This window comes from Eschrichtius robustus, chromosome 14 (genome assembly GCF_028021215.1).
Source record: "Eschrichtius robustus isolate mEscRob2 chromosome 14, mEscRob2.pri, whole genome shotgun sequence".
In the NCBI taxonomy this organism is placed as follows: domain Eukaryota; kingdom Metazoa; phylum Chordata; class Mammalia; order Artiodactyla; family Eschrichtiidae; genus Eschrichtius; species Eschrichtius robustus.
Genome location: NC_090837.1, coordinates 79,562,604 through 79,634,692, shown reverse-complemented (window position 1 = coordinate 79,634,692; position 72,089 = coordinate 79,562,604).

Below are 72,089 nucleotides of genomic sequence, written 5' to 3'. Positions count from 1 at the left end.
GAGCATGGGAACATTTTTTACCTGGTGCTTATCCAAGATTGTTGTGTTTGAAGAAAACATTAGCCTTAAATTATCTAAATAAAGTATCAGGCTCTGGTGAAGATGTTACATGTCTGCATCAACAACAATAAAAGAAAATAACAAGGAATTTAATTTTCAGTTGCATGTTAAAAAAGAAACTTTATTTTTAGAACAGTTTTAGGGTCACAGCAAAATTGAGAGGAAGGTACAGACATTTTCCATATACTCCCTGCCGCCACATGCACAGCCTGCCCCGTTATCAACATCCCCACCAGAGTGGTACATTTGTTACAGTTGGATGAACCTACATTGACACATCATTATCAGCCAGAGTCCATAGTTCACATTAGAGTTCACTCCTGGTGATGTACGTTCTATGGGTTTGGACAAATTTATAACATGTATCCACCATTATGGTATCATACAGAGTAGTTTTACTACCCAAAGAATTCTCTATGCTCCACTTATTCATCCCTCCCTCCCCGACAACCCCTGGTAACCAGTGATCTTTGTCCTGTCTTCAAAGTTTTGCCTTTTAAAGAATGTCAGTCACGTAGTTGGAATCATACAGCATATATAGCGTTTTCGAATTGGCTTCTTTCGCTTAGTCATATGCATTTGTTTCCTCCCTGTCTTTTCATGGCTTGATAGCTCATTTCTTTTGAATGAGTTGCACTTTTTTTTTTTTTAAAGTCAGAACCAAAAGTAAATCTTCTTCTTTTTGCCTCAGCTTTTGTCCTCAGGTTTTCCCATTGCAGTTACTATTACCTTAGAGCAAATTTGTTTGCTACATAAATGTCTTTGTTCTCTCTCCTTCTTCATTTATTTTTCTCCTAGAATTTATTTTATGCCAAATGTGGTCTTGGCAACTTTCCAGTTTCTGAGGGGGGTATTTAAAGAAGACTAAGACAGAAATTTTTTAAGAAAACTAAGGTACAATCCTTGATTTTACCTACTCTATAGTTGGTGAAACAGAATAAATGAAAGTAGTATTGAAAGCAATTTATTAAGAACTTACTATATGCCAGGCCTTTGTTTAACTAGACACTTTATGCACATTACCTTACATCACACTTGGAATAACTTCAGAAGTTTGGGATTATTGTTCTTGTTTTACAATATGACAACTTGGGTTAGTCAGAGTTGAGATTCAAACCCAGGTCTGGCTGACCCTGCTGTTCATATTCCTTCTATTACACTAAAACTGGACAGAGAGAAGCCACAGGAAAATTTCTTAGTGGTTGTTGAATGGTATAAATCTGAGTTACAAAACTATCACCAAAAACTTTTCAAGAAATAGGATTTTATAATAATTTCTTTTGCTGTATAATACAGTTTTTACATTGTATGATGTTTTCTTCTTGACTAAGCATTTAACTCATACTGGCTTCAATCAAACATTGATGAATTAGATAAGATATTACCATTTTACAGATGATGAGCTAAATAACTTGTCACAGTCAAATAGTTGGTGCATAGCTGGGGAACTGGAATTCATCTCTCTGTGAATGTGTTTGGAAGGAGCTAGGCTCTTTATAAAGGTGAAATTTTAAGTAGTAAGGGTAGCCATTCCCTAGATCCTCTACCCTAATGGAAAGTTGATGCTTTCTGTGCTACCAGGACTCAGCCTATAGAATATCACTTTTATCTTCAAAGGTTGACATGTGGTTTGATTGAACAAAAATGTTTGTGGAAGGACTCGGGATTCTGAGGGGAAGGAGAAGTACAAGAGGAGTGCCAAAAAAGGGGGGAAGGAGGTTAGAAAGATGAGTTTGAAGTCAGTTTTGCCTTCGGCTGTCTCTATTGCCATCTGTCACGGTGCTGCCTGCATAATGGTCCTTTCAGCTTTGAAGGGACGAAGAAATAATGATTCTGAAAAGTAGAACATATGAATCAATTTCATAACTTCATTCTTTACTTATTTTTAATCATCTTCATTTGCATGTCTAAAACTAATTATACATGAAGAAAAAGAATTGGTGAGTTTGAATAATAACTAACTTGTGGGGGGGTGCTGAGTACATTAATTTTATGGTAAGCCATTTGCCTACGATAATTAATTTGATGAGACTGGTGTTCTTAACAAATCATATAAAATAAATGGGGTTGAAAGATACATTTTTCCAAAGTAAAAATAAGATATGCTAGTATAAAACAATGGTAATTGTGTGTTAGATTCTGGAAATGAAGAAAGGAAGGCTAATTTTAAAAATGTTTTATGTAGAGACTCCAATTCAAAGAGTGAAAATATTTTATATTTAGGGATTGTTAAAAAATAACATAGGTCTTGTTTTAAGAACTTAAATCCAGAGAGTAGTTTATTAAACCCAGTTTTCATGTTAAAGCGCTCAGAGTCTATATCTGTGTGCGGTCAATAGAGACCTTATACAGAGAAGGGCATAACTTTTTCCTAAGCAATGAGTAGACTATACCCTTTAGTAATATTTTCATATTCTCCCTCTATTTTAAATACTGTAGCATTTTACTTGCATAATAAGGAGTTATGGAAACTTTGGTATCAGAACATCATAGAAACTGGAAAACTTTTATCAGTAAGTATAAAAATTAAGCTTGTATTAGGCTAATTAAATAATCACCTCTGTAAAATGGATTTGTATATTTCTTGCTTTAGTTTTGTTAAATTTTTCTTAGTAGTTCTTGAAATTCTTTTATTTGATGCATATGCATTTAGGAATGATGTCTCTCTTGATTAACTGATTCTTTTAAGATTATGAAATATCCCTCTTTATCTCTGTTAATACTCATTGCCTTGAAGTCTACTTTGTGTGATCTTAAGGGAGCCACAGAAAGATTTTATGTTTAGTGTTTACATGGTGTGTTTTTCCATTATTTTACTTTCAACTTGTCCATATCTTTACATTTACAATGCATATTTTGGAAACAGCGTATAACTGTGTTACTTCTAAAAAACTTCAATCTCATGTTATCAGCCTTTTAATTGGAGTGTTTAGTGCATTTATATTTAATATGATTATTGACATATTTGAATTTATCTTACTTGTTTTCTATTTAGCCCAGGTACTCTTTGTTTATTCTTTTGGGTTATTTGAGTATTTTTTTAGTCTTTCTTCCCAATCACTCAGTTGGCTTTTTTGCTATACCCATTTGGGTTATGTTTTAGTGATTAGTCTAGGGATTACAATATGTGTCCTTAACTTATCATGGTCTACCCTGACTACTTATTAGACTACTTATATAAGAAATTTATGATAATTTATACCTTCCAGAACTTTGTGATATTGTTCTTATATATTTTACAGGTTCATATATTATACACCTCACCTTATAATGTCATCATTTTTGCTTTAAAATGTTCTTTGTATTTAAGAAGGACATATTAAGACCATAATCTTAAATATATTTAAGAAAATATATTTAGCCAAAATCATTACAATTTTTAGTTCTCCTGAATTATTCCATTCTATATATTAACATTTCCATATGGTATTATTTTACTTTGACCTCAAGAACTTTGTTTAGCATTTCTTATAGAGTACATCTGCTAGTAATGAATTCTCTTTGCTTTCAGTTGATCTGAAAAATACTTTTATTTAACTTTTAATTTGAAGGATATTTTTGCTGGATATAGGGTTCTAGGTTGACTGTTTTTTCTTCTTTCAACACATTAAAAATATTGTACCATTACCTCTGACTTCAATTATTTCTGATGAGAAGTTGTTCATAATTTATATTATTATTTCTCTGTGTGTGTGCAGCGTATCTTTTTTCTCTGACTTCTTTAAGGATTTTTTTTTCTTTATCTTTGATCTTCAATAGTTTGACTATTATATGCCTAGTGTGAGATTTTTTGTGTGTGTTTTTATCATGTTTGAGTTTACTGAGTTTATTGTATATGTGAGTTGGTATTTTAAAGAAAATTTGTAAAAATTTAAATCCACATTTCTTCAAATATTTATTTCCTGTCTCTCCTTTCTCTCTGGGACTTCAGTTATACATATATTAGTCTGCTCAATTTCGTTCTACAGACCACTGAAGCTGTGTTCATTATTTTTTAATCTTTTTTCCCTCCGTGTTTTAGTTTTGATAATTTCTGTTGTCCTTTTATCAAGTTCATTGACTCTCTCGTAGCATGCAATCTTCTCTTAATTCCACCCAAAAAGTTTTTGACTTAAAATACTATTTGTTTAGTTTTAGGATTTCATTTAGCTCTTATTTAATATTTCTTTTTCTATCCTGAAAGATCCAAGGTGTGGTCATGAGGGAGTGCAGCAGAGAGGAGTGAGGATAAAAGTCATTAGAGTAGAGAAGTTCAAGAAACTGTGAGGTTCCAGAAAGTCATCCATATACACCTCTGATGTTTCCCAAGATAGTGGAGGGGTTAAGGTGGAAAGCCAGATAGGTAATGAAAGGTCTGTGCATAATTCAGCAATCTATCAATCTGGGAGGGAGCTGGGATTGACCATAGATCTTGGAGGTAAGACAAATCTCTAGCAGCATGTATATCAAATAATGAGAGGGGTTTTCATAAAGCTGATGGGTAATGGCCTTGAATTGGAAATAGGCAACTAGGAGAATGCCGACTCTATCATGTAGGCATGGGAGAAACAATAGACTCCACTTGAGAGATCTTCAAGGGAGGTGGAAATTGGGGAAAATGTCAGAATTCAATTAAAGCAAAGGGTGTATTGTGTGTCTTTCAAAGAGACTGAGGGCATAAATGAATTTATTGATTATGGAATAGGAGTTTAAAAGGACACAATGAAAAGATAGGAAGGGAGGATGGCAGTGAGAGGCTTGAACCACAGGTCGGTATGAGGGATGGAGGGATGAGACTATGGAAGATGGATCACTAGTTGGAGCTTCACTGGGGCACTGGCAAATGTCAGGGAAGAAAGGATGGAATTAACTGGTCTATAGTACCTAATAAAGCTTCATCATAATACGAGCTGTTTGGTTACCAAATTGGCTCTGGCATTCCAGGGCTGGGGAGGCTCTAAATATCATCTGCAGTTGACTCCAGGTGGTGCTGAGAGAACAGAAGGAGAGGCAGGACACCATACTTGATCCTCAGTAATAGTGGGAGGAGTTAGCACAAAGCAGAGCTTATATTCTTGTAAATGAAGAATATTCTTACCAACAGAGTCTGTCTGAGAATGGCTTTTAAAAAGGATGGAGGAGATATTCAGTTTATTGTCTTAAATACAAAAGGAGATCTAGGTACCACAGTAAGAGGGAAGAAGATACAGAAGAAGAATTAGATACATGGAATTATATTTTGGAGTCAGAGCATTCCTCACTCATCTTACCTTCCCATTCTGAGCCCTCCCACTACTGAATGGCCTAGGCTGCCTTCATCCCTCTTTGCTACTGTTAAGTTGGGGGACTTGATAGACTGTTTCATGTTGAAGATGTGACAGATACTAATCACAGGTCCCAGACTTGGGAGTTAGGTACTTCAAATCTTGCTGTCATTGACTTGTCAGCTCATCCATTAAGCTCAAAGTATTTATTTGAAAACAGAGTTAAAGCTTTCTTTTATAAACATTTTGCTTGATAAAGGCAAAGTATTATGGGACCGCTTCATAGAGTCATTGAAATTTAGAACCAGTAGGACACTTAAAGACCATTCAGGTCTTACCTTCAACAATCTTGGTTATTTAGTTTACCTTTAACTTCTATTTATTGTCCCTTTTATTAAACTAGAGCTGACTATTGCTGGAAACTATCTAGAGCTGGCTCCTCCCACATTCAGGTGGAAGGAAGACTTTCCCTTCTACACCTCCACAGGTGTTGTTCTGTTGGATGCAGGTGTAGGGAAGTTCTGGATGGATGTACACTGGAAGGATAACGTGCAGAACAAGGGTGAGGATTGGGGGCGGGGGGCTGGAGATGGATGGGGTTTGTTCCACTGGAGCCCTGTGGATACTGATTGCAAACCTGCTTTCCAGTCTCATCTTATTGGGCTCCGCCTATCTCTCCCACCTGCCTCCAGTCTGGCATCTGTGTGAGGATTGGGGGTGGTAGGGAGTTGGGAGTGATTGGGGAGATATATTCATATTTTCTACTAAATGTTTCACTCCTGCCCCGAGTTCTTGTTGTTGTTGTTATTATTATTGTTGTTCTCCTAAGCCATAGACTTTTGGAATTCAAAAACTAATGAGAGTCCTTTCTCCCCTATTTTTTTCTGCTTTTAAATTACTTCCCAGAGGCAGTGAGCATGGAATAGCTTAGCAGTTTAAATGAAGAGCTCAGGCAAGAAGAAAAAGGAACAATGGTAAAAATCACATTGGCTAACTCTGACTATAAAGTCAGAAAACCAGTCAAAAATGTTGTAAAGACATTAAAGATAAGCTAAAAAATACATACTATACCTTTAAAAACCTAGACGTTCTCTGCCTCCTTATAAATATTTTGGTGTTTACTGACATTTAATAGTATCTAAAATACAAACTATGTAAAAAACAAACAAATAAACACACAAACAGTTGGTTGAATGGTGGAAAAAATTGAAAACAACCAGTAAGTAATTGTTTGTTTGATGTAATTCACTTTTCCTTTTTTCCTTCAAACTGCTTTTGAGATACATTTGTAGGTAAATTTTATAGCCGTTGGTAGAAATTTATAGCTTAGTAGTTCCTATTTATAAGTTTCCTAAATCATATTTCTGGAGTAAATTTAATGGGCTAAAAGCTTTTTTAATGGTTTCCAACTGTGTGTGTGTATATATATATGTGCATGTGTGCACAGACTTTTGGTGTTTGTATAATGATCCCTCACTTATGAAATCCATGAATAAAAATGAGAATGTGAAGACATTTATTAGGATATAATTGGAGCAGGAAACACTATAGTATGCTACATGTGTATTTAGATTCTGTTATTCACTATGTTTGCAAGACTTAAAACAATGCTTGGTTCTAAAAACCCTGCACAAAGGCGTCCCGTGGAGGCATATTCCATGGTGTGATAGGAGGGCCCTGTGAGACCTGGTATAACTACTGTATGTGTTAACTTTCTGCTCCGGTACAAGGATTCTCCTTGGAGTCCAGGTCTTTTAGCATAATTTCAAAGTCATGCACTCAATTTGGAGTCGGGTGTTGATGCTGGAATGGTCAACTAATGAAAAGTAGGAAATTTGGTAAGGTTGAGCCATGTATCTATGGGCAAGTCAATTCACTTGCTTGGGTCTCAATCTCTTTAGCATAAAATGAGAGAGATAATGTCTAAAGTCCTCTCCAGCTAAAAGTCAACAATCTATCTCATTTTTCATAAATATCATAGAAAGAATGAGAGAGAAAGATGCTATTCTGAAACACCATGCATTTCCCTTGTGCCTGGAGGCAGGGCTGCACCTAAATCACTTGGGACAGATACTTTATCTAAGCTGTTCTAAAAGATCACCAGGGATGATTCTTGATAATCCCTCCTGCCATCTAACTGTCTCAAGAATTTTAGAGTGTCTATAGCTACACTGTGTCTTGAATGCTGTAATTGCTCAATTGACTATTGGCTGATAATGGTAATCATAGTCTACCTGTTGGACCTCAGGCTGCAGTCAAACTTCACTTTGTCAGGTTTTGTTATCATCAGACTCAGAAAGTAAAGATAGTTACTTACAACAGGGGGCCTGTATTCACGAACAGGAAGGAAATGATTTTTTCCCCCTCTGTCCATGGTTCGTGGAGAGGTTTTGCTTGTGTCTGTACATTTCAAAAATACCCAGATCGAACAATGCAATGCAAATGATGTGTTGAGGAATTCTCTGTGGCTTACCATTAGGGAGAATATATAAAATCCTGGTTTTCTTGTTCTAAAAATGGTTGTTAATACCTTTGTTATTTAATGAGCTAATGAATGTGAGAGCTTTTGTAATCTGTTAAGTACTCTACAGATAGGAATAATTATTATTTTATTTCAAGTGGTGTTGGTAAATTTGGGCTGGTTTCCTCTGTTCTCTTACCCACCCATGCTTTTGACAAACAAGCTGGTTGTGGCTAGAGGTAGAATTTTACACCCTAGGCACAAGAAGATCTACTCAATTAGTTCCATCACTTCAAACATTAACTGAGTATTTAGGACAGTAAAGGGAATGTATATATCGTCCTGTCTTCTGGAATTTTTCAATTTTGGGGGGTTAGGAGAACTATGGCACATTCACGAAGACAATGGCAAGCAAGCAGTGTCCAGAAAGATGCCTGCTTCCTTGAGTCCCCAGGTCGAGTTCAAAATGTTCCTCATGCTCTCATGACCTGTAATACACTCTTCTATGATCACATTTCTAAAGTTAAATGTAATTATTTGTTTATTGTCTCTTTTCCCCATTGGGTTGTAAATTCCTAAAGAGTGAGGTCCATGTTTGTTCATCAGTGCCTAATGCAATGTCTATTGCATATAAGTTGCTCTCTTTGTATATATTTTCTGAATCAATGAATGAATATGTTGAAAGGTAGAGTAAGAGCCTCCAAAATGGGAGTATGTTCCCCTTAAAACCTGTGCAAGATGATCCAAAGACCATGGGAGGAAAATATTAGCCTATTTATTTGTGCACTTATTTGTTTCTTAGCTAAATATTTTCCGTTTTGTGTGTTTTGCAATGTTCATGCTGTATTAGTTCAGTAGTAGAAGTCTATATTTATATTATATGGTATAGCTTCGAAATTTTTGATAGTCCTTCCATTGAGAGGTAGGAATCTATAGCTCCTTCTCTTGAATCTGTGCTGGTTCTGTGACTGCTTTGACCAATAGAATCCGATAAAAGTGACACTATATTAGCTTCTGTGCTCAATCCTTAAGAGGCTGGCAACTTCCATTTCATCTTATAGAGAACTCTCACTCATGAAGTCCTGAGTCACCGTGTAAGAAGTGGGAGTTCCCTTCTGGGGAGACTATGTGGAAATGCCCTAAGATCTCATGAAGTGAGAGAGGGCCCCACCTGAACCGAACTTTCCTGCTGTCCCTTCCAAGGCATCAGGTTTATGAGCAAAGTGTTCTTAGATCCTCTAGACCAGCCTGGCTGAGCCATTAGTTGAGTACCACTGAGAGACCCTAGCCAAAGAAGCAGAAGAATCACCCACTGAAATCTGTCTTAATTCAGGACCACCAAAATCATGGGCTATAATAGTATAGTGGTCGTTTTAAGACCTTAAGTTTTGGAGTAGTTTGGAGTAACAATAGATAACAAGCACTATATAGGAGGTATGCCTTTTTTTTTTTTAACCAAAGGGGGTGCATGATCAAAAGCGTTTGGTGACCACTGAGTTAAAGTGACAAGGGATTAATGTGGTCAACACATTTGAGAATGACTTGGCGGTTCTCAATTTTCTACTTGCTACTAAGCAAAGATAGACCTGGATGAATTGTAAGCTATTTAATCAGTTGTAAGATGGTTATGTCTGCAATTTCTGACACTGTTAATTGTTTAAAATGTTCAATTTTTAATTTTTAAATGCCTAGCTGTTTTATAGATATAACCAAAGAATATTAACGATTATTTCATGCTTACTGGCTCTAATCCACTCTACATGATTCCAAGGGTTTTGACTTCTCTATAAGCAGGGTTGAGAAATGGAAAGAGGATAGGCTTTGAAGTTAGCCAGATATAGGTTTCAGTTTAGGATCTACTGCCTGTAGGCTGTATGACTTGACTAAGTTATTTAATCCTCTGAACCTCAATTTCCTCCCGTAAAATAGGACAGATCTCTCAAACAATTTCATTGAAGAATTATTGTGAAGCTTAGTAAGTGGTCAATAAATTTTATCTTCTGCTATTATTATTTTTGTTTTTCTGATATCTTATTGACATATTGAGGCTTTAAAGCAAAGGGTTTAAATTTAGCAAATAGTAGGATATTACTAGCATAGAAGCATGGGTAATTACTATACTCTTATCTCATAAATATTTTTGGTTTGGTTCTTGAACATCCTTGAAACATAGCCAGGAATATTTTTCAATCAAGACATCTGTTTCAAGTGGGAATGAGGTGGCTGAGAGAGTTAATTAGTTTAGAGTGGCTTCTCATTTCAGGCCAACTTAAACCACTTGCCCAGGATGAGTTATAATTTTTGCCAGACAAATGGTAAAATGTGATTTTAAAAAATTATATTTTGAGTGTTTGTCAGGTCAATTTTCCATCAAATATTATATATCCTATATCACTAAATAAGTGGTCACGTCTCTGTGGGTGCTCAATATATTTGTGGATGATGAGGATGAATTTATTTCTCTAAGTGTTTACCCCATCAGATCACAATGATATAATATTGTCTGTTTTTTTCAGAGCTATCTTATGAAGTTAAGATCAATCTGTTGAATACTGAACTGTGATATGAAGAAGGCAATATCTTGTCCCTAAGTTAGTCTATACAAGCTTATTATTATTTTTATTACTGTGGTGAGAAACACATAACATAAAATTTACCATCTTACCCATCTTTAAGTGTGCAGTACAGTAGTGTTAATTACATGCACATTGTTGTGCAACAGATTTCTGGAACTTTTTCATCTTGCAAATCTGAAACTCTATACCTACTGAACAAGTCCTGTTTTCTCTCTATCCCTAGCCCCTGGCAACCATCATTCTACTTTCTGTTTCTAAATAAGCTTATTATTTTTTTACCCAAGCCTTTACCCTCTGCTTGCTTCCTTGTGTCTATAGATGATACCTCTATCCACCTACGTCTTTCAACTCACAATCTCTGCAGTTTATCTTCAGTTCCTACATTGGCTTTATGATGCACATCATGTAACTCTGTGCAGTTACATGTTTTGAACTGCATGTAAAAAATGATGCATCATTTTTTCACTCTGTCTACAGCCCCACTCTCGGTGGTAACCTGGCCCAGAGTTTCACAATATTTTCCCACCTTTCCTTTGAAAACTGTTGATTAGGAACCCTGGACTACCAGCCACCTTCAGGTCTTCAGTCTGAGGCCATTCTTGCAGCCAAACACTGACAGATAGGTTGGTCTCCTTAGCAGTTAGAAGTAGTTAAGCCTACTGGAAGGTTAAGTATATGGAATCCTGCCTGACTACATGTTTGATGGAGAATAATATGGTCTCAGCATTGCTTCAGGGTTTTCAGTCATTTAAAATAGATGCTAGGTTTGATATGGTAGTCAATCTCCATCCAGGGTATTCCGAAAACCTTGAATCATTGAGTTCAGCAGACCTCTGCTTATGATCATTCAATTCAACAAACCACTGCTCATGTGGCACTCATGATAGCAATTTGAGTGATGATGAGCTTTAAAAGGGCTTTGTTCCGGGCTTCCCTGGTGGCGCAGTGGTTGGGAGTCTGCCTGCCAATGCAGGGGACACGGGTTCGAGCCCTGGTCTGGGAGGATCCCACATGCCGCGGAGCGGCTAGGCCCGTGCGCCACAACTGCTGAGCCTGCGCGTCTGGAGCCTGTGCTCCGCAGCAGGGGAGGCCGTGATAGTGGGAGGCCCGCGCACCGCGGTGAGGAGTGGCCCCCGTTTGCCGCAGCTGGAGGAAGCCCTCGCACAGAGGCGAAGACCCAACACAGCCAAAAAATAAATAAATAAATAAATAATTTAAAAAAAAATGGCTTTGTTCCTATTGAGAATATTTCCCTTGAATGTTTGGAGGTTGATGAACTCATGCAGGGGCATGCCTGGTACCTGTGGTCATACAGCTGATAATTTATGTTGCATTTTTATTTTATAGGGTTTATACTTCTTTCATGATTCCTCATAAACTCTTTGTGATGTAGAGGATATGCACAGGAAGCTCTTCTTTTTTTTTTTTTTTTAAACATCTTTATTGAAGTATAATTGCCTTACAATGGTGTGTTAGCTTCTGCTTTATAACAAAATGAATCAGTTATACATATACAGTATGTTCCCATTTCTCTTCCCTCTTGCATCTCCCTCCCTCCCACCTTCCCCGTTCCACCCCTCTAGGTGGTCACAAAGCACCGAGCTGATCTCCCTGTGCTATGCGGCTGCTTCCCACTAGCTATCTATTTTACATTTGGTAGTGTATATATGTCCATGACACTCTCTTACCCTGTCACATCTCACCCCACCCCCTCCCCATATCCTCAAGTCCATTCTCTAGTAGGTCTGTGTCTTTATTCCCGTCTTGCCACTAGGTTCTTCATGGCCTTTTTTTTTTTTTTCCCCCTTAGATTCCGTATATATGTGTTAGCATACTGTATTTGTTTTTCTCTTTCTGACTTACTTCACTCTGTATGACAGACCCTAACTCCATCCACCTCATTACAAATACCTCCATTTCATTTCTTTTTATGGCTGAGTAATATTCCATTGTATATATGTGCCACATCTTCTTTATCTATTCATCTGTTGATGGACATTTAGCCATGTCCTGGCTATTGTAAATAGAACTGCAATGAACATTTTGGTACATGACTCTTTTTGACCTATGGTTTTCTCAGGGTATATGCCCAGTAGTGGGATTGCTGGGTCGTATGGTAGTTCTATTTGTAGTTTTTTAAGGAACCTCCATACTGTTCTCCATAGTGGCTGTATCAATTTACATTCCCACCAACAGTGCAAGAGTGTTCCCTTTCCTCCACACCCTCTCCAGCATTTATTGTTTCTAGATTTTTTGATGATGGCCATTCTGACCGGTGTGAGATGATATCTCATTGTAGTTTTGATTTGCATTTCTCTAATGATTAATGATGTTGAGCATTCTTTCATGTGTCTGTAGGCCATCTGTATATCTTCTTTGGAGAAATGTCTATTTAGGTCTTCTGCCCATTTTTGGATTGGGTTGTTCGTTTTTTGTTATTGAGCTGCATGAGCTGCTTGTAAATCTTGGAGATTAATCTTTTGTCAGTTGCTTCATTTGCAAATATTTTCTCCCATTCTGAGGGTTGTCTTTTGTTCTTGTTTATGGTTTCCTTTGCTGTGCAAAAGCTTTTAAGTTTCATTAGGTCCCATTTGTTTATTTGTGTTCTTATTTCCATTTCTCTGGGAGCTGGGTCAAAGAGAATCTTGCTGTGATGTATGTCATAGAGTGTTCTGCCTATGTTTTCCTCTAAGAGTTTGATAGTGTCTGCCCTTACACTTGGGTCTTTAATCCATTTTGAGTTTATTTTTGTGCATGGTGTCAGGGAGTGTTCTAATTTCATACTTTTACATGTACCTGTCCAATTTTCCCAGCACCACTTATTGAAGAGGCTGTCTTTTCTCCACTGTATATGCTTGCCTCCTTTATCAAAGATAAGGTGATCATATGTGTGTGGGTTTATCTCTGGGCTTTCTATCCTGTTCCATTGATCTATATTTCTGTTTTTGTGCCAGTACCAAACTGTCTTGATTACTGAAGCTTTGTAATATAGTCTGAAGTCAGGGAGCCTGATTCCCCCAGCTCCATTTTTCGTTCTCAAGATTGCTTTGGCTATTCGGGGTCTTTTGTGTTTCCATACAAATTGTGAAATTTTTTGTTCTAGTTCTGTGAAAAATGCCAGTGGTAGTTTGATAGGGATTGCATTGAATCTGTAGATTGCTTTGGGTAGTAGAGTCATTTTCACAATGTTGATTCTTCCAATCCAGGAACATGGTATATCTCTCCATCTATTTGTATCATCTTTAATTTCTTTCATCAGTGTATTATAATTTTCTGCATACAGGTCTTTTGTCTCCTTAGGTAGGTTTATTCCTAGATATTTTATTCTTTTTGTTGCAATGGTAAATGGGAGTGTTTTCTTAATTTCACTTTCAGATTTTTCGTCATTAGTGTATAGAAATGCAAGAGATTTCTGTGCATTAATTTTGTATCCTGCTACTTTACCAAATTCACTGATTAGCTCTAGAAGTTTTCTGGTAGCATCTTTAGGATTCTCTATGTATAGTATCATGTCATCTGCAAATAGTGACAGCTTTACTTCTTCTTTTCCGATTTGGATTCCTTTTATTTCTTTGTCTTCTCTGATTGCTGTGGCTAACACTTCCAAAACTATGTTGAATAATAGTGGTGAGAGTGGGCAACCTTGTCTTGTTCCTGATCTTTGTGGAAATGGTTTCAGTTTTTCACCATTGAGAACAATGTTGGCTGTGGGTTTGTCATATATGGCCTTTATTATGTTGAGGAAAGTTCCCTCTATGCCTACTTTCTGCAGGGCTTTTATCATAAATGGGTGTTGAATTTTGTCAAAAGCTTTCTCTGCATCTATTGAGATGATCATATGGTTTTTCTCCTTCAATTTGTTAATATGGTGTATCACATTGATTGATTTGCGTATATTAAAGAATCCTTGCATTCCTGGGATACACCCCACTTGATCATGGTGTATGATCCTTTTAATGTGCTGTTGGATTCTGTTTGCTAGTATTTTGTTGAGGATTTTTGCATCTCTGTTCATCAGTGATATTGGCCTGTAGTTTTCTTTCTTTGTGACATCTTTGTCTGGTTTTGGTATCAGGGTGATGGTGGCCTTGTAGAATGAGTTGGGGAGTGTTCCTCCCTCTGCAATATTTTGGAAGAGTTTGAGAAGGATAGGTGTTAGCTGTTCTCTAAATGTTTGATAGAATTCGCCTGTGAAGCCATCTGGTCCTGGGCTTTTGTTTGTTGGAAGATTTTTAATCACAGTTTCAATTTCAGTGCTTGTGATTGCTCTGCTCATATTTTCTATTTCTTCCTGGTTCAGTCTCGGCAGTTTGTGCATTTCTAAGAATCTGTCCATTTCTTCCAGGTTGTCCATTTTATTGGCATAGAGTTGCTTGTAGTAATCTCTCATGATCTTTTGTATTTCTGCAGTGTCAGTGGTTACTTCTCCTTTTTCATTTCTAATTCTATTGATTTGAGTCTTCTCTCTTTTTGTCTTGATGAGTAGGGCTAATGGTTTATCAATTTTGTTTATCTTCTCAAAGAACCAGCTTTTAGTTTCATTGATTTTTGCTATTGTTTCCTTCATTTCTTTTTCATTTATTTCTGACCTAATCTTTATGATTTCTTTCCTTCTGCTGGCTTTGGGGTTTTTTTGTTCTTCTTTCTCTAATTGCTTTAGGTGCAAGGTTAGGTTGTTTATTCGAGATGTTTCCTGTTTCTTGAGGTAGGCTTGTATTGCTATAAACTTCCCTCTTAGCACTGCTTTTGCTGCGTCCCATAGGTTTTGGGTCGTCGTATCTCCATTGTCATTTGTTTCTAGGTATTTTTTGATTTCCCCTTTGATTTCTTCAGTGATCACTTCGTTATTAAGTAGTGTATTGTGTAGCCTCCATGTGTTTGTATTTTTTACAGATCTTTTCCTGTAATTGATATCTAGTCTCATAGCGTTGTGGTCGGAAAAGATACTTGATACGATTTCAATTTTCTTAAATTTACCAAGGCTTGATTTGTGACCCAAGATATGATCTATCCTGGAGAATGTTCCATGAGCACTTGAGAAAAATGTGTATTCTGTTGTTTTTGGGTGGAATGTCCTATAAATATCAATTAAGTCCATCTTGTTTAATGTATCATTTAAAGCTTGTGTTTCCTTATTTATTTTCATTTTGGATGATCTGTCCATTGGTGAAAGTGGGGTGTTAAAGTCCCCTACTATGATTGTGTTGCTGTCGATTTCCCCTTTTATGGCTGTTAGTATTTGCCTTATGTATTGAGGTGCTCCTATGTTGGGTGCATAAATATTTACAATTGTTATACCTTCTTCTTGGATCGATCCCTTGATCATTATATAGTGTCCTTCTTTGTCTCTTGTAATAGTCTTTATTTTAAAGCCTATTTTGTCTGATATGAGAATTGCTACTCCAGCATTCTTTTGATTTCCATTTGCATGGAATATCTTTTTCCATCCCCTCACTTTCAGTCTGTATGTGTCTCTAGGTCTGAAGTGGGTCTCTTGTAGACAGCATATATATGGGTCTTGTTTTTGTATCCATTCAGCCAGCCTGTGTCTTTTGGTGGGAGCATTTAATCCATTTACATTCAAGGTAATTATCGATATGTATGTTCCTATTCCCATTTTCTTAAATGTTTTGGGTTTGTTATTGTAGGTGTTTTCCTTCTCTTGTGTTTCTTGCCTAGAGAAGTTCCCTTAGCATTTGTTGTAAAGCTGGTTTGGTGGTGCTGAACTCTCTCAGCTTTTGCTTGTCTGTAAAGGTTTTAATTTCTCCATCACATCTGAATGAGATCCTTGCTGGGTAGATTAATCTTGGTTGTAGGTTTTTCTCCTTCATCACTTTAAGTATATCCTGCCACTCCCTTCTGGCTTGCAGAGTTTCTGCTGAAAGATCAGATGTTAACCTTATGGGGATTCCCTTGTGTGTTATTTGTTGTTTTCCCCTTGCTGCTTTTAATATGTTTTCCTTATATTTAATTTTTGACAGTTTGATTAATATGTGTCTTGGCGTGTTTCTCCTTGGGTTTATCCTGTATGGAACTCTCTGTGCTTCCAGAACTTGATTAACTATTTCCTTTCCCATATTAGGGAAGTTTTCAACTATAATCTCTTCAAATATTTTCTCAGTCCCTTTCTTTTTCTCTTCTTCTTCTGGGACCCCTATAATTCGAAAGTTGGTGCCTTTAATGTTGTCCCAGAGGTCTCTGAGACTGTCCTCAGTTCTTTTCATTCTTTTTTCTTTATCCTGCTCTGCAGTAGTTATTTCCACCATTTTATCTTCTAGGTCACTTATCCTTTCTTCTGCCTCAGTTATTCTGCTATTGATCCCATCTAGAGTATTTTTAATTTCATTTATTGTGTTTTTCATCGTTGCTTGGTTCCTCTTTAGTTCTTCTACGTCCTTGTTAAATGTTTCTTGCATTTTGTCTATTCTATTTCCCAGATTTTGGATCATCCTTACTATCATTATTCTGAATTCTTTTTCAGGTAGACTACCTATTTCCTCTTCATTTGTTAAGTCTGGTATGTTTTGACCCTGCTCCTTCATCTGCTGTGTGTTTCTCTGTGTTCTCATTTTGCTTATCTTACTGTGTTTGGGGTCTCCTTTTCACAGGCTGCAGGTTCGTAGTTCCCGTTGTTTTTGGTATCTGTCCCCAGTGGCTAAGGTTGGTTCAGTGGGTTGTGTAGGCTTCCTGGTGGAGGGAACTAGTGCCTGAGTTCTGGTGGATGAGGCTGGATCTTGTCTTTCTGGTGGGCACGTCCACATCTGGTGGTGTATTTTGGGGTGTCTGTGGCCTTATTATGATTTTAGGCAGCCTCTCTGCTAATGGATGGGGCTGTGTTCCTGTCTTGCTAGTTGTTTGGCATAGGGTGTTCAGCACTGTAGCTTGCTGGTCATTGAGTGATGCTGGGTCTTGATGTTGAGATGGAGATCTCTGAGAAATTTTTGCCGTTTGGTATTACGTGGAGCTGGGAGGTCTCTTGTGGACCAGTGTCCTGAAGTTGGCTCTCCCACCTCAGAGGTACGGCCCTGATGCCTGGCTGGAGCACCAAGAGCCTTTCGTCCACACGGCTCAGAGTAAAAGGGAGAAAAAATAGAAAGAAAGAAAGAAAGAGGCTATAATATAGTGAAGTAAAATAAAGCTATTATAAAGCAAAGCTATACAGACAAAATCTCACCCAGAAGCATATACATATACACTCACAAAAAAAGGAAAAGGGGAAAAATTAATATATCCTGCTCCCAAAGTCCACCTCCTGAATTTGGGATGATTCGTTGTCTATTCAGGTATTCAACAGATGCATCACATCAAGTTGTTTGTGGAGTTTTAATCCACTGCTTCTGAGGCTGCTGGGAGAGATTTCCCCTTCTCTTCTCTGTTCGCACAGCTCCTGGGGATCAGCTTTGGATTTGGACCCGCCTCTGCGTGTAGGTCGCCTGAGGGCATCTGTTCCCCGCCCAGACAGGACGGGGTTAAAGGAGCAGCTGCTTCGGGGGCTCTGGCTCACCCAGGCCGCGGGGAGGGAGGGGTACAGAGGAGGCGGGGCGAGCCTGCGGTGGCAGAGGCCGGCGTGACATTGCACCAGTCTGAGGCGCGCCGTGCGTTCTCCCGGGGAAGTTGTCCCTGGATCATGGGACCCTGGCAGTGGCGGGCTGCACAGGCTCCCGGGAGGGGCGGTGTGGAGAGTGACCTGTGCTCGCACACAGGATTTTTGGAGGTGGCAGCAGCAGCCCCAGCGTCTCACCCCCGTCTCTGGGGTCCGCACTGATAGCCGCGGCTCGCGCCAGTCTCTGGAGTTCGTTTAGGCGGCGCTCTGAATCCCCTCTCCTTGCGCGCCGTGAAACAAAGAGGCAAGAAAAAGTCTCTTGCCTCTTCGGCAGCTGCGGACTTTTTCCCGGTCTCCCTCCCAGCCAGCTGTGGTGCGCTAACCCCTTCAGGCTGTGTTCACGCCGCCAACCCCAGTCCTCTCCCTGCGATCCGACCGAAGCTGAGCGTCAGCTCCCAGCCCTGCCCGCCCCGGTGGGGGAGCAGACAAGCCTCTCGGGCTGGTGAGCACTGCTCGGCGCCGAGCCTCTGTGCGGGAGTCTCTCTGTTTTTTCCTCTGCGCCCCTGTTGCTGTGGGGTCCGCGCTGATAGCCGCGGCTCGCGCCCGTCTCTGAAGTTCGTTTAGGCGGCGCTCTGAATCCCCTCTCCTCGCGCACCAGGAAACAAAGAGGGAAGAAAAAGTCTCTTGCCTCTTCAGCAGCTGCAGACTTTTTCCCGGACTCCCTCCCAGCTAGCACCGAAGCCTGAGCCTCAGCTCCCAGCCCCGCCCACCCCGGTGGCTGAGCAGACAAGCCTCTCGGGCTGCTGAGTGCTGCTTGGCACCGCTCCTCCGTGCGGGAGTCTCTCCGCTTTGCCCTCCGCACCCCTGTGGCTGCGCTCTCCTCCGTGGCTCTGAAGCTTCCCCCCTCTGCCACCCGCATTCTCTGTGCACGAAGGGGCTTCCTAGTGTGTGGAAACCTTTCCTCCTTCACAGCTCCCTCCCCCTGGTGCAGGTGCCATCCCTATTCTTTTGTCTCTGTTATTTCTTTTTTCTTTTGCCCTACCCAAGTATGGGGGGGAGTTTCTTGCCTTTTGGGAGGTCTGACGTTTTCTGCCAGCGTTCAGTGGGTGTTCTGTAGGAGCAGTTCCACGTGTAGATGTATTTCTACTGTATCTGTGGGAAGGAAGGTGATCTCCCCGTCTTACTCTTCCGCCATCTTCTCCACCTCCCCCCTGGAAGCTCTTTTTATAAAAGGTTTTTTTTTTTTTTTTTTTAAGAAAAATTTTTTATAAAGAGTTAATATTTCTAGACGGTAGATGTAGACTTTTTCTCTTGGGCCTTTATTAAGCCTCCTGAACCATTGACCTTGTAAGTCAACATTGTATATAGTCTGAATGTATATTGAAGTCCCCATTAATCAATTACACAAGAAAACCATTGGTATTTATCGGCTATCCAGTGAGATGGTTTTTCAAACCGGGTTACATAAGAAATACCTGGAGAAGAACTAGGAAAATGAAAATTCTCAGGCATCATTCCCTCAGGTTCTTATCCACTGATCAATTGGGCCTAAAAATCTGCTTTGTAAAAATTTTAATTTTTAATTGTGATAAAATATGCATAAAATTTAGCATTTTAATAATTTCGAAGTGTACTGTTCAATGAATTTCATTTATATGTACTTGTGCAAACATCACCACTATCCCTCTCTAGAATTTAATAATCTACTTTTGAAATAACACCCTTGGTGATCTTGAAGCAGGAAACTCCCACCCTATTTTGTGAAACACTGTTATAGTGTGGACTTAGAGCCAGGCTAAGCATGGTAGGAAAAACAAAATGTGTGAAACGTAATCCCTGCATTCAAGTGGTTTACAGTTTGATAGAGGACCAAAGAATACTATGTACAGAATAATTTGAGAATAATCCCAGACAGAATAGAATTAAGTGATACATATAAATATATGTATCATTATTGATATACACATATCCATTACACTGATAGGTAGGTGCTAGAAGGAGTGAGACAAGCAGATATATTTGATTGAAAAGTAATAAATACTATGGAGTGATGGACCTTGAGTTTGACTCAAGCAAGGTTGTCTGCACAGCCTTGCTAGGCGTAAAGGCAGCAACGTTAGGATTCTAGGCAAAGGAAGTCATGTGACCTGGTAAGGACCATAAGCCCACTTCCCCAAAGACTGATGATAGCTGATGCAAGTCAGAGTTTATGCTGACATCATCTATTTCCCACATAGAAATAAGAAATAAATTACATTCCATTAGTCTTTCAGCAAGGAGCCAAAGACATAAAAAAGCACAATAGTGTCATCTGTGTTTTTGGTCACATAGTCACAAGCAAAAAGTCATAGGTATTTTCATTTGAAAAACAACTAGATGAGAATTAAAAAAAAAATTTTTATTGGAGTATAGCTGATTTACAATGTTGTGTTAGTTTCAGGTATACAGCAAAGTGAATCAGTTATATATATACATATACCCACTCTTTTTAAAGTTCTTTTCCCATAGAGGCCATTACAGAGTATTGAGAAGAGTTCCCTGTGCTAAACAGTAGGTCCTTATTAGTTATCTATTTTATATATTGTAGTGTATATGTCAATCCCAATCTCCCAATTTATCCCTCCCCCCTCTTCTTCCTTGCAGCTAAAACACTAAAAATAAGTTCCTCTTTAATGGTTAAAAGTACCCGGCACTTTGTGTTCTCAAGACCACAGACAACAATTTTAAGTTTAAACCTCCAGATCTCATCCAGGATAGGGGGGCAGGACACCATTTGCCCACAGCATGAAGTTGGGGAGGATCTAGGAATCTAGGTGTTTCTTTCTTTCTTTTTTTAAACACTTAATTAATTAATTAATTTGTTTTTGGCTGTGCTGGGTCTTGGTTGCTGCACGCAGGCTTTCTCTAGTTGTGGCGAGTGGGGGCTACTCTTCCTTGCAGTGCGCGGGCTTCTCATTGTGGTGGCTTCTCTTGTTGCAGGGCACGGGCTCTAGGCACACAGGCTTCAGTAGTTGTGGCATGCAGGCTCAGTAGTTGTGGCTCACGGGCTCTAGAACGCAGGCTCAGTAGTTGTGGCACACGGGCTTAGTTGTTCTGCGACATGTGGGATCTTCCCGGGCCAGGGCTTGAACCCGTGTCCCCTGCATTGGCAGGAGGACTCTTAACCACTGTGCCACCAGGGAAGTCCCTAGGTGTTTCTTAAATAGTTTTTCTCCCAGTATTTTTCCATTCTGCCCTTTCCCCCATCTCCTCCAGGAACAGGGTCCTGTGTTCAAAAGACCAGCTTCAGTCTTTTGAAAAATCTATATAATGAATCAATTTATTTTTCCCTTTTCTGGTTTAGGATTCTGATTCCAAATAGTTGCTACTGTTATCTTCTCTACTCTTTCCTGCATTCTTGTGGGTTTATTTCTGTTTTAAAAATCCTCTTACTATAAAGAAAGTGTCTCCAAGTTGAGGACACTAACAAGATATGGCAACTAAATGCAATGTGGTGTCCAGGATTGGATCCTAGAACGGAAAAAAGACACTAGTGGAAAAACTGGTGAAATCTGAATGAAGTGTGTAGTTTAGTTGGTTGTATTATAACAATGTTCATTTCTTCATTTTGACAAATACACCATGGTGATGTAGGATGTTAACATTAGGAGAAACTGAGTGAAGGGTATACAGGAATTCGGTACCATCTTTGCAACTTTTCTGTAAATCTAAAATTATTCCAAGAAAAAAAGTTAAAAGATCATTTTGCCCTGGTTTTGGTTGGGTTCCAGGAAGGAGTAAAATTAGATGCATGTGTTTAATCTGGCATATCAGCCCAGAATTTAAAGTCCAGATATCAACTTCCCTTGTAATATTAAAGAATAAATTTGTTTAGGTCTGAAGTTACATTCTTTGCTCTTGTGAGTTAAAATCAAAGGTTTTGGTGTTCTCCCTGGTGTCCCACTGACTCAGTATCATTCAACTGGTTCGAGATGCCTGGATGGAATTGGGGTTCCAGTTACAGCTGCAGTCTGGAATGGGTATAATTCCTTCAGAGCTTCAGCATATTAGTTCAGGGATCAGTTTTTCTTAATTAGGCTTTCTTTTAAAGCATACAAAATGATAATAGGGCACAAAATTTTTTTTAACAAGCCCAACATTTAGAAAATAAGTCAATTCTAAGCCTTGGGACCAGTTATTTCAGGCAAAATTATGTTCCTAAGCCCCAGGTAGTACTGTTGCCAAAAATTATACCAGTGAGATGGGAAAAGCTTACTTTTAGCCTCATCAGGATGGGGATCAGTGGGTGCCAATTAAAAAAAAATCTATTGGGAGAAATCTAGTAATTCTGGCCCTAACATATTAGGGGAAAAGCCCACTTAGGCATATGCCTCCTCTCCCAGTCATTATGTTTGATGTATTGCCACCTTCTTGCAAAATAAAGGTATTTGCAATGGTGGCTGTGACAGTTGCCTGACATTATTTGATCAAACTTTTTTTCTTTGAATTCAACAAATTCAAACCTTCTTTATTTTCATTTCCTCTGTGTTCATCACTCCAGTACAGACTTGTGTGTAGGTTCTGATGAGTGATTAGCCATCCATCTTCTCTGCTGGGCAGGCACCTTTACTTTTACGCTCTGGAGTCTTAGGCCTAAATAATGTCTCTCAAAGGAAGTTTCCTCTCATCTGTAATTAACTCAGTCACACTAAACTAGAGACCACTTGATAGCTAAATGACTTGCTCCTGTAGATCAACATGAATTATAGGTTATCCCACAAAATAAAATTTTGTGTGGGTGAACTAGGGCTGCTTACTTCGGGCTGGCACTGGTAATTCACGGTGAGGACCTCGTCGGTTCTCTGCAATGCAGGCTTTTTCAAGCTGGGATGATTGACATTGTGGAGTGGATAAGTCTTTGTTGTGCAGCTGTCCTGTGATTGTAGGATATTCAGCAGCATCCCTGACCTCTACCTTCTAGATGCCCGAAGCACTCTCCCATTCTGGTCGTGACAACAAAAAATGTCCTCAGTTATTGCCAAATGTCCCTAGGGAGGCAAAACATCATCCCCGGGTGAGAACCACTGCCGTAATACGTGCTGAACTCTGCTGCCTTTCAGTTTTGAAGGCACAAAAGCTGTTCTGCTCATCTAAGTCTGAAAAGATCTAATCCCACTTCAGCTAATGACCTGTAATACCAGGCCAAGCTGTGGCCATGTCATTGTACGTTAAGCCACAGTGGCCTCCACCTCTGGCTGTGACCAGTCTTGAGACTGTGCCTTTTCAAGAAACCTTGTATAAAAGCAGCCATTCTTTTCTGCAAAGTCACCTGCAAAATTAAAAAGCTCTTGATGCCTAAAACTTGAGGTGCCTTGCCTCAGACACAAGCCACAGCTGTTCAAAGCTATTTATGATAGAGGCATCTTATAGCTGGATATGCTCAGCTCTGTTACCTCCAGAGGTGCCTGGGAGACTGGGATTGACTCTTGGCCAAGATAAGGACGAGTGGGCTAGTCATTTAGAATGCGCCAGTGCTGGCTTGTTTACATTGTTTACAGATGTGTAGATCGATGGCTTATATTTGGTTTAACTGATTAAGCAGCCTGGCTAGGCTCTATGAGTAGTGAGGTATGAGAGACCCACTTTACTAAGCTCTTCACTTTTTTTTTTTATTGGGGTATAGTTGTTTTACAATGTTGTGTTAGTTTTTACTGTAGAGCTAAGTGGAGTTCTCTGTGCTATACAGCACATTCTAATTAGTTATCTATTTTATGCATATTAGTGTATATATGTCAGTCCCAATCTCCCAGTTCATCCCACCACCCAGCCCCTTCTTACTCCCCTTGGTGTCCATATGTTTGTTCTCTACATCTGTGCCTGTATTTCTGCCTTGCAAACCGATTCATCTGTACCATGTTTCTAGATTCTACATATATGCGTTAACATACGATATTTGTTTTCCTCTTTCTGACTTACTTTACTCTGTACGACAGTCACTAGGTCCATCCACGTCTCTACAAATGATCCAATTTCTTTCCTTTTTATGGCTGAGTAATATTCCACTGTGTATATGTACCACATCTTCTTTATCCATTCATCTGTTGATGGATTTTAGGTTGCTTCCATGACCTGGCTATTGTAAATAGTGCTGCAATGAACATTGGGGTGAATGTGTCTTTTTTTTTAACATCTTTATTGGGGTATAATTGTTTTATAATGGTGTGTTAGTTTCTGCTTTATAACAAAATGAATCAGCTATACAAATACATATATTCCCATATCTCCTCCCTCTTGCGTCTCCCTCCCACCCTCCCTATCCCACCCCTCTAGGTGGTCACAAAGCACCGAGCTGATCTCCCTGTGCTATGCAGCTGCTTCCCACTAGCTATTTTACATTTGGTAGTGTATATATGTCCATGCCACTCTCTCACTTCATCCCAGCTTACCCTTCCCCCCTGTGTCCTTAAGTCCATTCTCTACTTCTGTGTCTTTATTCCTGTCCTGCCCCTAGGTTCTTCAGAACCATTTTTGTTTTTTTTAGATTCCATGTACATGTGTTAGCATACGATATTTCTTTTTCTCTTTCTGACTTACTTCACTCTGTATGACAGACCCTAAATCCATCCACCTCACTACAAATAACTCAATTTCGTTTATCTTTATGGCTGAGAAATATTCCATTGTATATATGTGCCACATCTTCTTTATCCATTCAACTGTCGATGGACACTTAGGTTGCTTCTATGTCCTGCCTATTGTAAACAGAGCTGCAATGAACATTGTGGTACATGTCTCTTTTTGAATTATGGTTTTCTCAGGGTATATGCCCAGTAGTGGGATTGCTGGGTCATATGGTAGTTCTATTTTTAGTATTCTAAGGAACCTCCATACTGTTCTCCACAGTGGCTGTATCAATTTACATTCCCACCAACAGTGCAAGAGGGTTCCCTTTTCTCCACACCCTCTCCAGCATTTATTGTTTGTAGATTTTTTGATGATGGCCATTCTGACTGGTGTGAGGTGACACCTCATTGTAGTTTTGATTTACATTTCTCTAATGATTAGTGATGTTGAGCATCCTTTCATGTGTTTGTTGGCAATCTGTATGTCTTCTTTGGAGAAATGTCTATTTAGGTCTTCTGCCCATTTTTGGATTGGGTTGTTTGTTTTTTGATATTGAGCTGCATGAGCTGTGTGTAAATTTTGGAGATTAATCCTTTGTCAGTTGCTTCATTTGCAAATATTTTTTCCCAATCTGAGGGTTGTCTTTTGGTCTTGTTTATGGTTTCCTTTGCTGTGCAAAAGCTTTTAAGTTTCATTAGGTCCCATTTGTTTATTTTTGTTTTTATTTCCATTTCTCTAAGAGGTGGGTCAAAAAGGATCTTGCTGTGATTTATGTCATGGAGTGTTCTGCCTATGTTTTCCGCTAAGAGTTTTATAGTGTCTGGCCTTACATTAAGTCTTTAATCCATTTTGAGTTTATTTTTGTGTATGGTGTTAGGGAGTGTTCTAATTTCATTCTTTTACATGTAGCTGTCCAGTTTTCCTGGCACCAATTATGGAAGAGGCTGTCTTTTCTCCATTGTATATTCTTGCTTCCCTTATCAAAGATAAGGTGACCATATTTGCGTGGGTTTATCTCTGGGCTTTATATCCTGTTCCATTGATGTATATTTCTTTTTTTGTGCCTGTACCATACTGTCTTGATTACTGTAGCTTTGCAGTATAGTCTGAAGTCTGGGAGCCTGATTTCTCCAGCTCTGTTTTTCTTTCTCAAGATTCTTTGGCTATTCGGGGTCTTTTGTGTCTCCATACAAATTGTGCAATTTTTTCTTTTAGTTCTGTGAAAAATGCCATTGATAATTTGATAGGGATTGCATTGAATCTGTAGATTGCTTTGGGTAGTGTAGTCATTTTCACAAAGTTGATTCTTCCTATCCAAGAACATGGTATATCTCTCCATCTGTTGGTATCATCTTTAATTCCTTTCATTAGTGTCTTATAGTTTTCTGCATACAGGTCTTTTGTCTCCTTAGGTAGGTTTATTCCTAGTATTTTATTCTTTTTGTTGTAATGGTAAATGGGAGTGTTTCCTTAATTTCTCTTTCAGATCTTTCATCATTAGTGTATAGGAATGCAAGAGATTTCTGTGCATTAATTTTGTATCCTGCTACTTTACCAAATTCATTGATTAGCTCTAGTAGTTTTCTGGTGGCATCTTTAGGATTCTCTATGTATAGTATCATTTCATCTGCAAAACGTGACAACTTTACTTCTTCTTTTCTGATTTGGATTCCTTTTATTTCTTTTTCTTCTCTGGTTGCCTTGGCTTAAACTTCCAAAACTATGTTGAATAATAGTGGCGAGAGTGGACAACCTTGTCTTGTTCCTGAAGTTAGAGGAAATGGGTGTTGAATTTTGTCAAAAGCTTTTTCTGCATCTATTGAGATGATCATATGTGTATACTGAAGAATCCTTGCATCCTGGGATAAACCCCACTTGATCATGGTGTATGATCCTTTTAATGTGCTGTTGGATTCTGTTTGCTAGTATTTTGTTGAGGATTTTTGCATCTATGTTCATCAGTGATATTGGCCTGTAGTTTTCTTTCTTTGTGACATCTTTGTCTGGTTTTGGTATCAGGGTGATGGTGGCCTCGTAGAATGAGTTGGGGAGTGTTCCTCCCTCTTCTGTATTTTGGAAGAGTTTGAGAAGGATAGGTGTTAGCTCTTCTCTAAATACTTGTTAGAATTAGCCTGTGAAGCCGTCGGGTCCTGGGCTTTTGTTTGTTGGAAGATTTTTAATCACAGTCTCAATTTCAGTGCTTGTGATTGGTCTGTTTATATTTTCGATTTCTTCCTGGTTCAGTCTTGGAAGGTTGTGCTTTTCTAAGAATTTGTTCATTTCTTCCAGGTTGTCCATTTTATTGTCATATAGTTGCTTGTAGTAATCAATCATGATCCTTTGTATTTCTGCAGTGTCAGTTGTTACTTCTCCTTTTTCATTTCTAATTCTATTGATTTGAGATTTCTCCCTCTTTTTCTTGATAGTCTGCCTAATGGTTTATCAATTTTGTTTTTCTTCTCAAAGAACCAGCTTTTAGTTGTATTGATCTTTGCTATTGTTTCCTTCATTTCTTTTTCATTTATTACTGATCTGATCTTTATGATTTCTTTCCTTCTGCTAACTTTGGGGTTTTTTTGTTCTTCTTTCTCTAATTGCTGTAGGTGTAATGTTAGGTTGTTTATTTGAGATGTTTCTTGTTTCTTGAGGTTGGATTGTACTGCTATAAACTTCCCTCTTAGAACTGCTTTTGCTGCATCCCATAGGTTTTGGGTCGTCGTGTTTTCATTGTCATTTGTTTCTAGGTATTTCTTGATTTCCTCTTTGATTTCTTCAGTGATATCTTGGTTATTTAGTAGTGTATTGTTTAGCCTCCATGTGTTTATATATTTTACAGATATTTTCCAGTAATTGATATCTAATCTCATAGTGTTGTGGTTGGAAAAAATACTTGATACGATTTCAGTTTTCTTAAATTTACCAAGGCTTGATTTGTGACCCAAGATATGATCTATCCTGGAGAATGTTCCATGAGCCCTTGAGAAGAAATTGTATTCTGTTGTTTTTAGGTGGAACGTCCTATAAACATCAATTAAGTCCATCTTGTTTAATGTATCATTTAAAGCTTGTGTTTCCTTATTTACTTTCATTTTGGATGATCTGTCCATTGGTGAAAGTGGGGTGTTAAAGTCCCCCACTATGATTGTGTTACTGTCGATTTCCCCTTTTATAGCTGTTAGCATTTGCCTTGTGTATTGAAGTGCTCCTATGTTGGGTGCATAAAGATTTGCAATCGTTATATCTTCTTGGATCGATCCCTTGATCATTATGTAGTGTCCTTCTTTGTCTCTTGTAACAGTCTTTATTTTAAAGTCTATTTTAAGTGATGTGACAATTGCTACTTCAGCTTTCTTTTGACTTTCATTTGCATGGGATATCTTTTTCCATCCCCTTACTTTCAGTCTGTATGTGTCCCTAGGTCTGAAGTGGGTCTCTTGTAGACAGCATATATACGGGTCTTGTTTTTGTGTCCATTCAGCCAGTCTATGTCTTTTGGTTGGAGCATTTAATCCATTTACATTTAAGGTCGTTATTGATATGTATGTTCCTATTACCATTTTCTTAACTGTTTTGGGTTTGTTATCATAGGTCTTTTCCTTCTCTTGTGTTTCTTGCCTAGAGAAGTTCCTTTAGCATTTGTTGTAAAGCTGGTTTGGTGATGCTGAATTCTCTTAACTTTTGCTTGTCTGTAAAGGTTTTAATTTCTCTGTCGAATCTGAATGAGATCCTTGCTGGGTAGAGTAATCTTGGTTGTAAGTTTTTCCCCTTCATCACTTTAAATATGTCCTTCCACTCCATTCTGGTTTGCAGAGTTTCTGCTGAGCGATCAGCTGTTGACCTTATGGGGACTCTCTTGTATGTTTTTTGTTGTTTTTCCCTTGCTGCTTTTAATATTTTTTCTTTGTATTTAATTTTTGATAGTTTGATTAATATGTGTCTTGGTGTGTTTTTCCTTGGATTTATCCTGTATGGGACTCTCTGTGCTTCCTGGACCTGATTGACTATTTCCTTTCCCATATTAGGGAAGTTTTCAACTATAATCTCTTCAAATATTTTCTCAGTCCCTTTCTTTTACTCTTCTTCTTCTGGGACCCCTATAATTCGAATGTTGGTGCCTTTAATGTTGTCCCAGAGGTCTCTGAGACTGTCCTCAGTTCTTTTCATTCTTTTTTCTTTATCCTGCTCTGCAGTAGTTATTTCCACCATTTTATCTTCCAGGTCACTTATCCGTTCTTCTGCCTCAGTTCTTCTGCTATTGATTCCTTCTAGAGAAGTTTTAATTTTATTTATTGTGTTGTTCATCATTGTTTGTTTGCTCTTTAGTTCTTCTATGTCCTTGTTAAACATTTCTTGTATTTTCTCCATTCTATTTCCAAAATTTTGGATCATCTTTACTATCATTACTCTGAATTATTTTTCAGGTAGACTGCCTATTTCCTCTTCATTTTTTTGGTTTGGTGGGTTTTTACCTTGCTCCTTCCTCTGCTGTGTGTTTCTCTGTCTTCTCATTTTACTTAACTTACTGTGTTTGGAGTCTCCTTTTCACAGCCTGCATGTTTGCAGTTCCCGTTTTTTTTGGTGTCTGCCTCCAGTAGCTAAGGTTGGTTCAGTGGGTTGTGTAGGCTTCCTGGTGGAGGGGACTGGTGCTTGTGTTCTGGTGGATCAGGCTGGATCTTACTTTTCTGGTGGGCAGGACTGCATCTGGTGGTGTATTTTGGGATGTCTGTGACCTTATTATGATTTTAGGCAGCCTCTCTGCTAATGGGTGGCATTGTGTTCCTGTCTTGTTAGTTGTTTGGCATATGCTGTCCAGCACTGTAGCTTGCTGGTCGTTGAGTGGAGCTGGGTCTTAGTGTTGAGATGGAGATCTCTTGGAGAGCTTTCGCCATTTGATTTTACATGGAGCTGGGAGGTCTCTGGTGTACCAATGTCCCAAACTCTGCTCTCCCACCTTAGAGGCACAGGCTTGACACCTGGCTGGAGCACCAAGACCCTGCCAGCCATATGGCTCAGAAGAAAAGGGAGAAAAAAATAAATAAAATAAAATAAAGTTATTAAAAAATAAACAAATTATTAAAAATTAAAAAATTAAAAGGTAAAAAAAAAAAAAGAAAGGAAGAAAGAAGAGGACAACCAAATCAAAAAACAAATCCACCAATGATAACAAGCAGTAACAACTTTACTAAAAAAGAAAAAAACAAAGAAACAAACAAAAAAACCCCAGAGAGACAGAACCCTAGGACAAATGGTAAAAGCAAAGCTATACAGACAAAATCACACAAAGTCCACCACCTCAATTTTGGGAGGCTTCGTTGTCTATTCAGGTATTCCAGAGATGCTGGGTGTATCAAGTTGATTGTGGAGATTTTATCGATATGTATGTTCCTATTACCTTTTTTTTTTGACACGTTAACTAACTTTATTGTAATCGTTTCACAGTACATATGTATATCAAATCATCACTTTGTATACTTAGGCTTACACAATGTTATTTGTCAATTATATCTCAATAAAGTTGGAAACAGAACAAAGGAATACAAAAGGGAACAGCATTAAGATTTTAACTGTCATAGTCTCTGTGTGGTGTGTGGCATTATAGGCAGCTTTTCATTTTGTTTTTTCTACTTTTCTACATAATCCACGTTATCCATAATTATGATATATTATTTTGATCATTAAAATTTTGGGTGGAAAAGTCCAAGTATAAACCATTTTACAGTTGTCGATTCATTAAAGATGTCCATAGTTAAGGCCTTACGGCTAAAGAAGTTTTCACTCCAGAGGTGAAGAAAGAACCTGTAAGAGGAAGCACATGCATGCCCACACACACGGAAAAATCTGGGAGAGCAAATAGCTCCACCCACTAGTACTAGTCACTCACTCCATGAGCAAATGCCTCAGGGAGTGGAGCTGGAAACCCTGAGCTTAGGCTTATTGCTTGTGTTGCTCCCTGTGTGCTTAAAGAGATAGTTTTCAATTATACATTACTGTCCATATGGTACATTTATGCAAACACAGCACTGCACACAAAGTCATATACACCAGGGGGGCTCAACCACAGCACTGTTGACATTTTGTAGCTGGTTATTCTTTGTTGAGTGGGGCAGGTGGGGGGCAGTTGGGGAGGTCTCCTGTGCATAGTAGGATGTTTAGCAGTATCTATGGTTTCTAACCATGAGATGCCAGTAGCATCCCCACCCCAGTCATGGCATGTCTACAGATATCGCCTAATGTCCCCTGGTGGGGGGCATGCTGCCTCCCAACTGAGAACCACTGATGTGCAGGGGTGCCCTGTGCCATGCAGAGATGCACCTGCATGCATGGGTGTGATTGCACCTCCAAGGTATTTACAACCAGTTTTTTTATTGACCAGTGACTGTGCTGAACCTGCTGTTAAAAATCTTGAGTGTCACATTTCCATGCTGTACTTTATGGGCTATTTAAGGAGGATCCAGGGAGAACATGTCTCTGTGTGATTTCCCTTATGTGCTGATTTTAAAACCTAGCCCAGTATAGATTACACTGTATATAATCTTTTATGCAATCTTTAACAGTTTATGTCATTTTTAAACCATAAACATGGTAAACTCTATATTGCTAATGGATACACATTGTGTGTTTAGTTAAATGTTAAGTTATTATCCCTGGATAATAGGGGAAAATTTGATATTACATTTTTTAAAACTGAGCTTTGGAGTCACACGAACAAAATCATCTAAGGGCAGTTCATGGCTAACCATACTCTGGCTTGTGAGTAAGCTGACATATGAAAATGGGATGCCTCACTCTCTAGCCAGGGCTAGAAGGCCAGCCCACCTGAGACAGGCCAGAACCTTCCCACAGCTTTCTGTAGACTTTTGAAGGTAAAGAAGACACTTCAGCGGCATGTTATTTTTTGGGGAAAAAAATTACTGTTGAAGGATGACTTGGCAATAAGGAAAAAAATCAACCTAAGAAATGCAGCTGAAACCTATGAATCAATAAAAAGTAGATTTTATAGTTCTGGAAGTTGTGTTTGTTTGTTTACTGGAACCCAGACTCACATCTGGCTACTAGCTACAGCACCGACCTTATGGATAAAGTCTACAAATGAACCCACGATCATCTATGGAAACAAATTTGTATCTGTAAGGATTTTAGCACAAGATGACCCTGGAATAAACAATAAGGCTTGTCCAACTTTGACCAGTAGTATCTTCTTATTGAATTGGAGCTTTTCAAACCACCTTGGCACAAACACCACTAATACACAATCACTAATACACACATACACACAGTTAAAGGGCCTAATGACCCAGACAGCAGAGTTCCAGAGTGAAGGCATCCTGCAGTACAACCATGATTTCTCTGCTTTATGGTCACAGCCATCTGAGAACAGCCTCAGTTTGTCCACTCATCCCCATCACCATGCTGCTTGATTTGTGCCTGGAGAACTAACTGGAAACTTAACTCAGAGCACTCACAGCAGAAGCTCCGGAGACTCCAAAGTCTGCTGGGGACCATTTGCATTGAGTTGCTATGGCCGGGAGGGAGAAGAGGCTTCTCACAGTGCCATGCCATGGGAGTCACAGAACACGGTTCATCAGGTTGGAAGTCAAGGATTGGTAAGATGAGACACACGTAGGTTCCCGGATCTCTCTTCATTCTGCAGGTAAGTGCCAGGCCAGCTTGCTGAACACATAGGGCTACACTCCAGGAGACGTGCTCTGCCCTCTTCTGGTTCCTCCTTTTTTGAGCTGAACTTGAGGGTGAGCCTTTTCAGCTTGAGTGGGAGTGGATATTGTCTGTCTGAATTGGATGCCAGATGTTTAGAAGCTATGGAATGCAAGACGCTCAGTACTTGGATTCCTTGGGGGCCCGCGGTGTATGGGGGGGGGTGTGTGTACAGCACGCCCCCCTCCTGGGGAGAGGAAGCTCTCAGTCCCATGGAAAGTTTAGTTTGGGCACTGCTTGGGTAAAAACCAACACTGCCCCAGAGAGTCCACTGGCAAACAACCCAGAAGGAGCCCTGTGGTCCTTTCCTGGATCATCCTGCTTGTCCCTCTAGTGGACAGAGAATGATGGACACAGTTACAAACATTCAGCAGCAGTAAACTTTCTAGAGCATCTCTGAAGGCCATAACTCTAGGTAAGAAATGGAAATAGTCTCTGGTCATGTCTTCCATGCAAATGCTGTGAAAGATAGAGTTTTTGATGCTTTGGTGGGCCAGGGGTGCGTGGGGGTGGGGATATACTAGGTATGGAGCACTTGAACTTGGTCACAAGGGATGGGGGGCTTTGAAGGATAGAGAAGAGAAAAAGTTGGAAGATCTGAATGAGCAAAAGCATAGAGGGGGACAAGGGGAATGATCTAGCATAAGTAGATGCATATTGCTTGAATTGAGAGTTTATTTGGAGGTGGGTGGGAAAGGAGGTTGAGATCAGATTGTGATGGGAACCAATCACCAGCCTAAGGGTTTTAGACTTTATTCCAAATGCAGCTAGGGAATGGCAGTGCCTGGGCGATAACTTGGGTCTCTTGGCTCCTAGATCCTCTGCACATCTCTTCAGGTCTCCTGCAGTGCCTTGCAATGTCTCTGTCTTCAGGAAGTATATTGTTTCACTTGGAAATGAGATAATATGGGCTTCAGTTCATGCAGCAGTTGTGTGCCTTGGCCAAATCACCTTTCTGGGTTTCAGTTTCTAAAATCGAAAATGAGATGGTTGGAGCCAATATTTTCTGGCTCTTTAAGATGGAAGTAATCTTTTTGGAAGATTAATATAATGACAGTGTTCAGAATAATTAGGGAGGAGGGAAGAACCTGCTAGTGTTGGAGGGTCTCCTGCAGACAAGGACACTGGCAGCAGAAGTTCTGGGAAGTACTCCTTGGCATGAGCCCTCCTGGAGTCTGCCATTAGCCCCACTAAAGAGCCTGTAGGCTCCAGTGCTCCCTATTACCATTTTCTTAATTGTTTTGGGTTTGTTTTTGTAGGTCCTTTCCTTCTCTTGTGTTTCCCACTTAGAGAAGTTCCTTTAGCATTTGTTGTAGAGCTGGTTTGGTGGTGCTGAATTATCTTAGTTTTTGCTTGTCTGTAAAGCTTTTGATTTCTCCGTCGAATCTGAAAGAGATCCCTGCTGGGTAGAGTATTCTTGCTTGTAGGTTTTTCCCTTTCATCACTTTAAATATATCTTGCCACTCCCTTCTGGCTTGAAGAGTTTCTGCTGAGAAATCAGCTGTTAACCTTATGGGAGTTCCCTTGTATGTTATTTGTCATTTTACCCTTGTTGCTTTTAATAATTTTTCTTTGTCTTTAATTTTTGTCAATTTGATTACTATGTGTCTCGGCATGTTTCTCCTTGGGTTTATCCTGTATGCGACTCTCTGTGCTTCCTGGAGTTGGGTGGCTTTTTCCTTTCCCACGTTAGGGAAGTTTTCAACTATAATCTCTTCAAATGTTTTCTCAAGTCCTTTCTCTCTCTCTTCTCCTTCTGGGACCCCTATAATGCGAATGTTGGTGTGTTTAATGTTGTCCCAGAGGTCTCTTAGGCTGTCTTCATTTCTTTTCATTCTTTTTTCTTTATTCTGTTCCACGGCAGTGAATTCCACCATTCTGTCTTCCAGGTCACTTATCCGTTCTTCTGCCTCATTTATTCTGCTATTGATTCCTTCTAGTGTATTTCTCATTTCAGTTATTGTATTGTTCATCTCTGTTTGTTTGTTCTTTAATTCTTCTAGGTCTTTGTTAAACATTTCTTGCATCTTCTCGATCTTTGTCTCCATTCTTATTCCGAGGTCCTGGATCATCTTCACTATCATTATTCTCAATTCTTTATCTGGAAGGTTGCCTATCTCCACTTCATTTAGTTGTTTTTCTGGGGTTTTATCTTGTTCCTTCATCTGGGGCATAGTCCTCTGCCTTTTCATTTTGTCTATCTTTCTGTGGTTGGGTTTTTCGTTCTGCAGGCTGCAGGATTGCAGTTCTTTTTGCCTCTGCTGTCTGCCCTTTGGTGGATGAGGCTATCTCTACTGAGCTCTTCTAAAGTCAAGATTTCTCCCTGAAATCTTGATGGTTCATAACCTGGAGATAAAAGTAGGTCTTGTGTGACTAAGTCAGGATCCTGGGGAGATGTGCCTGGACATTTCTCAGACCTGCAGCGCTCATCTGTGCTTTCTTTCTTCATATCCTTTCCCTCCATAAAGTCCTATTCAAGTCTGCTCTGCAGAGTATTGTGAGTCCCCACATTTGTCTGACATGTTATCTTCGCAGCTGCCACCTGCACAACTCATGTGGCCTGATGTAAGTGTCCTCAAAACATCAGGGTGATATCTCCCTGTCCCTCACGGAAATCTATGAGCCACCAGATGCTTCTCTAAGTGTCTATTTTGTTCCCTCAAATTCTTCAAACATACATTCTTTTTAAAATGAGAGCTTTATTGAGATATAATTTACATACCATAAAATTCACACTATAAAGTATACAATTCAGTAATTTTTAGTAAAAACACAAGGTTGTGTAATGATTACCACTAATTCCAGAACATTTTCATCACCCCCCCCACCCCAAACCCTGTATCCATTAGCAGTCATTTCTCATTCTCGTTTCTTCCCAGCCCCTGGAAGCCTCTGTCTCTATGGATGTGTCTCTTCTGGACATTTTATTTAAATAGAGTCCAACAAATGGGGGCTTTTGTGACTGACTTCTTTCACTTACTATAATGTTTTCAGGGTTCATATATTTGTACTGTATATCAATATTTCATTCCATTTAATGGTGGAATACTATTCCATTATATGGACATACCACATTTATTTATCCATTCATCAGTTTATGGACCTTCAGATTGTTTCTACTTTTTGTCTATTATGAATAATGCTGCTATGAACATTTAGGAATAAGTTTTTATGTGAATATATATTATCATTTCTCTTGTATATGTATCTCTGAATGGAATTATGGGTCAAATAGTAACTCTATTTTTAACTTTTTGAAGAAATGCCCAGCTGTTTTCCAGAGTGCCTGTTCCATTTTACATTCCCACCAGCAGTGTATGAGGGTTCCAGTATCTTCACATCCTTACTGACATTTGTTATTGTCTGTCTTTTTGATTATAGCCATCCTATTTGCTCTATTTGCTGTGAAGTGGTATCTCTCTGATTTTGATTTCCCTAATGACTAATGATGTTGAATATCTTTTCTTGTGTTTACTAGCCATTGGTATATCTACTTTGGAGAAATATCTATTTAAATCTTTGCTCATTATTAAATTAGTTTGTCTCTTTACCATACAGTTGTAACAGTTATTTATGTATTCTGGATATAAGTCCCTTATCAGATTTGTGATTTGCAAATATTTTCCCCCATTCTGTACATTGCCTTTTCACTTTCTTGATAATATACTTTGAAGCACAAAAGTTTTAAATGTTGCCATAGTCTGCATTTTGTCACTTGTGCTTTCGGTATCACGACTAAAAAATTATTGCCTAATCCAAGGTCATGAAGATTTACTCCTATGCCTTCTTCTAAGAATTTTATGGTTTTAGCTCTTGCATGTTGATCTTTGATACATTTTGAGTTGGTTTTTATAAGTGTTATGAGGTAGGAGTCTAAGTTCAATGTTTTGCATATGGCCATCCAGTTGTCCCATCACCATTTGTTGAAAAGACTCAAACACTCCCTTTAGTTTTACTTTGATCTGTTCCTAGGTAACCTACTAGATGTTTGGGACTTTACCCTCACACTTGCCTCTCCTTCTGCAGGGGATGAAGATTTTACCTGTAAAAATCACCAGGGCCTGGAATTGAGATCACATGTCTGCCATGCATTGCTTGGTCCCCAAGATGAGGGAGGAAAGGATTTGGATATCTTTCTGATGTCAAATTCACCCTTGGGGAGGAGTGAGAGAGGGGCTAGAGAGAGTTCAAGGTTGGTTTCTGCTAGTGGAACTGACTTCACTTGGAGAAAAATAATTGGGAGTGGGAAATAAATTTTCCCTCTTAAAATATTACAGTACTTCTCAAATACTTCTCCCTCCCTCCATTCAATTCATTACAATACTCCCCTGACCCAAATTCTCATGTGGCTCCCCATTGTCTACAGGATTAAGTCCATACTCTTGGGGTGTAATTTTCTTTGTAGGGTCGCATAACTATTTAACTAGTTCCTTTTTGTTGGGCATTGTATTAGTCAGATTTTCCAGAGAAACAGAACCGTGTTTTATTTTATACAGATATATAGAAAGAGATTTATTATGAGTGATTGACTCACATGATTATGGAGTCTGAGAAGTTCCATGATCTGTCATCTGCAAGATGAAGATCCAGGAAAGCTGATGTACAGTCCCAGTCCAAACCCAAAGGCCTCAGAATCAGGGGAGCCAATGGTATAAATCCCAGTCTGAGTGCAGAAGAACAGTGTTCCAGCTCAAGTAGTCAAGCAGAATAAACAAGTTCTTCATTTGTCCACCTTTTTGTTCTATTTAGGCCCTCAACAGATTGAATGAGGTTCACCCTCATTGGGGAGGGCAATCTTCTTTACTCAGTCTACTGATTTAAATGCTAATTTCGTCCAACAACACCCTCATAAACACACCCAGAAATAATGTCAAGCCAAATATCTGGGCACTCTGTGATCTGGTCAAGTTGACACATAAAATTAACCATCATAGGCATTTGGTTGTTTCCATTTTTAAAATGTTATTATTAACACTATTACTGGTTTGGGTAATGGTTTCCAAAACAGTTAAGTTGTCACATCCTTTACCAATATAGCCTTCTTACATGTTTGAACTATGTCTGTCTCTTTCAGTCAATGACGTCACCATCAGATTGGGACAACTGTGCATTAATATGAGTATGAAAAGAAAGTTCTAGTTTTTATAAAAGCCAAATTTAATCTTTCTTCAAGTGAGTTGCTAAAAAAAGAATAAGCTTTCTAGGTGAGTAAATTTGCGTATAGAGTGAATGTTTGTTAATGTGGTATTATAGTTAATTTTGTTGTTTGTGATAAAGGCATGGTGGTTATGTAAAGAAATATCCTTATCAGTTTGAGTTGCTCCAGAAGTATGGATAGCAAAGCAAATGACTGGGATTGCTTTAAATATTTCAGAGAAAATGTATATAAATATTGACAAGATATTGATACTTACTGAGCCAGGTAAGGGGTACATGAACATTCATTATAACATTCTGTCCATTTTTGTGTACACTTGTAAATTTTAATGAACGTTGAAACATAACCTTATTTAATATAACACATTATCTATAAAGGATTGGAAAAATATTAAATACAAAGAACACTGTCATCAGAATGCTTTCTAATTCCTTTAAATTATCACTTTTTTAAAAAAAGAAACGGAAATTGAAAATCACAGATGACTAATTATCATCTGGGTTTAATTTATATACGAAAACTGAAGTGCAGTTCAGTCAGTAGATCCATATTTGAAGAAATCATCTTAGCTTTATTTCTAAAAATAGGTAAGGAATGCACATTTATATATTTAAGAAGAAATAACACATTTAAGAATTCATGCATTATTTCTGAAACATTTTCACATTAACTAGCTTTCAAAAAATACCATTTTTTATTTTAGAATAATTTTAGATTTACAGAAAAGTTGCAAGGATAATACAGTGTTCTTGTATACCCCTTACCCAGTTTCCTTTACTATTATTAACTTACATTTATATAGTACATATGCCAAAACTAAGAAACCTACATTAGTATATTACTATTAACTAAACTCTAGACTTTTTTCACATTTCACCAGTTTTTCCACTAAGATCCCCTTTCTGTTCCAGTATCAGTTTTCTCAAGTATCAGTTTTCCCCAAGAAGGTGGTTGTACTCGAGACTTCCTGCTGGAAGCTTCCCAGTGGGCTGCCCCTGACAGGTAGATGGGTGAGAGAGGGAGAAGTGGATTTTCCAGGCTACAAGCTATGCAGGGGGAGGCCCCAGGAGCTCCCTGAAGAACTACAGAGGTCCCCTGAGAGAGCTGGCATTGAACACCTGCCACAGAGGCCACTCGCAGAGAGGCAGGGATGGTATGGAGGGGATGCCAGCACACCGTGGGGCCATTACTGGGGAAACTTGCCTTCACTCTTCCTCCTCCTACACCCCAACCCATGGGACAAAGCAGAGGGATGAGTGAGGAGGAAGTGAGTGAGCTCAGACCAGGTTCCTCCCACCCTCAGCTGCTGGAAACTCAAATCCAACCTGCAGAGCAGAGAGCTTTGGTTTTAATGTGAGTCTACAATTTAAAAATGAAAAGGGTGAGGTCTTTGAGAATCGTCATGAGACTGATGACTGTTAAGGAAGTTAAGGGGTAAGACTGAGATCTTGGTAAGGTTCGCTACCATGCCTGGGGTCCGGGAGTCCAACAGAGCATAATGGGGGCAGTTACAGCAGAAAAATCAGATAAGCACCCCCCTCCCCACAACAAAACAAAACAAAACAAAACCAACAAGCAGAGACTCTTCAAGGTCTCATTATTTACATAGAGCGTCTAGAATGGAGCCTGGTACATACTGAGTGTACAACAAATGTTATCTTTTATTTACTATTAATATTATTAATTTGTTGAGTTTGGGTCCATTATCATTTTGTGTGTGATTAGCAAATCCAAAATTCTTCCTTCCAGCTTGCCTTTCAGTTATGTACTCTATGCAAAGGAAAACAATGTAAGGAGGATTTTTTTCTTTAAAGCAGGGACATTCCTGGGATGCTATGTTGGAGAGGAGGGGGCTGAAGGCAAACCCAGATGGTGTGTATTCTGGGAAACCTCACAGTGGGGTCCCTCCCTGCAGTGTAGAGTTCTGGGGCATTTCCCTGGGGACAAACTCACAGCCTCATATGACACCAAATCTGGAAGGTGGTGAAGCTTGAAGCCTGCTTCCCATTTTAAGCAGAATGCTTTAATGTAAGCCTAATGTAAGAAAATACGATGGGTGGAAGCTATAAAAGGTCAGTACATGCGCTTGGTTAATATGTTGTAAGAAGCTGGTGTTCAGTTGAATAGGTTGTTAGTCCTCTGTAATACAGGGAATGAATACCTGACAGCTAAACTGCATCTATCCTTGCCCAAGAGGAGACCATGATAGGGCTATATCCTCCCAGGATGGTTTTTGTCCCATTGCATTTTCCAAGCTTCTTAAAATGTTAATAGTTTCCAGGAATACTGACAAGAAACAAAACACAAAACAAAATACAAATAATTTGAGACAAAATGATTCTCAGAAAGAGTGAGCTAGAATGTAAATCTAAATTGCCTGAGGCAATGCCGAATTTAATTCCAGAGATTAAGAACATGGGAATCGGTGTACATCCATCCAATGTTGTAAGTCTAAATTCTGGACCCCTCAGAAAACCATTTCAGAGCATCTCTCCCTCCCTCATTAACTATCTATGTCTCTCAGCACGTACATATGAGTATTAATGGACCACAGGTCCTTCACTGTGCTGCATGCTGTGGGAAATACCTAACAAAAGCACAGCATATATATGATCCCTACCGTCAAAATCCTTCTTGGAAAGGAAAGAAGACAAAGGATAAGTCAGAGCTGAATTTTTGGATATTAGCAATAAGAGTCTATAGTAATTCAGAGACAGAGGCTATCAGTACAGCCGGCAAGTCAAAGCAAGGTGGCCATAAATATACATACTCCCTGGGCAGCTAATGAGCAGATTTGCCCGGATTGCAAGGGAAGAAGATATGTCAGTTCATTGGATGTGCTCAGACAATGGAGGTGTCAGAAAAATTTGGGCCTGTGATGATAAGATAAGAAGAGGGTGCTAGAGCAGTGGTATAGCTGTTGGGAATGGAGAGAAACTGACTGACTCATCCCTACCAGAACGTGTCTCTCTCTTCTGGGGCCTCTCCTCAAAATGCACATTCCCTTATGCCATTTGCAGCCATTAACATTAGCTGAAATTATTTCCAACCATTTAATGAGTTCCTATGGGGCTCACTTAGAGCTCTCCTTTAGCTCTGAATCAGGAGGACCTGCTGTCCTCCCTAGCAGGAGGCTTCTTTTCAAGCTGGGTTACAACTTGTGATTTGAATTCAAGGCCCATATTGGCTTCTCTTTCATGGTCATCCCTTCCCCAGTAATTGCCAATCTCATCACCATATTTCACCAACCTAAAGTGAGAGGAAGGAGCAAGAGGGCTCAAAACGGCTGACCTGCAAGAAGGTTCTGGTTCAGCATAACAGCCCCAAAACATGGAGGGAAGATGAAACAGGAGAGAGTGTGTGGCATACATGGGCATGACCTTTCCCACACAGTGGGTCCCCCCATTTTAAATATGGACCAATCCGTTTGCATCATTGGCTCTTGTGAGGAACAATGTAATATGGAAGGAGAAGGAAAAAATGACCGTCAACCACCTTGTCTCCCCACCAAATACAGTAAATACTTAATAAATGGTATGCCCTTGACCTCTTTAACAGTGTTTTAGAATGAAGTATTTCATATGAATGGACACCAATATGTTCTTTTCACTCTATTCTATCTCCTCTGTTCTTTTCCTCCGAAACCTGGGAGAATATCTCACTATTGGTGCTCTTCCCTTTGAAATTGACAGTGGGGCTGGTTCTTCCTGGGGTAGGTGAGGCGCAGCAGTGTCTCATTGTTACCTGCCTGATCCTGACAAGCTTGCTCCCTTCCCAGACTAGAGGTGCCCTGGGCCGAGAGCCAGAGGGTCTATAGTTTCAGTCTTGACCCAGCGAGGCAAATCACTTCAGCTGTCGAGTTCTCAGCTCCCTCACATGGAATGAGAGACAGATGACTTTCAAACTTTGTTCCTTGGAGCCAAGGGGTTTCACAGAGATGCTTCATGACACTTGTGGGAGTTAGGAAGTGTGGGAAGGTCACGGGGGCCCAAGTGGGGCAGGCTCCTTGTCTCTCACGCCAACTAATGTCATCCCGATTTTACCTTTAATGTGTTGGGGTCCCGCATAGAACTTTGTAGGCTTTTGTTCTTTAAAACCTCTGACCAGGATGAGTTCTACAGCTGTGCTGTCTGATATTTTGGCCACTAGTAAATAGCTACTGGGTACCTGGAAGGTAGCTAAACTGTAGGAACTACTTCTGCTTTCTTTAGGACCCTGGGAGGTCAGAATGTCTTTGAAGGCTGCTTGTAAGGTAACATGGTGGGCTCTGAGTGTGATGGGGGCCTTAGTCTTATTTTATCAGACTTCCTTGGATGACAAATTGCTGGTTTTGACATGGTTAGTGATACAGGGCTGTTACAGTGAGCTAGTATGTGAGCAAATCAAGGCTTAATAAGCCTTCTCCTCCTCTTCTTGCTTATAAACTATAAAGAAGTCTTCCTTTTTAATTACCGATGCCTGTGTGGAAAGCACACCTTCAAGGTTCATTAAAAAAAATTTTTTTTTAGGAAAGGATAAAGTTAGGAGAGTAGGATAATATTGTTTTTTAAGGAAATTTACTTTTATGCTGTAGTAGTTGAGCAAGATTCAACTAAAGGTGTGCTGACCTCCGTGATAGATAGTGGGTTCTGCTGATATCATGATGTCATGCATGCATGATAGCTGCATGACTTTGTGGGGAGTCTCTGTTCTCTTTGGACATTTGTTTACTCATCTGTAAAGAGGATGTGTATCTGGTCCTGCTTATTGTTTATATTAAAATACATGTAATATGTTCATTCATTATGAACTGAATGTGTCTCCCCCAGATTCATATGTTGAAGCCCTAACCCCCAATATGATGTTCGGAGGTGGAGCCTTTGGGATGTAATTGGGTTTTTATGAGGTAATGAGGGTAGTGCTCCCATGATGGGACTGGTGTCCTTATAAGAAGAAGAGACCAGAGCTCGGTCTCTCTCCACCACATGAGGATACAGTAGGAAGGCAGCCAGCTGTCTGCAAACCAGAAGGAGGATCTTCATCAGAACTCAGTATGATGCCACCCTGATCTCAGACTTCACAGCCTCCAGAACTATGAGAAATACAGCTGACCCTTGAACAACTCGGGAGTTAAAAGCACCAATCACCCGCACAGTTGAAAATCCATGTATAATTTTTCACTCCCCCAAATCTTAACTACTAATAGCCTACTGTTGACCAGAAGCCTTACAGATAACATAAACAGTCAATTAACACATATTTTGTGTGTTATATTTTTATATACATATATTTTATGTATTCATGATATAGCTAAATGTTTCTTTTTTTTTTTTTTGATATTTCTCAACTACATGATTTGTCTAGATGGTTGTGCAAGTTTTTTCAAGTTGACCCAAATCTCTAAAACTTTTTCCAAGATATTTATTGAAAAAAATCCATGTGTAAGTGGCCCCATGCAGTTTAAACCTATGTTGTTCAAGGGTCAACTGTAAATGTTGGTTGTTTAAGCTACCCAGTCTATGGCATTTTGTTACAGCAGCTCGGACGAAGACAGTATTTGATAAAGGAATCAGAGAAGGCACAATGGTTATGGGTTAATTTGTTAGAAGAACTTGGAAAGTTTAATGCACTGGTCTTCCTCCTGTCCTGGCCTGCCTGTGGTCTAAACCTGGCTCTGACACTTTCCAGCAGGGTGATTCTGAGCAAGGCACTAATACTCCCTGGGTCTCTTAAGATTCTTTCTCTCTCAAGATTCTATGAATACACAAATATAATTTAAGTTCACTGCTTTATATTTTCTAGGTCTCAAAAAGCACTCATGTCTGTGTGTATTTATTTTAAAGAATCTTACCTTTTAAGTTGCAAAGGTAATATATGCTCACCATATGAAGTTCAAAAATTACAGAAGCATAGAAAATAAGAAAATTAAAGACTTCCTCCATTTTTCTAAATCTAATAGCTTGGTGTATTTCCCAGTTATCTCTATGCTTATACAAGTCTCCATGTGTCTGTGTGTGTTTGTGTATGTGTGTGTGTGTAATTTTTACTTTAGTTGAATCAGGCTATACATTTTTGCCCGTTGCAACTGTTCTTTTAAAAAAATTCATGGCATTCCAAAGTTACCTTTTTATACTGCTATATACCTATCATGCTATTTTTTTTTTCCCTTTTAGTATCTGCATGATGCATTGTTGGAGGAGGACATTGAGAGGACATAACCACAACCACCTGTTGACCCAGGCAGTAGAAGGCTCCTAGCCCCTCCCCCGGCGTGGAATGTATGCTCCGCCCACCGTTCCTACAGCTGGAGCAGTTTTCGAGGACGCAGCCTTGAGAGAGCAGTGTGTTAAGACTATCTGAACTGAATTCGTGGCTGAACCCCGTTAAGTCCTCTATAGAAGCTTAAGATTCTGGCAGGAGGGTATGAAGATCTCCTCGCCTTTCGCCCGCCTAAAATAAGCCTCGTAAGTAAATTCCCTTGTTTATCAAACCTGCCCCCCACCAATCTGGAGTGATCTGCCTCCTTCTTTGGTCTCCCTACCCTCCGTGTACTGGGGACCAGTTTCAGGTTTCACCCAGGAAGCTCCTGTGGTTGCAAACCAACATGCATGCATATACTTAATTCATTTAACTAATCCCTTATAAATGAAAATGTTATTTACTCATTTTATATTTGTTTCTTACAATTATAGAAATAATATATGCATATAATAACCATGAGCAGCACAGAAAGGTGTAAAATATAAAACAAAACCTTTCTTCTGACCCATTCCCATTTTTTATCTCTCAAATCAAATGCCCTAGAAGTGACCACTTTGAATAGGTTTTAATTTTGTTCTTTTGCTGGTTACCACTGTAACTTTAAATTGTGTACTTATATATCTATTTATTGATTTATCAGCTTTAGACAGTATCTATTGACTGGCTGCTATAAAAAATAAACAGGAGGTCTAAAATTCAGTCGCATGGAGACAGACAATGACAATTTCTTAGAATATGTATGTGAGTGTGTATCCTGATTTAATATTTACTTGTATTATAAAAATTATAGATATAACCCTTTAGAAATGATAATTTTCCTATATTTAGCAGACTTTTAATGCCAGTGGGGTAGGTGAGTGGGGATAATTTCACTCTTCTATTATTTTATGAAACTGATTACCTGAGGGGAATTCGTGTAGCATCAGTTTTATATGTATGTTTATAGTGACCCAGCCTTGTCTTGGAATTATTGGCATGCTTTCTGAAGAGAGGGCTCCACTTTTCAACCAGTGGGCTGCTGGGAGAACTGACAGGAGCACTGGAGAACACACTAGACATGGAATCCAGGGGTGGGTGGGAAATTCAAGACATATTCAGATGGATTTCAAACTTCTAAAGGTTCAATCTGAGCAAAAGATGCAGGTTGTAGGCTCAGGTGTACTGGGGTCAGTGTGAGCTAGTTAACCAGGTACCATAGAGACAGCTGAAGCCGATTTGGTTCAAGGGTGGGGCTGTCATCTGACATTGGTGGGGGAAGGGTTTGTAATGCAGGCACGGATTGAAATCGAACTGGGAGTTTCCAATAGGATTTTCTACAGAAACACTGCTTATGTTAGGCAATTAAAAGGTTTTCTGCATTTAAAAAAATCATTGTGCTCATGCTGAGGTTGGAATAGATAAAAGGTGGAAGTTGGCTGCTACTCTGATCTCATTATTAGTAAGGATATTTAAAGACAAGTCAAAGCATAAAGGCAGTGGTAGATGGAAGAGTAATCAGATGGGTAATATCACTCCACAGATTATGAGGAGGGATGGCTAGCCTGTTAGGGAGGTATACTTAATTAACATCACTCTTAAGGTCATTGCTCCAACTACCTATCACTTACCAATGTTACTCATTGCATCTGTGTGCGCATGCGAACTAGGCCATTGTGACCTTGTAAATGAAAACACCTGAGAGCAGCTTAGTAGGAAGCCAGAAAATCAGATCTTGTTAATCTTCTGGATAACTCAGTACAGGTCCCCAGACTTTGCAGACCCTGGAGGTGAAATAAGGTATTAGAGACCCGGGCAGGAAGAAGTTACAGAAGGGCTCTGCATCCTTGGTTCCCAGGCATTTGAGGGCTCTCTACAGCTCTAAGGGAAGGGTTACATGGGGTTTAGTGGACCATTCCTAATGGCCCACGGGGTCTGGCTTCCTGGGGCTCAGGACCCAGATATGGTGAAGTCTTGAAGGTGGCTGAACTTTTTTGGGTAGTTCTGTTTGGATGACATATCAGCCAACAGAACAGAGTGAAACAACCTGTCTTTAGAATGAGGCACTCAGGTTAGTCCTCGAGGTCGGAAAGAGCGTTAGGAGGAAAGCTCTGGAAAGGGAGATGGTGGTAGTTGTCGGGGTAGGAGTGTGTAGATCAATGGTTCTCCAAGTGTGGTTCCCAGACTAGCAGCTTCAGGACCCCCTGGGAGCTTGTTAGCAATGCACATCCTCAGGGATTCTCCAGACCTACTAAATCAGAAACTCTGGGAGTGGGCCCAGCAACCTGGGTTTTAACACACTGTCCAGGAAGAATTCTAATCACTCAAGTTTGCAAACCACTGCTGTCGATTAACTAGCTGCCTGTTCAGTAATTTGAGATTACCCTGGCAGCATTGATGTAAGCAAGACAAATCTGAGTCAAAAATCCTAGATAAATCAGTTCTAAATTTCTTCCAAACTTCTGCTATTGAAGAAAAATTTATATTTTTCTCTATGACATAAAAAAATATTAATTGAGAAGTTTCTATATGCTTGGCAGTGTGCTTAGTATTTTAGCTACGTTATTTCCTTGACTTTTCCCATCCTTGCTATTAATTAAGTGCCATTTTTATTTCTATTTTACAGATGAAGAGACAGAAGGATTTAGAAACTCATTAAAGGTTTTGGAGCTAACAAGTGGCAGAGCTGAAATTTGAATCCAGGTAATTTCACAAAATGAGCTTGGCTTTCTTAACTGCTAAGCTGTACTCTACGCGTTCTTAATTTCCCATTGCCCTCTCCCTTTGTGAAGGACTGCGGACCATGCACGACTGGTAATGTATATTGATTAGTGTTTTCCTGCTATGGGTATGATGTGAAACTGGTATTTTGCCTGTTATTGCTAACTCATTGAATCTCTTTAGAGTCAACAATTTCTACATACTTGTATGCAGGTGAACTCAGAGTTTAACGCTAAGTGCACTTCAGACATACAGTGTTTTAATCTTGCACTTGCTAAATTTATGCTTTTCTATTACACCTGTAAATCTTTTCTTGTCATAATATGAGTGATTTACCATTTTCCTCTCAAAGATTTCCTTGTGTTGTATTGGCACCTCCTATTGTATTTGAGGACAAGGGTAAAAACAATGAGACAAGGTGATTTTAAATCAGCTCCAATGTTGTTTCAGGATAAGCATCTGATTATTCTTGGTTTTGCTTGTGATAAGTTTTCTGTAATTAGAAATGTTGAGGTGATGCTATTTTAAATTCCAAGTGTGAAAATATTTCTATAGCATAAACTTCCTCTCTTTTGTGTGTATGAGTGATTGGGTGTGGGTCAGAGAGACTTGGAACATTAATTTTAATTCAGAAGTGGTGCCAGAGAGACAAGTTAATTTTCTAAATCAGCCTGGTGAGAGTTGGACCTTGGAAAATGCATTCAAGGAAAAATGTCTTGTACTTTGCTAGAACAATTCTGAGGTAATAGGGTCAGCAGTATACTAGCCACCGTGGTTTAGTAACAAGTCACTTTTTCACATTTTAATATTTATGAAACCAGAATACACTTTGTGGTTGGTGAATATATGGTAGGATGTTAACATGGAGGTTTTAGCTAAGGCTAGAATAGAAATTATATTTTCAAAGAAGATGGTAGCAGAAGGAATCAACTATTTTTTTTTAAAATTTTATTTTATTTTTAATTGTGGCAAAATATACGTAATATGAAGTTTACCATCTTAATCATTTTAAGTGTACAGTTTATTGGTATTAAGTACATTCACATGGTTGTGCAACTATCACCACCATCCGTCTCCAGAACTTTTTCATCTTCCCAAGTTGAAGCTCTGTACCCATTAAACAATATCTTCTCATTCTTCCCTCCTTCCAGCCCCTGGAAACCACCATTCTATTTCTATTTCTATGAATTTGTCTATTCTAAGTACCTCATGTAAGCAGAATCATACAGTATTTGTCTTTTTGTGACTGGCTTATTTTATTTTGTGTAATGTCCTCAAGATTCATCTGTGTTGTGGCATGTGTCAGAATTTCCTTCTTTGTCCAGGTTAAATAATATTTCGTTGGGTGTATATACCACATTTTTAAATCCATTCATCTGTTGATAGACACTTGAGCTGCTTCCACCTTTTGGCTATTGTGAATAATGCTGTGAACGTGGGTGTATACATATGTGTTTGGGAACTTGCTTTTGATTCTTTTGAGTATAGCAGAAGTGGAATTGCTGGATCACATGGTAACTCTATTTTTAATTTTTCGGGGAAACATCTTACTGTTTTCCATAATGACTTAACCATTTTGCATTCCCACTAAGAGTGCGCAAGGGTTCGAGAATTTCTCCACATACTCGCTGACACCTATTATTTTCTGTTTTTTGAAATAGTAAACAATTCTAATGGCTGTGAGGTGAAGGAATTATGACTCTTACAGACCTTACTCACATAGAGGGTATAATAAAAGGGTAGGGATTGAATATTGGGGATAGCTTTGGTGGAGGATGTCTGTGGAGAGAGCTGCTGATTTCATCCCATGAGGAGAACAAATCAATGTAAAACCTATGGAGAAGTATGAGTTGTGTTTCCTCTGTTTTCTGAGACCACTTGGAGATCTAACACATGTATCTACCAGCTGGCCTTGGATAGTGTGATATCCGCTCATGACTATTTCAGGCTGGAACTTTCCTCCCTTTCCTTTCTCCAGTTTAACTCTGGAGGAGTTGAAAACTAGTAAGTTGTAGGGGGAAGTGGAAGGTTAGGCTGGAAAAGAAAGAAAAGAAGTATCTGACGACACCCCATTGCCTGCTAGCTTCCTATTGGCGACAGACACACAGAAAGGAGGTAAGATGCTTTAACTTTATATTAAGACCAAGTTTTGATCATGATGTGGGACTGAATATTCTAATTACCAAGTTGAAACTGCCTTTTTCACATAAGATGTTTGGTGGACTTTTAATGACCCAAAAGAAACCAGAGAATTCATGGAGCCAACTTCCATAGTGCCATGGAGTACATTTTAAGGGACAGAGAAAGATTAAGTTACTTGATGATTCTATTCCATGGATTGACCTTATCCAGTGAAATGGTTAAATGCACATGTAGTGTGGTAGTGTCTTTCCCAACTGAATCTCTGTCCAATTGTAATTAAAATGATGGTGAATTGTCCTTGGAAAATGAGAGGGTAGGGGAAGACTTGTTAGGACATTTGGAAGGAGAGAACATTCCAAAATTATGGAGTTCAGCTGTGGTGTGTTTAGCCTTGGGAGGAAGTGAACTCCTTTAATGGGAGGCATCTAAGTAGAAGAAATGGGACAATCTGTTATGGCTGAAGAAGGGATTGGACAGGGATCCTTCTCATGGCCTCTCCTAGATAGTGGGGTTCTTTGGTTCAGAGATGTTTAGTTTTGAGTTTGACTGACCTTGTGGACACACGCTGACAACTTCTCTCTCTCTCTCTTTTCCTTAGTCTTAAAAATGTTACTAGATTGGGGTTTGTTTGCTACTGAGGACTTAAGTGTAAGGAAATGTAAGCTTTGCTATTTATTCAAGACTCAGCGAACATCACATTATATATGTTTGCCATGTTAAAATAGCTAATGCCAAAAAGAGTGTGTTTATGTTTTGAAAATATTTTTGTTTCTGTTGCAGTACAAGAATGCTCCCAAATGTTTTTTGAATGAAATGTTCAAGTTAGTTACTCATCATTCACTAGACAGCAGTAGTCATGTAACAGTGGGAGAGAAGTTTATTTTAGGAAAACAGAGCTTTGCTACTTAGTTATTATTTTGGGGAAGTAATTTCTCCAAAATTCGAGTTATCCTTAACCCCACCAAAGATGCATTCATCTTGGCTCCATATTCCACCAGAGTTTCTTTTTTTTTTTTACATCTTTATTGGAGTATAATTGCTTTATAATGTTGTGTTAGTTTCTGCTGTACAATAAAGTGAATCAGCTATATGTATACATATATCCCCATATCCCGTCCCTCTTGAGACTCCCTCCCACCCTCCCCATCCCACCCCTCTAGGTGGTCACAAAGCACCGAGCTGATCTCCCTGTGCTATGCGGCTGCTTCCCACTAGCTATCTATTTTACGTTTGGTAGTGTGTATATGTCTATGCCACTCTCTCACTTCGTCCCAGCTTCCCCTTCCCCACTGTGTCCTCAGGTCCTTTCTCTATGTCTGTGTCTTTATTCCTCCCCTGTCACTAGGTTCATCAGTACCATTTTTTTAGATTCCATATATATGTGTTAGCATACGGTATATGTTTTTCTCTTTCTGACTTGCTTCGCTCTGTATGATAGACTCTAGGTCCATCCACCTCACTACAAATAACTCAGTTTCATTCCTTTTCATAGCTAAGTAATATTCCATTGTATATATGTGCCATATCTTCTCTATCCATTTGTCTGTCGATGGGCATTTAGGTTGCTTCCATGACCTGGCGATTGTAAATAGTGTTGCAGTGAACATTGTGGTACATGTATCTTTTTGAATTATGGTTTTCTCAGGGTATATGCACAATAGTGGGATTGCTGGGTCATATGGTAGTTCTATTTTTAGTTTTTTAAGGAGCCTCCATACTGTTCTCCATAGTCCGCCAGGGTTTTAATTGGATTTTGTCAGTAGTTAATGGGAATAAATCAAATTGGCCTAAACAGTAAGAAAAATTGTTTTCTTTTAATAACAAAAAATCCAGAGGTAGGGTGGGCTTCAGATGTTGCACTTCAGAGTCAGTTCTGCTTCTCTGCCCTTCTCTTGGGTTGACTTCTTCCTCAAGCTAGTGACAAGATGGCAGCAGGAGTTTCAGCAAAACATTCCATGATGACAGTTGTTAGAAAAAGAAGAGAGATTTTTGTCTCTTCCTTAAAATTAAGAAAAATTCTCTTTGAAGTGCCTGCTTCCTTCCTCCACCTCAGCTGACTTCCTCAGACATCTCATTGGCTGGAATTAGTGACACATCCTAAACCAACAGTGGGCAAGGGGCCAGCTGGTTTCTGTTACAACTGTTCATCTCTGCCATTGCAGTATGAAATCAGCTGTAAACGATAACATAAATGGGTGTGACTGTGTTCCAACAAAAATTTATTTACAAAAGTAGGAAGCAGGCAGAATCTGACCTGTGGTCTGTAGTTGACCCTGGTTATATGCTCCTCAAAGGTTGATCTTCCCGTTGTAGTTCTAGGACAAAAGTGGTTTTGAGAAGGATCGTGTGGGTTTCAGATGAGGCTCAAGGATTTGTATTTTCCCCAAACCAAAAGTCAAAGGCACGGCCTTCCACTTTGTTTACATGATGTGGAAACTACTTGTTATCCAGTCAATTTATCATGACAACTGGTACATTCAGTATGTTAAGCAGATTCACAGTTTATTTCACTGAACTGATCAGTCAAGCAGTCAAAATAGCGTGCTCTTGCCAAGGCGTAACCTTGATGTAATTTAGACAGATAATCCTCCAGGAAACCAATCTACCTGAAAGTTAGTTTACCTGTAATCTACATTTCTCACTGAGCCTAGTATGACAATGTCTATTTAAATCACACTCTGAATGAGGGCACAGCTTGCCTTAGAAAGAATTTAACCAAATAATTAAAAAGTTCTAAAAATTGTTGCAGAAATTGGTAACAGGAAGTCACTTGCAAATTGTCTAAAGCATTCATATTCTAGGAGACACAGGTCAACTATTTTTGGCTGGGGGGTCATGTGATGAGTACATGCCTGAAGTCTCAAGGAAGGGAACAGTGATTTGTATTTAGGGAGACTGCTTTTTCGAGCTCTCAGTACATATGAGTCTGTTAAAGACAAATACTCTGTGTTTGCACTTATAGGTGGAATCTAAAAACCAAAATGAACAAATATAACAAAACAGAAACAGACCCACAGATACAGAGAACAAACTAGCGGTTGCCAGAGGGGAAGGGGTGGGGGGCGGATAGGCAAAATAGGTGGAGGGGATTAAGAGGTACCAACTTCCATTACAATATAAATAAGTCATGGGGATATAATGTATAGCACAGGGGAAATAGTCAATAATATTGTAGTATCTTTGCATGGTTCGTAATATATAAACATATTGAATCACTATGTTGTACACCTGAAACTAATATAAAATTGTAAGTCAACTGTGCTTCAAAAAAAAAAAAAAAAAAGCCCTTTCAGAAGTAAGGGCAAGATCTCTGTTCCAGTTCTTGGAGCAGTCACTGAGGTTGTGTATAATTGTTTTGATTGAACAGTTTGAACTTCTCAGATATAAACACACAATGACTTTATCTTTCCAATATCGGATTGTGTCGGTCAGGCTTCTCTTTCCTGCTGGGAAGCTGACATCCTTAATGACAGTTTGGGCTGATTCCCTAATTTTTCTGTTTCTTTTGGAAATTAAAATGGTCTCGTTCCTGTTCTTAAAATTTTTTCTGTTCTTTTTAAAACCTCGATCACCTATTCATTTCAGGGCCTCCCCATTTTCTCTCCTTTCCCTCCAAATCTAGCAAAGACTGGAAACTAGGAGTGTAGTCTGCTCTCTCACCAATCCCTTTCCCCTGGCTTTTCCCTCTGCTGCCTCGGTGTTGAGGTGCTGGGTGGAAAAGGGCCATCTTCCTGCATAATGGCTGGTGGAGAAATGGCTGCCTTTAACGTGGCGTTTGAGATTGCTGTTCTCTTACGTGGACAACCTCACATCAGAGGTGGCAAGGTTACTTCCTCTCTCCGTTGTGTGGCTCCATTTCAGCTATCTGCCCAGCTGTCACATCCCACTGGTTCTCTCAGGGGGCCTCCTTTGGCTCTTGAAAGTCTCCAAGGCAGCGTCCCCTTGTAAAGCCCCTGGTGTGAGAGATCTGACTGAAGCTTAACCTCTTCCTTCCCAACGTCCGGTCCCCACTGTGGGCACCCACCTTGCAGCCTGTTGCTGCTGGCTTCCTCTTGCCCAGCAGGAAAGGCCTGCTTCATGGACGTCTGACCAGTGCAGTTGTACTGGGCCTGTGCTCGGAAGGGCCCCATACTTGGTGTGTAACGCCCAGAGGGTACCATCTTGAAATGATTAATAATTTTATCTTTGGGTTTGTGTTTTGGACGTGAGGTCAGATGGGCTAGTGGAGCATGTGTCAGGGGCCTAGAGCCTTGGCCCCTGCACAGACCTATATCTTGCTGTCTCCTCACCTCTCCTGGAGACCCTTTCCCCACTTCTTCATGCACTGGGCCCTGCCTGGCCTCCCCATCCCCATCCTTGACCTGCAACTGCTGTTGCCTTCAGAAACATGCCGTGTGTGTGTGTGTGTGTGTGTGTGTGTGTGTGTGTGTGTGTGTGTGTGTGTGTGTGTGTGTGTGTGTGTGTGTGTGTGTGTGTGTGTGTGTGTGTGTGTGTGTGTGTGTGTGTGTGTGTGTGTGTGTGTGTGTGTGTGTGTGTGTGTGTGTGTGTGTGTGTGTGGCCTGTGCGGGCCAAACAGCTTAAGCCACTTCAGTACTGACCACTTTACCTACAGCTAGGCGCTCTCCTTGTTAGTAAAGATGGCGGGACTGAAGGCATCCCCTGGGCCTCCCTTTCCTGGCCCTTTTTCTGCTGAATGACTGGCCATATCTTTCCTGAACTCTCTACTGCTGACTCACCAGCTTCCAGATAATTACCAGCCCTAACTCAGTGGTGAGGGGTTTAGAAGACCCCTCCCCCTGCCCATATAAGAGGGGGTTGGGAGGCATTCAAAAGAGGGGGTTGGGAGGCATTGAAAAGCCCACTCACCTTCTTAGGAGGGAGTTGATTGCCCTCCACAGTGTTGAAGTACCCTCCAAGGCCATCTCCTCTCTCCAAGTCCTCTTTCCTTTCTCAATGACAGAAGCTGGGAAGCCCCGTTAGCCTTTTTGGATCCCGAGGGAACCCGGGACTCGCCTTAGTCTTGGGCCTTCTTTGAACTCCACATGGGAGAATTTTGAGGTTTTGTTCTCAGCAGTGCACTAACTCTGCTTTAATCCCTGTTCTTTTCAGTCACCAGCTGGGAGTAGAGAAACATCTCTCTCAGGGCCTCCCCTTTTTCTGTTAACAAGTGTTCACATGGGCCCTCAGCCTTAAATGAGTTCGTGGTGTGTCCGAGTTGATAGGCTATTTCACTGAAATGATAGTCTCACGCAGCAACTTCATTTCAAGGCTGCATACGTTCTTGTATTCAATTTCGCCCTTCTGGAACAGCTAGGAAACTGCCCCTCCCTCTGTAGTATTTGGCTTACATTTTCTACACATTTTCTCTTAACATTGTGTGTATTGGAAACAGCTGTAATGCTTTATCTAAGACTTTCTAAGACTGTCACTAACACTGAAAACTAAGCCTTGGTTTTCTGGTGGGCAAGATGGAAAAAATAAAAAATTAGCCCCATTTACTTTACATGGTGTTTGTGAGAAACCAGTAGGATGATAATTGTAAAACCTCTAAAATTTTTAACTGTTCCACAAGTTTGCGATATCCATAGTCTGAATCTAAGTAAAGACAAACCCTACACAGCCATGGCTTTCCCAGGGCAACACATATTTGATGCTGGGGGCAAACAAAACCAAACCCACAAAAGCCCTTTAGGCTCAAGATTATAAAGTGAAGTTTAATTAAAATTAGCCTTTCTTGGTGAAATGGTAGTCATCTGGATGGGATGCTTTGTAGCTGTGCATGAGGTAGGGATGATTTATCTTGAAGAGATGAGGCTGATTTATATCTCTGAGGTCTGAGGTAAATGTGTTTGAAGCAAGAGAATTGGGTGCTTTTATGTTCTGAGAACCTTGGTGTGATTTAAATTTAATACTTTTGAAGTCCACCTGGTGTTTCCGTTGGCAAATATTTTGCTGCTTTGATCCTCTCTCCAGATGCCTCTCGAAGGAGTTCATTCATACTCTTTTTTCTCTAGTTATTCATCTGTTTTATCTCCTCTACTTAAAAGAAAAAACAAACAAACCTCCCCTGTCTCCAAACGTGTGCTTATATTCTCGTATGCTGGGTGTCCTGTGGATTGGACACTTGCCCAGCCGCCAGCTGTTGAGTCTGAACCGCAGACAATGGCAACATTGGGCTGACTTCTGGGGACTCAGCTCCTCTGCTGTTGTTTACCAGCTTCAAATTCCGTCTGGTTTTGCTAGTGGGAACCTTGACACCATCTGCAAAGATTGAAATAAAGCAATTTTGGTTTGAAGCAAAGGAAAGTAGCAAGTGGAAGCCCATTTGGGAAATGTCATGTTTGCTGCTTCAAAAGGAAAACTGGACGGGGATGTGTGTTGATATATGTTCCTGTGTTTGGTGGACTTCCTGAGAAGACACATGGAGAGGTGTAACCTTTGAGTGCACCGCCTTTTCCTTCTCCAGTAGGGGAAACCCAGACTGAAGGAAATCTACAGAATGCCTGATCCCCAAGATGGGTTTTGATGATTAATTGACAGTAGGTTGTGTTTCTACATAGTAAGTCCACCTGCCCCCAGAGTACAGTGGGGGGCCAGTGTGTTTTGTAGGTGTCTGTGGCATATAAAAATCATGACCCTGTGCTTTTCTTAGTACCCAAAGGGTTCACTTATGTATGATGTAAACCTACACAAATACCCATAGTCCCACCCCAGGGTCAAGGGATAATAATAATATAGTAGTAGTAACTAAAATTCATCCAGTGCTGACTAAGTGTCCTAGACTGCTCTGAATACTTTAAATAGTAACTCACTTAATTCCTACAACCACCCTAGAGGGTATTACTATTATCCCAATTTTACAGATGAAGAGACTGTAGCACGGAGAAGATAAGTAATGACTAATAAGTGGTAGAGCTGGGATTTGAAAGTAGGCTGTCTCGCTTCAGTAATAGGTTAGGACTGGCCTCTGTGCTCACGGGGGTCACTCTGTACTTGACTAAATATATTTTAGGATTAGTCCTCATTTAGGACTACGTTCTGCCGCTCTCCTTCTGCTGCGCTAGATCTCTACTCATCCATCCTCTATCCTGTGCCGGCTCGGAGAGACTTGCCCTCTTTGGATTGCATCCTGGGCTTCCTGGCCTTCAATTTCCATTCCGGTTTGGCTGTGGGCCCCTCTCTCTCCCCCAGTGGCTGCACCCTTGCTGGGGGTGGCCCCAGTTCTCCTCAGATCTGGTAACACCACTGTCTCTACATTTACTCAGGCAGAGGGGGGACCAAAACTTTCAGCCTCTGTACTCCTGGTGCCTCACCATCACAGGGAGGTTCTCTGAGCCCTGCCCTCTGTTTTGTAAAAAGCCCTCCATTAAAATTTAACACCGAGTCTGTTGGGTCTTTCTGCAGGAGTTCTAACACATACAGGCTTCCTCAGAGAGTTCATCTGTTGTCCCCTGCTTGAGTCTCCAGTACTCAAAAGCACTTGGTATTTTTAGAATAATTTTGCGAAAGATAAATGAAAAAAAGTTAAAATTTAGGGTAGGGCCAGGCAGGCCTATCATCTTGGCTTAGAATAGACAATAGTAATATTCCCATACTTGTAAGAAGTCGTCTTCTTTTCCAAGTGCTTTTAGATGCATTTGTTAATAACAACCTCTACAAATGCTGGGTTCCATGCACCCTACGAAGGAGTTCATCTAAATTATTTTATTTAATTCTCAGAACAGTCTTAGGTGGTAGGTTTCCTCATTCTTCTCATGTTGCGGATGAAGAAAGTGAAGTTGAGAGAGATGAAGCAGCCGGATCAAGGCTGTGCAGTTAGTAAGTCGTGCGTGTGGGATTCACACCCAGGCAGCTGGCCCTGGGGTCCGTACTTTTAAGCAACATACTTATGCCTCCTGCATCGGACTGTGCTCTTGGAGCAAATTGGGAAGTAGGCCAGACTGGTGTAATTTTCTCACCTTTATTGCAGTTGAGTAGACTGGGGCAGAGTGGGCTGAAGTGACCTGTCTAAGCTTACAGAGCTACTTAGTGTATACGTAAAAATGGCAGGACTGGTGGTTACTGGGAGACCTTGCTGCAGAAATCAAGCAGCCTTGGAGGCAGCTTTGTTTGTGCAAAGAGCCTTAGGCTTGAGGTTAAGAGACAGGGGTTGAAATCCTGACTGACACTCCCTAGTTACTTCACCTCGAGTAATTCTTACTCCGAGGCTTTGTGTCTTCATTCATAAAATGGGAGAAATTAATTCCTCCTTCACAGGGTGTACGAGGATGATATAAAGTAATCAAATGAAAGTGTTGATCACAGTAGTTGTTTAATATGTGGTTTAAAAAATGTCCACCGACATCATCAAAGTGTAGATCCGTGAATTGAGGGATAGAAAAGGAAGCAAAGGATGTTTGGCTCCTGACACCCTAGCTGGTTCCTCATAAGTGTAATAACTTCCAGGGAAGCCTGCCTTGGGTGAGCAGGGCTTCATGCAGCCCTGAGCATAGACTGAACATCTGCTTTATGTTATTGAAGAATTCAGGTTTTATATCAATGTGAGGGCTTTATTTTTGTGGTAGGCTTTATAGTAAAAACTAATTATAATTCTAACAATATGTGGCCAGGGAAAACCTTGAGGCAAAGCTTTCGTTGGTATTATATTAGGTACACTCCTGTGAGGACGGTGATTTTACAAGCAGAATACCTCTATCTGTTACAGTGATGCCTTGATCTGAGTGGTTTTAGGGTCTGTTCTTAAGTGAATTTGGAATGTGAGGAGTCATCCTGGCAGAAAGTAATTTCTCACCCCTCTGAAATGTTGACCTCTGTACCATTTCTCTGAATGTACTATTTCTGGTTTGAAAATGGTTCTTTGTGTACTTTTCTCCTCTCCACACTGAGAGCTTATATATATATATACATACACACACACACACACACGTGTGTGTATATATATATATATATATATATATTTTTTTTTTACAAAGCACTGTATTCTCGACAACTGTGTATGAATGTCTAATGAATGAATTCAGTGAATTTCTTTCTGATCTCTGCCGGGGGGTGGGGAGCATCTGCCATTCCTTCAAAACACTGAACATCTTCTGTGTGACAAGGACTCAGCTGGGCCTAGGGGTATAGAGATGTATCTCTGGGCTCTGGTACCTGACAAAGGTGCAAATAATCACAGCACATTAGATCAAGTCCTGTAAGAAGTTGTGTACAAGGTACAGTGATTTCCTTGGCAGTTACATTGGAAACAAATGTGTTCACAGAACATACTAGTAAATGATCCACATGGGCTATTTTCCTTGACAAGAGCCAGAGCCAGAGTAAATGAATACAGTAAAGCCTCCCGCAGCCAGAATGCTTGGTGAACGGAGTGTTTTGGTTTCTGGGCTTTTCCAGTCAGCTGAGAGTTGTAAAAATGCAACGTGAAGCTTGTCATCACTGAAAATATCCTACAGGTCCGCTAGATGGCGCTCTGTCTCTAGGAAAGCAGAGCTTTCAAGTCAAATGACTCAAATTTGAATTCTTGGCATTCTGGCAGTCATCACACTTCCCTCATTTTTTAGGGAAGTTGAATGTTGAATGAAAAATTTAGTTGTTAAGGGTTCAGTTGAAAATGAAGGATCATCAGAAGTTCACTCAGAACACATGAACTGAAATTCCCAAAGGAGGTTTTAACACATTTTTTACAATGTTTAACTTATTTTCAGAAAAATAAGAAAATAAAAACCAAGAATACAGGAGCGTCAGTAACTAAGCAAATAGTTTCGCTATATGGACTTGCAAACATCAGATGAGGCAGTGTGGCTTGCAATTGCCTTTGCTTGATTTTACTCTTTGATTAAATTTTTCTAAATTAAAAGGAATACAAGCTTATTGTAAAAATATAGACAATGCATTCTACAAGTATAAAATAAAAGTGAGTCCTTCTTCACCTCCTACCTCCAGGTATAGCCCACCCACTTCTTTTGCTATACATTTACACTTCTCTTTATAGTGAGAGAATAAACATACAAATGGAGAACGGCCAGACTGTATATAAAAATAAAGCTCTGACCTACAATCCGCACTAACCAGCCAGGAAGCCAACCTGCTGTCTGCAAGTCACACTTGTAGGAAGTCAGACCATTACCTCTAGCAATCAGGCCAGAAAGTGAAACAATAACTTCTACACAATCAGCCCTAAACAGCCAGGTCTTGATTAATTACTGACAGAGCCCTTAACTTCCGTCCCAGATTACAATTTAGGACCAAACAGAGAAAGCCAAATAGGCACCCCTAAACAATCACATGGGATTCCTTCCTCCTTATAAATTTTATTTATTTATTTATTTTTGGCTGCGTCGGGCTTCATTGCTACGCACGTCGGGCTTTCTCTAGTTGCGGCAAGTGGGAGCTACTCTTCGTTGCGGTGCGCGGGCTTCTCATTGTAGTGGCTTCTCTTGTTGCAGAGCACGGGCTCTAGGCACACAGGCTTCAGTAGCTGTGACACGTGGGCTCAGTAGTTGTGGCGCATGGGCTTAGTTGCTCTGCAGCATGCGGGATCTTCCCGGACCAGGCCTATGAACCCGTGTCCCCTGTATTGGCAGGCGGATTATTAACCCCTGCGCCACCAGGGAAGCCCCCTTCCTTCTTAGTTGACCTACCTACAGCTTCCCCATGCTAAGTGTCTGCAGTCAGGGTACACCTGTATCTTTCCCTTGTTTCTCCTGTAAAGCTTTCCCACTCCTCTGCCCGCCTGAGTTTCTGCCAAACACCTGGGATGGTGCCTGACTCTTTTGCAATGGCAAGTGCTGAAAAAACAACATTATCTTGTTCTCATTTGATTGGTCTTCATTTATTTTCACAACAGATAAAGATTCATTCGTTTAACATCACGTATTTGAGGGCGTGCTGTTTGAGAGGCTGGGGATACAGGCACAGTTTCTCCCCACATGATGCTTACCTTTTAGTGGAGGGGGAAAAAAGTAAATGTGTTTATAAAAGACTGTTAGCGAGTGCTATGTGCTCTGAAGAAAAGTAGAGCAGGGTCAAAGGATGGAGAGTGACGGAAGGTGCTGTCTAAGTGACGTGGAGGGGAAAGTCCTCCCTGGGGAGCTGACACTTCAGTGGAGTCCCGGATAAACAAAGGAAGTGATCACGTGGCTACACTGTGAGAGTGGCAGGTGCAAAGGCCCTGTGTTGACAGCGTGCTAGTTTTGTTGTGCGAAAACCAAGAAGGGGTGGGGAGGGTCAAGTTTGAGTTTTCAAACTGTTTTGACTGTGACACACAATAAGATGCACATTTTACTTCCTGACCCGATGTACAGCACACACTGTTATGGGTTGAATTGTGTCTCCTCACCTGCAAAAGGTATGTTGAAAACTTAACCCCCAGTAACCTCAGAATATGACCTTATTTGGGAGTAGGGTCATTGCAGATGTAATAAGTTAAGATGAAGTTATCCTGGGTGGGCCTTGCATCACAATGACTGGTGTCCTTATAAGAAGGGAAGAGACACAGAGACATAGGTGCACATGGGGAGAGAGTCATGTTATGATGGAGCCCGAGATTGAAGTGCTGCAGCTACAAGCCAAGAAATTCCAGGGATTTCCAGCAACTACCAGTGGCTAGAAGAGGCAATGAAGGATTCCCGATTCCCGTACAGGTTTCAGAGGAGCGTGGCCCTAATGACACCTTGGTCTTTTACTTTTGGATTCTAGAATAGTGATACAATACATGTTTGTTGCTTCACGTTACCCAATTTATGGTGTTTTGTCATGGCAGCCTTAGGACACTAATGCAGACACACACAGACACAGCAATGTAAGTGATATTAAACTCTCCTTGCCCTTACTCCCTATAGTTTGCTGACCATTCTGTTCTCTGCCATGATGTCACATGTTGGTGAGGACCCTGGGATGATTTCCTGGCAGCTCCCCACACCCTAATACCCTGCATTCTGTGATTGAAAAACACTGAGCAAATGTGAGCGTTGGGATAAGAGGCCATGGAAAGAGCCAGGGGCCAGATCACAAAGGCCGTGGGAAAGGCTCTGCAGCTTTTTCCTTTGGGAGCTGGGAAAACCACTGGTAGGGATGTTTTCTTTTCTTCTTCCTTTTTTGAGGATGTGTGTGTGTGAGACACAATCTGATTGGTCTTTTAAGAGGATCTTGCTGACTGTGCCCTCTGGAGAAGAAAGCATGGGAGAGAAGAGTGGAAGCAGGGGGCGCAGTTAGGAGCAGGTCGCAGTAACCCAGCCTGGGGGGTAACGGGGGCTAAGACCAGGTTAGTAGACAATGCACCGGGAATGCATGGCTCCATGTGAAACCTCCAGGGGCAATTAAGACGTTTGATTTCACTTATTTTACTGTATGTTCCATTGCCTACTATCCATCCGAGCATATTGAATCCCAGGAACGGAACAGACCAGGTCTTTCTTGACCACCTTGTACTGTCTGAGGCCTCTCTACACCAAGACTCTGGTGTATACTCTGGACTATTTCTTTACCCAAGGATCAGACACTCTTGTAAGACTACTGTGGCATGAGAGGCTGAACCAATAGCTAAGGCCAGATTCCCCTGTGAACCACACAAGGGACGACTCTGCAGTGCTTGGATCTTCATTAGAAAAATGGCGCCCACGTGTGCTCTCTTCAGTCCTGGTCTCCCTCCTCGGGTTCATCCCGTCCTCATTTTCAAAATGCTCGTTCAGCCCTTCTAACCAGCAATCCAGCTCTCTTCTTAGGGGTATTCTCCTACATGGGAGTTGATTCTGAGGCTCCATTACTTTGATTTTCCAAGAAATTCTGGTGGCTTCCTCAGTGAGTGGCTCTCCTGGGCTCGATCTCAAAGCCTGTGGAGGGGGTGGACTCCAGTCTTGCAAGTGAGGGGGAATCGATTTATTCTCTAATTATATAGTTTAGTCTTTCTGTCAGTGGAGCTATGAGGCTGTGGTTCTCTTAATCATGAGAAAGAGAAAAACAGACCCTGACCTGTGGGAACTGGCCTTGGTGTTCTCCTGCTTAACGTAAGCAATTCCGTGGAACATCAACATCAGACAGGACTACTCTGGGAGTGTGATGGGTCAATATGGAAATGGGACCATTGAGCACAGACAATAGGCATCACTGTGTAAGCCACAAAGATGACCCAACATCCCCCTGTCCTGGATAATATGAGTGAGTGCCACTTTTTTGTTTTCTTTTTCTTTATCATTTACAGCTTTAGCCTTCCTCTATTCCTCTTTCCTTCTAGGTAGGATTTATTAAACTACCCAAATATAGGATTACCTCTACCTTTTTTTAAAAAACCTTATTCTTCATTTTTTTAATTGAGGTATAGTTGCTGAACAATATTGTATAAGTTACAGGTGTACAATATAGAGATTCACAATTTTTAAATGTTATACTCCACTTATTGGCACTGTAAAATATCAGCTGTATTCCCCGTGTTGGACAATATATCCTTGTAGCTTATTTTGTATCTAATAGTTTGTGCCTCTTAATGCCCTACTCCTATATTTCCCTTTTCTTCTTCCCTCTCCCCACTGGTAACCACTAGTTTGTTCTCTATATCTGTGAGTCTGCTTCTTTTTGTTATAGTCACTAGTTTGTTGTATTTTTTAGATTCCGCATGTAAGCAGTATCATACAGTATTTGTCTTTCTCTGTCTTATTTCACTTAGCATAGTGCTCTCCAAGTTCATCCATGTTGCTGCAAATGGCAAAATTTCATCCTTTTTTATGGCTGAGTAGTATTCCATTATATATATATATATATATATATATATATATATATATATATACACACACACACAACATCTTCTTTATCCATTCATCTGTTGATGGGCACTTAGGTTGCTCCCATATCTTGGCGATTGTAAATAACGCCGCTGTGAACATTGGGATGCATGTATCTTTTCGAATTAGTGTTTTGTTTTTGTTTTTTTCGAATATATACCCAGGAGTGGAATTGCTGAGTCATAGGGTAGTTCTACCTTTAGGTTTTTGAGAAACCTCCATACTGTTTTCCCCAGGGGCTGCACCAATTTACATTCCCACCAACAGTTTTCTTTTCTCTACATCCTTGTCAGCATTTGTTGTTTGTGTTCATTTTGATCATAGCCGATCTGACAGATGTGATTACCTTTACTTTCTGACAGCATCCAGTCTGGAGTTAAGCTAGCTTCTCTGAATCCTCCAGTGAATCCCTAACATGAGCCCAAATTCTACATTAGGTCATTTCTAACAGCCTCTTATGGAGATGTCCCATGGTTCCCTGTGGTGTACTGTCTTCTTTGTTTCAACAAGAAATCACCCAGCTTGTTCAGCTATAGGTGTGTTCCAGAGGTCTTTCACTGGAGGACATTGACACTAAGCTACCTTTGAAAAAAGCCAACTCGGCAAAGACAACACATACATTTTCTTACCATAAATCATCTAACCATTTCTCTTGAAGGGATTTAGTTTGCCTCCAGTGTTTTGCTATTAAAAATATTGTCATAGTTCTGTTTCTGGTCAAAATGAAGTAATGGGGAGAATTGGATTCACCCTCCAACCTGTAACAACTGAAAAACTGGACAAAGTATATGTAACAATGGCTTTCAAGACATTGGGCGTCAGGCAACAAAAGACAGTGGTCCCTGGAGGATGGGAAACAAATGAGGTGAACTTAATGATTGCAGCAGCTTATGCCTAAGGAAAGTTACCAGGTCTCAGTGCAGGAATGCGGAAGCCAGGGAAAACTTGAGTAATTTGAAAACTTGATTATCAAATTGGAAAGCCCTTTAGTAATCTCCCAGAGTAATTTTCCTGAGTCTGGGGAAAGCACTGTGGCCAGAGTTTGCAGAGCAGAATAAAGGAGAAGAGAGCTGCACAAAGAGCAATCCTGAGATGACAGGAGTGTGTCCTTTGAGTACTCGGTTGAGTACTGATCAGTGCATGCTTGTAGGGAAACCCACTGAGGCAGGGGAAAGAACCACTGCAAAGTTTTAGAGGGAACAGTGTCTAGAGTTCATGTTGGTTCCAGAATAGTGCTTGTTCCCAACTGCCAGAGTGGAGAATGTGATATTTCACAGGGCACTGGATAGAATTCTACGAAGGGTCTTCCTTAGTATTGGGAAAAAATTAGCCCTAGATTAAGTGCAGGTCTGATTCTCACAAATAAAACTTGAAAGTAAGATTCAACAGCATCAAATTCTTCCCAAGTAACTTAACCATGTGTGAGAGCAAATTTCAAGAATACATATAGGACTAGAAAAATATCTGGCATCAAATAAGGTAAAATGTACTATGTCCGGCACCCAAGCAAAAAGTTTTAGGCATACAAAGAAGTAGAAAAATATAGCCCATAATGAAGAGAAAAATCAGTCTAATGAAACTAACTCAGAAATGATACATGATAGAATCAGTAGGCAAGGGCATTAAAAGTTATTAAAACAGTATTCCAAATGTTCAGGAAACTAACATGTTAAGTAGAGACATGGAAGATATGAAAAAGACCAAAATAAAACTTCTAGAGATAAAAGCTACAGTGTTTGAGTTAAAAAAATTCACTCACATGTATGAAAAACCTATAGCTACTATCATATTTAATGGTGAAAGATGGAATGTCCAACCCCCCTCTGCCCCACATCAGAAACAAGGCAAAAATGGCCACTCTCATCACTTTTACTTATCATTGTATTGGAGGTTCTAGCCAGTGCAGTAATGAAAAGAGAAGAAATGAAAGGGATTCTGTTTGGAAGGAAGGAAGTAAAACTCTTTATTTGCAGATGACAGTGATTATCAAATTGGAAAGCCCTTTAGAATCATCAAAAAAGTTTCTAGAACTAAGTGAGTTTAGCCAAATCTGTGGGATACATGACCAATATAAAAATTAATTGTACTTCTATATGTTAGCAACTAAGAATGAGAATCATTATGTTGTACACCTGAAACTAATATAATGTTTTATGTCAATTATAGCTCAACAAAAAATAGTGGTAGTAATGTAGAACATGGGAAATTGATCTTAAAAGAACAGTATTGTTTATAATATAAAAAATATGAAATACTTGGGGATAAATTTGGCAAAATTTGTTTAAGACTTGTGCACTGAAAACTACAAAACATTCCTGAGTGAAATTTAAAAAGACCTGAAATAAATGGGGAGATAAACCATATTCATGGGTTGGAAAACTCAACTCAATTTTTAAGGTGCTGATTCTTTCCAAATTGATCACAGATTTAGTGCAGTCCCAATCTAAATATCAACAGACGCTTTAAAAACTAGACATGGTAACTCTAAAATTCATGTGGAAATCAGAGAACCTAGACTAGCCAAGACAACTTTGGGGGAAAAAAAAAGAACAAAGATTGAAGACTTATATTACCTAACTAAAGCAGTGTGGTATCAGTGTCAAGAATAAGGAGTAGAACAGTAGAACAGTAGAACAGAAGAATCTAGAAATAGACCCACACATATATGGTCAATTTTTAGCAACAATGCAAAAGCAATTCAGTGGAGAAAAGACATTTTCAACAAATTGGATATTTATAAGTAAAAATTGAACTCACATCCTATACAGAAGTTAACTTTAAATGCATTACAGATTCAAAGTAAAACCTAAAACTATAAAACCTCTAGAAGAAATTATAGGAGAAAAACATTTGTAACTTCAAAGATAGGGAAAGATTTCCTAGATATGACACTGAAAGCACAATCCTTAAGAGAAAAGGATGGTGAATTAGATTTCATCAACATGTAGAACTTCTACTGTTTGAAAGACCTTTAAGAGAACAACAACAACAAAAAATTTCATAAACTGATAGAAAATACATAACAAATCACGTCTGATAAAGGAATTATATCCTCAATAGATAAGGAACTTTTAAAACTTAAGAAAACAACTATCTAATTAAAGAAATGGATAAAAGATTTGAACAGATGCTTCACCAAGGAAGATATATGGACGGCAATAAAGGACAAGAAGAGATAGTCAACACTATGTGTCATTAGAGAAATGAAATATAAAACCGCATCGAACTACCACCAAACAACTATTAGAATGCTAAAACTTAAAAAGATTGATAATACCATGTATTTTTAAGGCAGCAGACCAGCTGGAAATCTTATACATTGCTGGCAGAAATAAAAAATGGTACAACCACTTTGGAAAAAGAGTTTTGGAATTTTAAAAAGTTAAACACGTATCTACCATATGACCCAGATATTTCATTCCTAGATATTTCCCCAAGAGTAATGAAAGAATGGGTCTCTACAGAGAATTGTAGATGGATATTCACAGCAGCTTAATTTGTAATATCCTCAAACTGGAAACAACCCAGGTGTCCATCAACAGGTAAGTAGATAAACAACTCATTGATACAAACAACAATATAGATGAATCTCAAAATAATTAGGCTGAGTGATGTAATATAGACTAAAAAAAGTACATATCATAGGACTCCACTGATAATTAAAGTGATAGAAAATAGGTCAGTGGTTGCCTGGTTGGGAGAGCAGGAGGGTTGAGAGGAAGAAATTACTGCTAGGCATAAGGGTACTTTTGGGCGTAATGGATGTGTTCATTATCTTGATTGTGGTGATAATTCCAGGAGTTTATACCTATGTTAAAACTTACCAAACTGTACATTTTAAACATGCACAATTGATTTTATGTCAATTATGTTTCAGTAAATCTGTGAAAATAATGTGACAAAAATGATATAATGTCTGTCTGTGAGCTGCTCTAAAATATTTCTTATTGGAGAGAGCAAGTAGGTGGGACTTGAGAAAAATTAAGATTGGCCATTAGTTGATAATAGCTGAGGGATGGGTACATGGGGATTCATTAGCCTATTCTGTCCACTTTAATATTTGAAATTTCCCGTAATAAAATATGCAAAATATTGTGATTAATGCTTTGTACATAATACATTTGTGCCTTTTTTTTTTTTTAACAAGTATTTTACCTAGAATAGGGACCAAAAGTGGAATGTTGGATGTATGATTTTGCACACACGTTGTTTTCACGAGAACGATCAACTTGTGTTTTTAAAAGTTTCTTTTTTATTTCTTTTGAGAACAAGGGAACATGGTCTCTTGTGATTTTTTGTTTTTGAGTCTTTATTTGAAACAGAGATAAAATTCAAGGAAACTTGATGCTGAAAAGCTATGGCATCTCAAGTTAATGACCCTAAATATCTGAAATTAACTAAAACGACTCAGAAGAGCATTCTGAAGCTTTTTATTCTTCTTGTCAGAAGTCTTTATGCAGGCATCTTTGGAAGCAGAATTTGTGTCTTTTGTTCACTGTAACTTCCATTTCTGTTCTTAAAAATGCCACTTATTTGGAAAATTTGGTTATTCAAGTGTTGATAGTGTTTGATTGTGTGTCCAAATAGCATCTAACTTTTATTGCATGCTTTGTGTTCTAAGCACTTGACATGGGTATATTTAATCTCTGAAAATTTGTGGCATATACTATTATTACTCTGTTTACAGCTGAATAAACTGAGGCCTCTAGAATTTAACTAACTCACCCAAAGTTATGCAGCTAGGAAGTCAGAGCTGGAATGCAACCCAAGGAATCTGGCTCCAGGGTCCATTGTCTCTAATCACTGTATTTAACTTCCTCAGTACTTAATTCTCAATGAGCAAAAGCAAGGATACAAAACTTTGGAATCCCCTCTTGTTGCTTTGTTACTGTGTATACACTGATAGTATATTTTCCCCAGTTAAACATTTTTTCCCCCACAAAGTTTTACACACAACAAACATTGCTAAAGAAAGAGTTTTCTGTTGTTTGATGACGGTGAAATGAAATGGCACTCACTTTGGGTCCAGATTTTTGTTTAGACAATGGGGTTTATCAGGGTAATGCCTTTGTATGGCTTAGGAAAAGATGAATTAGGGAAAGGCACCGTCTCGGGTTGGACAATCCCCCGATGAGCCCCATGGCTTTCAGTCTTTGTGGGTTTTTGTCCTGGGGAGGGTGGCAGAGAAGCAACCTTTTGCTGGGACACATCCCTTGGGCAGGACAACACATTGGCCAGTAGATTTCAGGCTGGATTTCAATCTTCAAAAACCTCCCAGCTGGGGGTTTTAGTGCAATGTACAAATTACACAACCTTTAGACTCCTCTAAGGAGCTTATGGCAAGCTTTCTAGCTCAACAACCATTTTAATTGTAACTTTTGGTGGCAGAAATGGCAATTGTTTTTCTTTTTGTTTTTTAAAATACATCTTTATTGGAGTATAATTGCTTCACATTACTGTGTTAGTTTCTGGTGTACAACAAAGTGAATCAGCCACATGCATACACATATCCCCATATCCCCTCCCTCTTGAGCCTCCCTCCCACCCTCCCTATCTCATCCCTCTAGGTCGTGGCAATGCACCGGGGCTGACCTCCCTGTGCTATGCGGCTGCTTCCCCACTAGCTAACTGCTTTACATTCGGTAGTGTATATATGTCGATGCTGCTCTCACTTTGCCCCAGCTTCCCCCTCCCCACCCCAGGTCCTCAAGTCCATTCTCTCTGTCTGTGTCTTTATTCCTGCCCTGTCACTAGGTTCATCAGTCCCTTTTTTTTTTTTTTTTTTTTTTAGATTCCATATATATGTGTTAGCATCTGGTATTTTTCTCTTTCTGACTTACTTCACTCTAGACTCTATAATCTTCCCTTCTTTTGTGTTGATAGAGGCTCTGATTTTGACCAGACACATAGGATGAAGATCTGAGCAACTCTTGTAGTTAGATGTGGCCATGCAACCAGTGGGGTCTCGTAGAACTGTTTTGTGATGGCGTTGAAGAAATTTCTTAAAAGACTGTTGGTGTGCATGTCCTTTGCCTTTCTTCCCCTTTTTTCTCGATCCCCCTGCTTGCAACATTGATATGATACTATGTTCACTATGTTGCACTCCGAGGATAAGAGTCATGTTCCAGGAATCAGCAGCAGAAAACAAGCCTCCTGGTACCTGATGATGTTAAGCCACCATACAAGCCCCGGGTTCCCTACATTTATGCAAGAGAAACAAGGTTCTTTTTAGTTTAACCCATTTTTTTCTGTACTAACTTCTACATACTACTTTATATTTTTGAAAGTAAATTTATACCAGTTATTTGCTCTTATCAGAATTGATCTCGCTTTTCTTTCTCCAGTCTCACAGTGTTTCTGTGACATGGCCAAGGTGATCATATTCTAAACTCTCAATTAAGCAGTTACAAGGCTGAGGTTTGTTGCTGCACATTCATCCATATTGCTGGCTGCTCTGGTTATTTAGATCAACTCTGTAGCAGTCTGTGACAACTGATTATTACAATTGCGGAGGTACAAAGTCAGCTTCTTCATGGTTGATCTGCGTTGCCATAGCATGCGTGCATTCATCCAATAAACACTTCAATCACAACAGTTAAGCTTAATTCTAAAAGTTTATCTATTGCATAGACAGTGTAACTTAAGTGTACTTTTATTTTACACAAATGCTTGTCCCTTTCCGTTCATATCTTTCTTCCAATTATCTTTTCACGTGTGTTTATGAAGTCAGCTTATAAGCACCCACATTGTAATTAGTGATACATGGAAACAGTTGATGTATCTGTTTTCCCCTAGCTTTACTGAACTCTAAGGCCTCCAACCTCTATCTTGACTACTAAGGGAAATATTGTGGATTTGGGGGAATAGATACATTCAGAGTGAAAGCAAAAGTGCCGTGGAAGGCAGAAATACTGTGGGCAAAGAGACCCATTGGGCAAGACCAATTTCCTTATGGCCAAATCATTCACTCCTTCCCCAAAGCCATCATCATCTCTTAGCTGGTTTAATGCTACGGCCTCCTTACTGATTCCTCTTTTGCTCCTTTCCAGTCCAGTTTATACTGAACAATCAAGGAATCCATGTGTCCTATGCAATATTTATTGGTTGTTTCTTCAAGAGTCTGATGAAGAGATTAGCTAAAAACCCAAACTAAAAATGCTAGATACTCTTATGACAACTCTTGGTGCAGGGACTTCTGTTGCTGACTGTGACATATGCTAGTGTTTCAGTTCTAGTTTCTCTCCCACAAATGACTGTGGCTTGTACTGTGCAGTTTGTGCATCACAATGGCACCACCTCTAAGGAGGAGCCATGCGCACCCTAGACATTATGGATACATAACAAATTAAAACTGTGAGAAAAATATCTTGTTCTAACAGCATCAATTTGCTATAATTTCCCTACGGATAGACATAAAGTGTCTTGTGTCACAAAAGTGTCACTTTTCTTAATGACACAAAGTCACCATATGGGCAAGTAGTGGCCTTGTGATCACTTGAGTATTGCATTCTAGGCATATGGATAGCATCTGGTAAAAAAGTCTCCTCATTTAAAACAAAACCACCAGATTACAAATAAATTCTCAGGGCACTATGTACAATTGATATTACATCAACACAACTCAGTTTGTCTCTTAACCTCACTGTATTCATTCCAATACTATTTGTTACTATTATTATTAATAAAAGAGGAATATCCACTTTAAATATCAAAACACATGTACATCAGATGCCAATTCCACAAGGAAGAAACACAGTTGTAGCTTTAAACTAATCGATATCTTGTCCCTGTGGTTGTTCTGTAACATTTGTCAGCAGTGAAACTTGGGCGGCAGGGGGTAGATAAAGTTGGAATAAGAAATTTCTAAAATCTCTCTATTGGGAAATAATATCATTGATGTAGGTTCTCATCTTTCTTAATCTAGAGCTTCTCTGGGTTTTTCTTTCTGGTCACAGCTTGGGAGGTGCAGGCTGACTTCTTACTGTATACTCAGCTGCAAAACCAACTGCCTTCACTTTACTTCTCTTCATCACTATAGGCTGAAGCCTTTTGGGGGATAAATTCTTCCATTTACTGTTAACTTCACTTTGGAAATTTGAGGGGAGTTTCATACTTCTTGCTTGTGAGTAGAGAAGGGAGCAACATTTCCTAATTAAAACCTGAAATGCAAACCACTACTTTAAAATAAAATCCATTTTTGATAACATTTTATAATCCATATTGGAGTTGTACTCAGTTGTCTTGGAAGACACTGAACCAACATATGACCACAGAGTTGAAAGGAAAAAAAAAGTCCATCAGGGCTTCCCTGGTGGCGCAGTGGTTGAGAATCTGCCTGCCAAAGCAGGGGACACAGGTTCGAGCCCTGGTCTGGGAAGATCCCACATGCCGCGGAGCAACTAGGCCCGTGAGCCACAGCTACTGAGCCTGCGCGTCTGGAGCCTGTGCTCCGCAACAAGAGAAGCAGTGATAGTGAGAGGCCCGCGCACCGCGATGAAGAGTGGCCCCCACTTGCCGCAGCTGGAGAAGGCCCTCGCACAGTAACGAAGACCCAACACAGCCATAAATAAATAAATAAATAAATAAAAATTTAAAAAAAAATAATAATTAAAAAAAAAAAAAAAAAGTCCATCGATCTTATGTGGTTCTAAAGAAAATTCCCGTCGAGTTAGCATAGGGTTAGGATTAGGGTTAGGGAGTTGTAACTACTAGTTTACATTTCTAATTGATTCAAAATATAAATTTACAATTTACCTTTTATTCATTCATTATTCATTACCTTTTATTCATTATAGCCTGAAACTTTTATCCATAAAATGCGGACATTAAGGAGTGCAATGTTTCCTTCACCCTCTCCCACCTTTTTTTCCCTGGGGATTCCTCCATGTTTCAAAGAGCTATTTCACAATTGAGCTTTTAGGGTTGATGTGCTTTTTATGAGGTGGGATCTGTCTGTGTGCCTAATTTCCCCTGCCATGTTGCAAAATCCTCGAGGACATATTTTATGTAAAACCTCTTTATATATCCTAATGGCACCTAGCAGAGTGCCTTAAACGTAACATTCAGATAAGCGTCAAGTTATATTAAACTCTTCTCTTTCTCAGAATTTGAAAACTTATCAAGTAGGAGAGTCTTTTTTTGCCCTTCTCTAGAAAAATGACTTATTATAATTAAAATTAGAATTAGTTGCTTTTTCTAATTTCTAATTAGCGACTTTCTAATTAGAATTAGAAATTTCTAATTAGTTGCTTTCTTTTTTTTTGCCCTATTTCACTGTTTCTTCTCTCTTGAGTGTTTATTTATAGACAGTGAGCTATCTTCATATTTTCCATCATCTCTTCCTTTTCCATATAAATATATATGCTATTTATCCCCCAGTTTCTATTTACAAGTTTGCCACATTGAAAACTTTAATGTTAATATTGGAACAGGTCAGTCACTGATACTGCCATTTTATGAGAATATCACCTGCCCTGGGGAAGCCCACGGGGCCAGATGGCAGCTCCCTCTGGCCATTTCACTTTCTTGGATTAATTTTGGATAATACAGGGTGACTTAGAAAAAGTCACCAAAGGTAAATAAAGTTATTTCTTACTCTCACTTTTGAGAGTTTTGTCAACAAAACTGTGAAACAGTTTTGTCATCTTGCTATTACTTTTTTTTCCCCCACCGTGGATTTAGTTTCAACATTTAGCTAGGTTACAATAAATTATCCAAATCTGAGGTTTCCCAAATATTAAGTAGAAAAGGATTTTTTTAAATTAATTTTTTTTGATTATAGTATATATGTTGTGTTAGTTTCTGCTGTACAGCAAAGTGAATCAGTTATACATATACATATATCCACTCTTTCTGAGAAGGATTTTCTGATAGATTCC